The 62,798-nt window shown below is 32.1% G+C and overlaps 4 protein-coding genes and 2 long non-coding RNA genes across 6 annotated transcripts; 3 read left to right on the top strand and 3 right to left on the bottom strand.

The window, feature by feature from the left end:
* The first annotated feature begins 2,624 nt into the window (after nt 1-2,624).
* On the top strand, nt 2,625-6,278 carry LOC130951075 (protein MAIN-LIKE 2-like). The gene is made up of 6 exons (XM_057879686.1): nt 2,625-2,838; nt 3,596-3,703; nt 3,810-4,445; nt 4,535-4,699; nt 4,778-5,170; nt 5,632-6,278. The coding sequence occupies exons 2-6, from the start codon at nt 3,614-3,616 to the stop codon at nt 5,839-5,841; spliced, it is 1,494 nt and encodes a 497-aa protein (XP_057735669.1). The 5' UTR covers nt 2,625-2,838; nt 3,596-3,613; the 3' UTR covers nt 5,842-6,278.
* Nucleotides 6,279-18,878: 12,600 nt separating this feature from the next.
* LOC130948979 (uncharacterized) lies at nt 18,879-19,379 on the top strand. The gene has a single exon (XM_057877826.1). It carries the CDS (start codon nt 18,879-18,881, stop codon nt 19,377-19,379), a length of 501 nt encoding a protein of 166 aa, XP_057733809.1.
* An 11,060-nt stretch (nt 19,380-30,439) lies between these two features.
* On the bottom strand, nt 30,440-33,644 carry LOC130947589 (uncharacterized). Its single transcript, XR_009072721.1, has 4 exons — nt 32,753-33,644; nt 32,556-32,669; nt 32,335-32,462; nt 30,440-30,786 (listed from the first exon to the last, which is right to left on the bottom strand). It is a non-coding gene; the product is annotated as an uncharacterized LOC130947589 (long non-coding RNA).
* A 3,012-nt stretch (nt 33,645-36,656) lies between these two features.
* On the bottom strand, nt 36,657-40,421 carry LOC130951948 (uncharacterized). Its single transcript, XR_009074159.1, has 4 exons — nt 39,530-40,421; nt 39,333-39,446; nt 39,112-39,239; nt 36,657-37,563 (listed from the first exon to the last, which is right to left on the bottom strand). It is a non-coding gene; the product is annotated as an uncharacterized LOC130951948 (long non-coding RNA).
* A 2,220-nt stretch (nt 40,422-42,641) lies between these two features.
* LOC130950418 (uncharacterized) lies at nt 42,642-43,410 on the top strand. The gene has a single exon (XM_057878904.1). The coding sequence runs from the start codon at nt 42,730-42,732 to the stop codon at nt 43,222-43,224; it is 495 nt and encodes a 164-aa protein (XP_057734887.1). The 5' UTR covers nt 42,642-42,729; the 3' UTR covers nt 43,225-43,410.
* A 1,712-nt stretch (nt 43,411-45,122) lies between these two features.
* On the bottom strand, nt 45,123-48,938 carry LOC130950420 (beta-fructofuranosidase, cell wall isozyme-like). Its single transcript, XM_057878905.1, has 5 exons — nt 48,073-48,938; nt 47,277-47,435; nt 46,097-46,332; nt 45,839-45,929; nt 45,123-45,508 (listed from the first exon to the last, which is right to left on the bottom strand). Exons 1-5 carry the CDS (start codon nt 48,931-48,933, stop codon nt 45,323-45,325), a joined length of 1,533 nt encoding a protein of 510 aa, XP_057734888.1. The 5' UTR covers nt 48,934-48,938; the 3' UTR covers nt 45,123-45,322.
* Between the last annotated feature and the right edge of the window lie 13,860 nt (nt 48,939-62,798).

Below are 62,798 nucleotides of genomic sequence, written 5' to 3'. Positions count from 1 at the left end.
TCACTCATACTTCACTTTTCCACATCAACTTTTAAGGGTGTATATAGTCCGATCCGGTCCAGTCTGAAAATTCAGCTCGAGTCCATAATTTTTTGGTAAATTTTGATTTAATTTTTAGAGTGATTTAGGTCAAATCCAAAGAAAAAAATATTACTCGAAAAACCCATTCAATCGAATCCGGAAAAGTTCGAATCATTTGATCCAATTAAGTGAAAAACTGCTTAAACAAAACATAATTTGTTAGCTTCCCAAGTAGCTTGTTGGTTGAAAGCATGTACTTTTAACCCAAGTGAACTTGGTTCGAAGCTGGCACTTAGGAATCAGAAACATAATTTGCACAGCAAGGCTTGCTTTAATAGCAGGTGTACTATCTAAGATCATTTTTTTTTTGTGCTCAACCCTCACTTAAACACCCACTATTACCAGGTCCAAAAAAAAAAAACCCACCATTACCAGATTCTTTTAATCATCATCTTCTTCTTATATTTCTTCTCTAGTTCAGATTTCGATTTAAATTCGATAAAAAGTGGCTAAAATATAAAAGTTGTCTAATCTAAAATTAGATTTGAATTTAAAAAATAAACCTAGTTATAATTTAAGATTTGATCTAGTTGAGTCAAACCCAATTTTACCAATAAATATTCTTTTCATTTTAAATAAATATATACAATATCAATCTATCTTTTTCTCATGACTTTCTATTATTAGTCCAAAAATTTATATTTTATATGCATACTAAAAGTAACTTGCTAAATCAGTCACTATATATTTATATATTAATATAATTTTAATTTATTTTTAATGTATATTTTTGTATTTTAATATATATTAATTTCAAATGTTTATTTTGATAGTTCGAAGATTTTTAATGGTGTATTAAGTATCTAACGTTTTAATGTGATAATTTTTTATTTTGATTTTTTTTTAAAGTCACTAATAGTGTTGTGATTTCAACAAAGAAAAATAAAGAAAGAAAATTGTGAATGTAAAAGATAAAATTTTATTCTTTAAAAAATTAGCTAAAATTTATGAAAAAGTCTAGAGACCAGTAGAATTGTTAAAATTTGGTCAACACTGAGCCAGTAAAATAAAAATGAGTGATTTTTTATTATTAGATGAAATCTCACACTATTAAATACATTATTGATGGCTAATTGATGATTACAACTCACAAAATCTACTGCCCCCTAGCACTCCTCATAATTTATTGTTAAATAATTTATTCTCTAGTTAAGCTTAAAACAGAATAGTGTGATTAAAGAAATATTGATGTTATATTTAGTAGAAGAAAAAGATTATCTTTTTGTTACAATTAAATGTGTTTAACAAGATTATAGCTTGTTTTGGAAAAATTGAGGACAACAGAATTTAATTATAAAAACTCATCTTTGGGTGTGTTTGGCAAACACGTTGGGGAGGAGAGAAGCCCGTCTGAGCTTCTTAAAAGTTTCACTTTGATGTTTGGCAATTTTTATCTTTGTGAACGCAGAATTGATTCTGCCTCTGAACCCACGTTTAGGAGAAGCTCAAATTTGTAGCTTCTGCGTTTCACGTTTCACGTTTCATGTGTAGGAGAAGCTAAAATATTTCTTTTTTACCAACCATACCCTTCATTTTCTTCTATAAGAATGATACTACTAAATATTATCTTCACAGTCATTCTTTGTAGTTCTTCCTACTTCTTCATAATTTTTTAGTTCCATTTTTTTCATCAAAATTGTTCAGATTTATTTCAATCACTAACAAATTGAAATTTTTTTATTTTTATTTGATTTTATTCATATGAATTTTATTTACGTTTTATGGTATTTTTTTTGTTCATATGATATATGTTGTTGGTTTTATGGAATTTTTATTATTTTTTATCTGTATAATTTTTTTTCTATTCTTTGATGTACTCTATTTTTGTTTTGTATTAATTTTTTTATTTTTTATTCTGAATTTGCAAAATTTGTAATTGTAATTGTAATTATTATATACTACGTTTATTATCAAAATTTTGAATAATATAAATTATGATCCTATAAAAAAAGGACAAAATAAATAAAAAATTAATTATAAGTAACAATAGAGTCATAAATAATAAAAATTTATAGTCTAAAATAATACTAAATTAAAGAGTACTGACGATACTAAAAAAAATTATAGAATATTTTCTTTTTGTGTGACATTATAAAATTTATAGTACTCTCTTTTATATTTTCATTTTTTATTGTATTTATTTTATTTATATGATAAATATTTTTTATATTATTTTTTATAATATTCTGATTTTGCAGGTATATAAAATTGATGTCTATTTTAGTAATTTTTCATCTAAAAGTTATTTTGAGTAGTATAATCCAAACAACATTTATTTTACTATAATCAATTTTGATATAAAGATTACCAAACATAAATCACATTAACCCAAACTAACTTATCATCAAAATCAATTTTACAAAATCAATTTTATGCAAACTCTAGTTTACAAACTATAATCCAAACACACACTTTATCATCTTACATAAAAAAAAATTTAAATTTAAAATTTCATGTATTTTATTGAAATCCTTTACTCGAGAAATATTAAATATTATTTTTTATTTATTATTGTATTTTTATTTCTCCATTTTCGAAAGTCGAAACTAACCATGATAGTTCAGCTGGGAAGAATAAACAACCATCTTCATTCTTCAATCGGAGAGTATTATCGGTATTGGCACCACCTACCACTTTCTTCTTTCAAGTAACGAATATCACAGCTTTCAACTTTCGCTTCTACTTTTCCCCTTCCTTTCTCACCGTCTCTCTCACACTTACTTTCACTACAAACACCTACACTTTCCCTCGCCTCAGGTTCTCTCTCTCTCTCTCTCGTATTGGATAAAGTATTGGCTTTTTTGTTGTAGGGTGTTTGGATTATTGATAGAAACTAGATTGCCTGCTAACAATTTAGGTCCATAATTTACTGTTGTGGCTTTCTGGGTATGTCTGATTGATTCAATGTTTTTAAAAGGGAATGCATGCCATGGAATTTGAAACTGGGCAATGAGAACTATTTACTGTATAGTTTAGAGAACTGTGTGAGGGATTATGCTTGCTTAACATGTTAATTACCAGCAACATGTGGGGATTTTCATGCTTCTTTTTGTTAAGGGGAAAAACAAAAGGTTATGAAAGAGGTCCTTATTACTTGTGAGGGAATCGTGAATATAGAGTTGGCTGAGTTTTAGCATTGTAACTACTTGCAAGCTCTTGGAGTAAGGAGTGAACATGTTCTATGGCATGAGATAGTAATGTTTTGGAGGTTAAGAATTGATCATGCCATGTCTCAGGAGAATTATTCTGGATGCGTTTTACCGAGTGATAGTCAATATTCAAATTCAGTAGATAAAACAGATTAATGCTCTGAGGCTTAGGAAAAATTTACAGTCACAAATTGGTTGTCAAACTAAAAGGAAAGTTGTTTTGGAATATAAGGTAGCAGTGGACTATCATTGTGATTCATGAATGTTGCATGGATATAGATCCTTGTGCATATATCTTTTGTATTCTTCAAGTCAAGGTTAATGCTAGCAAGTTAATTCCATAGCTATTATTGTATCATGGACAGGTTCTATTGCTTTTCTAAATGGAGGTCAATGAAGATCCTGGGCCGATTGATAGTCATGTACTTTATGATCAAGATAATCATGTTTCTTCAGCAATATGGGATGGACAGGTGGATGATGGATTTAATTGTAATGTTATGTTTTGTTTTGTTTTTAAATTTTCGTTTTATTGGCTAGTATAGTAGTATGATCATATTATTCATGCCAAATTCACAGGAGCGTGGTGTTCTTAGATGTCATGAACACACTTCAATGCTTGATCAGTGGAAGCTTACGCCTATACAGATTAAGTTGGTTGAGAAGGCTGGCTTTGGCTACCTGAGGTTACTTCCTCCAATGAGTCTTGACAATGCACTAATAGCTGCTTTGGTTGAGCGGTGGAGGCGAGAAACGAATACTTTCCACTTAACTGTTGGAGAAATGACCATAACCCTTGAAGATGTAGTGCTGTTACTTGGATTGGCTATCGATGGAGAACCTGTTATAGGCCCGATAAGCGCACCAAGTTCAGTTTGTGAAAAGTTATTAGGGAGAGTACCAGACGACCTGAATGGTGGAATGGTGAAGCTTACCTGGCTGAAGGAGTTCTTCTCAGAGTGTCCTGAAGATGCACCACCGGAAGAAATTGAGCGCTGTACTCGTGCTTACCTTCTATACCTTGTTGGCAGTACAATATTTTCTACAACGACGGGGAACAAAGTCCCCGTTATGTATCTTCCTCTGTTTGAAAACTTTGAAAAGGCAGGGAAGTTTGCATGGGGTGCAGGAGCATTGGCATTTTTGTACAGAGCACTTGGCAATGCCTCCCTTAAGTCTCAAAGCACCATTAGTGGCTGTTTAACTCTTGTACAGGTTACAAACATTACTTCCATTACTATTGAGATTTTCCTCCCACATTTTTGGTTCAGTTTGAGTACTGACTATATTTCTGATCATGTTAGTGTTGGAGTTATTCTCGCCTCAACGTTGGACAGCCAAAATTTAATCAAGAGCCTTATATTGACTCCTTTCCATATGTGCTTAAATGGAGAGGAAAAAGTTGTACCCGGACAAAATGTAATGTATTATCCTACAGAAAGGCTTTAGATTCTCTTAATGCTTCCGATGTAAGTCCTTAATAACGTGGCTTATTTCGTAAATTGTGCAGAAGACGATAGTAAATCTGCTTTAGTTTTAATGCACAGGTCCATTGGCTGCCTTACAAGGATATGGACTATACGACCATACCAGAGGATATAAAATCTAGTCTGATTTTACGGGCTTCTAGGACAATGCTGTTGTGTTTTGATAAGGCAGAAAGACACCTTCCAGATCGATGCTTAAGGCAATTTGGCATGCATCAAACAATCCCCAAAGATATAGAGCGGTGGGAGAGGAAGAGTCGTATAGTGGATCATGGGATCGATTTAATAGGAAAAATGGACTTGGCTGTCAAACAATGGTCAGAGCGTTGGCATACTATTGCCAAAGGTGTTGATATTGTTGACGAGGACAGGTATATGCAGTGGTACCAGAAGATTACTCGTAAATTCATTGGAAGAGTTACATCATCTCTTGAGTCAGAGTATCAAAGAACAGTAAGTCTTGGCTGAATTATTTATCATTACTCATCTTTCACTTGAATGAAACTAAACCCTAGAGTTTATCTTCAGGAAAAAAGTGGTGTTAGATAAATGAAACTAAGTAAAAATTATTAGTCCCATAAGTTCTTATAAGATACTTTTACAAGTTTAATTTCTACACACTCACTTTGCAAAACTCTTTTATACTGACATCTAATCCAGAAATTGCTGTCTCATAGATGATAAAAATGGTTTCTTTTTGAGAAGTAAACTGTTTTTGTCTATATGACTACACTTAATTAGATGTCAATGTAAAAATATTACATTTAGAATGTATAGAAATTAAGCTCTACTTTTTTCCCTTAAAAAAGAAATTTGGTTTTCTAGTTTTTCTCATAGGCTAACAAGTCATTTGTTTTAAGGTTTTACTCCTTAAAAGATGATATGCTATGTATCGATAACTAAATGTTTTACAGGTTACTGCAATGAGGGAAATTGCAAGCATTGCTGATTTAGTCTCAACAGAAGGATTGGATTCTTATAATACAGAATTGCTTAATGGGGTTAAGAGCATTGTGCATAAATGTTTAACTGAGCAAATCGACGAAACATCAAAGGAGAAAATGACAAAGAAAGGTAATCGAAAACGAAGGCAAAAAGACCACCTATGTGTGGAGTATGAATAGAACCATTATAGAGGAGTTGCTGAAGCTAATTGTGACTTTGGTCACTAATATTTAGAACTTAGGGGTAGAAAAGGAGCTAAGATATACATTATACAATCAAATGGCCAACACCCTTTTACCAGAACATATAGAAGATTATGAAATTTATTATTAGGGAACACAGATTTGAGACATTGGGATGCAGATAGTTAACTACTGTAAAGCTCCATGTTTCAATGTTATAGGCGTTTGTTTAATGTTTTCTTGTTCATTTCCTTGTTCTTTTTAGTTTTATTTCCTGATTTGGAATGTGTGCAATTACTAAACCGAATTGTTTGGAAATTTCTTCAGTTACAAAGAATGTTTTGTACTTTTCTTTTTGTGGATTTTGTTTGTTTTAGTATACACTATGAGGGAAATTCACCAGTTATCCCTGTGTTACTACTACATTCCAAGTCTAATACAAGAAGCTTGGCAAATTGTTTGTTCAGTTACTTCTCTGATGTTTCCATTGATTGTGAAAGGATGTGTAAACAAGCATGCCAATTTTTTAGTGTTTATGTGCATTTTAGAAGTTGAAATTATAAAATTTGCTAAATGGCAAACTTATAGATAATGTATCATTATTCCACACAGAACAGTTTTTGGTATCATATTTAATCAAATGCTTTATAAGATGTATGACTTGCCCTTTTATTTTTCTTGATTGAACTATAGACATTCTAGCCTGACTTAAACTAAAGTCTTACAAAAGAGATGGCTTGATTATTATTGTTACATTAGTGACGCATTGTGAGAATATTTTGTTAAAACCTGAGGACATGTGTAATAAAGTTTTACCAAGACATTTAATTATATGTTATGACATTAACAAAAATAATGATTTATATAATCATCTAAATATATAATTTTAATTTGATGATAGTGTAATTTTTTTTATTATATCAGAATTAAACTTATTTAATTAGAGATTTAAAAATACGAAAAATTACACATAAAATTCATTTTGGTAAAATTTACATTCATTTATCATCTAGCTAAAGATACTCTAAAATTAAATAGAAAGGGACCAAATTTAATTTTAGCTCACAAAATTTGAAAAAAAAAATATAGCATTTTGAGAAGAATTTAATTTTCACGTATTTATGGATATAAAAGTTTTAAATTTATTTTTTATAATATTTATGCATCAAAATTAAATTTTTTGTGAAACCTCAAGATAGTGAAAATATTATGTGTAATTAAACTTCAATAATCAATAATAAATTATAAATTACAAAAAGTGAAAGAAGGTTGGAGAAGGCAATACTATGATTATTCAAAGGGTCACACTTTGTAAAAATTCACTTTATACCGACTTTATACAGATATATATTTTGTGGTTAAAACTAGTAACATGTGTTTTTTTTTCCTTTTTATTAGGCAGAGTTTTAATATAAATGCAAAGGCTACAATTGTAGTCCGGTATAACTATTTGCAGATTATTAAATGTTAATTACTAACTCCGTTTGAAAATGGTTGACACAGTTTATTATACTTCTTTTTTCTTATCAGTCGGATATACCAAGAAAAGCTTCCAAGCAATACAACGACCATAACTTTCTCGGATTATCGACTCGAGTTTATTTTCTTTTTTCTTTTTCTAATGTAATGTACTAGTAGATTAAATAATTTATAATTATATGACGGTAAAATAATACATGTATAACTATTTAAACAATAATAACACATTTTTTATTTTTTCTTCTTTACGTCTTTATGCACAACTTTTTAAATGATAATTATAAAGAAATAGTATTCGTATGGTATATAAAAAATTGTTGAATATTCATTTATAAGTATATATTAAAAAATTAATTATAACATGTGTTATTAATTTGTTATAAACATTTTAGCATTTTATTATTTGCTTTCTTTTCATTTTTACAAGGGAATGATTAAACATGTTAAACAAAATTAAGACATTATTACACTTATGTTTAATTTTTATTAATTAATAGAAACTATTCTAACATGATATATAATTTAGTCAGAGTATCTGAAGTGTATTATTTTTTCATTAAAACTACATCGTCTTCACTGATGAAAGATAGTTTTAATTTTACTTCAAATAGTTTTTTAAATTTATATATCTAGCAATTAAATACTTAATACAACATTTCAAACAACTTAAAAAAATTAAATTAGATAGTTCAATTTTTTTTAAATATCTTTTATTGTACAAAATTTATAAAATAAAATATTTTGTATGTGAATAGACTAAATCTAAGATTTTACTACATGATGTATACTCCTTTAATTTATCTGTTCTTGTATATTTATAGGTTAATATTTTTATGAATTTTGTTTTTGATTTGTCTAAAATTAAAAAATATAGAGATAATATTTTTGTTTTTGAAGATTCTGTGTTTGCATGGTGTTTTTCGAACTATTATTTTTTATTGTAACATGAAATATTTGAATAATTTTTGAAAAGTATTGTGGGATAAGTTGGGCACAAATTATTATATTCTATCTTGGTAAAACTAAAGTGGTAAATCAAACGTTAAGAATTTTATTACGTGTTGTTATTGGTAAAAATTTGAAAAAAAAAGCATATGAAGAATTATTATACAATTAAATATGATTTTTGTTCTATATTTATTGCTTGTGAGAATACTGATTTAAAGTGCCATAGTGAAAAAAAAAAAAGAATTTCAGCTATGTTATCTATATATTTTTGTTGGCCTCATAAACATAGGAGTTGATCCGTACCCTCAATATCAGACTGATGTTATACCTCGAAAATACCACGTTTAATAATCAAAGCGCGGAATAATAGATCGGACTTTCAAACGATCATCCTCAAGATAAGAACGCGTCATTAAAGTCGGATACGGGGCCGAGGATCTCGAGGCCATTGACGTATCCTCTCCCCTTAAATACAGCTACACAGATAGCTCAAAGGCATCGGGCACTCACTCTACATCACAAAACTCGTTCTCGATTCCTTCAAACTGGAAGTTAGCTCTTTCATTCTAGTTGTTCTTAGTTTATCTCTTGGGCAAAAACTGACTTAAACTTCGGATTCCTCTTGCAGGTACCTCCCCCTACTCGAACGAGGCTTGCTCTCGGAGCACGAAGCTAGATGAGGAGGACTAAGCAAGGATTCTTGCGGCGGGATCTGACTAATACCTCGGCCCTATTACCAGGCAGGAACATTTGGCGTCCACCGTGGGGCCCGGAAAGTTTACTCCCGCACTCCACAAACTCCCTAGTTTTTATTTATTTTATTTGTTCTCGTACCACACACCTTTTTCTTTGCAGGAAAGCGAAAAATGACTGATCATTCCGAGACTCAGCAGCACTCTCAGACCAACGCCGACCTCATGGCCACCAACTCCGCCCTACAGGCAGAAAACCAACGGATCGCCGAGCTCCTGGCAGCCCTGCAAAACAATGGAGATCGGAAAGTTGATAGCAAGAAGACAAATGCTGACCAACATGAAGAACACCAGTCCGAATCCAACGTGAAGACGGGGGAGACAAACCCAAAAGGTGTAAGGCAGCGGACCAACCCGTTCTCCGAAGAAATAATGAGTTTCAAAATGCCGCAGAACTTCACACTTCCCATGACATTGACACCATACAAAGGGATCGGGGATCCCAAAGTCCACGTCACAAAATTCGAATCCATGATGTTCCTTAACAGCGACTCCGACCCCATCTTATGTCGGTCCTTTCCGACCTTTTTGGATGGAGCCGCACTACTATGATTTTCTAACTTACCTGCAGGGTCCATAAACAGTTTCGATGAGTTTGCCAAGATGTTTATCAACCACTTTGCAGCATCCAAGATATATGTGAGGGATTCGGATTACCTCAGCACAATCAAACAGGGGCAGCACGAGAGCTTAAAGGATTACATGACGCGCTTCACGACAACAGCCATGGAGATACCCGACCTCAATCCGGAAGTACAATTACACGCCATCAAGAGTGGCCTCCGACCTGGAAAATTTCAGGAAGCCATCGCCGTGGCGAAACCGAAGACGCTGGAAGAATTTCGAGAAAAGGCCACCGGGCAAATCGAGATAGAGGAGTTGCGCGAGACACGAAGTAACGAAAGACCACCGGCTAGAAGAGAAGAGGATAAACCTTACAGGTCCCAAAGCAGGGATCCTAAAAAATCCTTCAAGCTCACACCAAGGTACGACTCATATACAAAGTTCAACACGAAGAGGGAAGACATAAACAAGGAAATCCTCCACAACAAACTAATAAAGCCACCGACCAGAGCGGGAACATATCAGGACCAAAGGTATGTTGACAAAACAAAGCACTGCGCTTTTCACCAAAAGTTCAGCCACACCACCGACGAATGTGTAGTGGCCAAAGACACGCTGGAAAGGCTGGTGAGACAGGGACTGCTCGACAAATACATCGGCAGACAAACACACAAAGACCCACCAGCCCTAAGCGAGGCAGAACAGAACCTGAAAACGAACAACGAGAAGCCCCAATGGCAGAATGGTCAAACACAAAGGAAAGTCATCAATTATATTTCAGGAGGTTTTGCATGTGGCGGAGAGACAAGCTCGACCAGAAAAAGAAGTTATCGAACTATGTTGGCGGTACAAGACGAAACACTCACTGAAATAACTACACCAAGAATTCCTGACATAACGTTCACAAGCAAAGACTTCGACGCCAAGACACCTAACCTCGATGACCCCATCGTCATCTCTGTAACAACTGGAGACCTCTTGGTTCGGAAGGTCTTGTTAGACCAAGGAAGCAGTGCCGACGTCATGTTCCTATCTACCTTCAAAAAGATGCAACTAAACGAAAAGGTGCTGCAACCATCCTCTGGCGAGCTGGTCAGATTTTCTGGGGAAAGGATTTCCGTAACAGGTTACGTATGGGTGAGGACGACCTTAGGGGAGCCTCCTCATTCGAAAAATTTAGACATTCAATACTTAATTGTTGATTGTTTTAGCCCCTATAATATCATATTAGGACGACCGTCTTTAAATGCTTTCGGGGCTATAGTCTTTACTATTCACTTGTGTGTTAAGTATTGTTCAAAAGCAAGAACCATAGCAACAGTCCACTCGGATAGGAAAGAAGCAAGACAATACTACAACGCAGGACTAAAGGCCCAACAGGCGCAGCCAAGGAGGATAAACTCCGTCTACAATGCCAGCGACATGCCGGACCTCTCCGAGTTGGATCCACGGGTCGACAATGAGCAAAGGCCCACACCAACAGAAGACCTAAGTAAGGTAACATTAACAGACGACGGAGATAAGTGCACTAACATCGGTTCTTCTTTGCTTGCAGAATATGCACAACAGATAACAGACCTGCTCCAAGCAAACACCGATTTGTTCGCATGGACCTCAACCGATATGCCAGGAATACACCCCGAAGTAATATGCCACAGGCTGGCTTTGAACCTAAGTGCTCGGCTAGTCAAACAAAAGAAAAGGCAGCTCAGACAGGAGAAAACCGAGGCAACAACAACAGAAACACAAAAACTACTCAGTGCAGGCTTTATAAGGGAAATACTATTCACGTCGTGGCTTGCGAACATTGTCATGGTTAAGAAAAACTCGGGAAAATGGCGAATGTGCGTAGACTTCACAGATTTGAACCGAGCATGCCCAAAAGACGCATACCCCTTACCCTGCATCGATAAGCTAGTAGACAACACTTCCAGCTATCGAATATTAACCTTCATGGATGCATATTCAGGCTACAACCAGATACTCATGGACCCAGCCGACGAAGAAAAAACACCCTTCATAACAGACCAAGGCAACTTTTGTTACAAGGTCATGCCATTCGGCCTCAAGAACGCAGGCACCACCTATCAACGCTTAATGGACAAGGTATTTCAAAAGCAGATCGGGAGAAATATGGAGGTATATGTAGACGACATGGTGGTCAAATCGAACACAGAGGAAGAACATCTAGCCGACCTCAAAGAGATATTCAATCAACTGAGAAAGTACAACATGCGGCTCAATCCGGAGAAGTGCGCCTTCGGAGTCCAAGGAGGCATATTTTTAGGATTCATGTTGACACACAGAGGTATAGAGGGAAATCCCGACAAATGCAAGGCAATCCTGGACAAGAATTCGCCATCAACGATCAAGGAGGTACAACAACTCACAGGAAGGTTAGTCACACTTTCACGATTCCTACCAACAATGGCAGCAAGATCGGATCACTTCTTCAACACACTGCGAAAATTAAAAAAATTCGAATGGACAGAAGAGTGCGAGAAAGCATTCGCAGAGTTCAAGCAGATACTCTCAACACCTCCGATATTGGCAAAGCCAAGGCCTGGTAGTCCTCTACATCTATATCTTTCAGTTTCCACTAAATCAATTTCATCTGTGCGTGTAACAGAAACAGGTCAGCAATAACATCCAGTATACTTTGTCAGCAAGATTCTGCAGAACGCTGAAAAATTATATCCGACCATTGAGAAACTGGCATATACCCTAGTAATCACAGCGAGACGACTAAGGCACTACTTTCAAAGCCACAAAATCATAGTTCAAACAAACCAACCACTTAGACAAGTACTGACAAAGCCGGACCTAGCTGGGAGGCTAACCAAATGGCCTATAGAACTATCAGAGTACGACATTGAATATCAAGTCCGAAGCTCACTGAAATCCCAAGTGCTGGCCAACTTCGTAGCAGAGCTAACCAGCAAAGACATACCCCAGAATAGGAGCTATACGTAGACGGCGCAAGTAATGAGGACGGCGGAGGAGCTGGCATAGTCTTCAAAGACAAAACCAGAATCTCCACCGAATAATCCATAAAGTACATGTTCCCGGTTAGCAACAACCAATCTGAATATGAAGCACTTCTGGCAGGCATGCGCATAGCAAAGGACTGCGGAATCTGACACATAAAGGTCTATTGTGACTCTCTCCTAGTCGTCCAGCAGGTAAACGAGGTATTCCAGGTACGCAACCCCTCTTTAGAACAATATCATGCACAAGTAAAACATTTAGCACGACATTTAAACCATTTTAAAATAATACATGTAAATAGAAATGACAATAACTGAGCAGATGTACTATCTAAACTAGCTACATCTAGGAAAACAGGTAAACCACCAAATTTGTCGCATATAACATTAGAACAACCTAGCATATACAACAATATTATCACGAGCATGTCGCAGGAATAGGACTGGAGAACGCCTTACCTAGAATACATTAAACACGGGAAGGTGCCAAAAGAGGAAGAGAACCCAAAACTCTTCCAAATACGAGCTAGTTTTTACACAATCATCGGAGACGACCTCTACAGAAGAGGCTTTTCCCGACCTCTACTCAAGTGCCTGGGAAGCAAGAAAACTGACCTGGCAATGGAGAGTCCCACGAAGGAATCTGTGGTACACACATCGGTGGACGAAGCCTCGCAACAAAAGTGCTAAGGACAGGGTACTATTGGCCAACGCTGAGAAAAGATTGCCTTGAAAAGGTCCGAAAATGCGACAGCTACCAAAGGTACTCGCCTATCATTCATAACCCAGCCGAGACTCTACACACCACAGATATCGGATGGCTATTCCATAGGTGGGGGTTAGATGTACTCGACCCTTTTCCGCTTTCCAAAGGGCAGGTCAAATTTCTGTTGGTAGCAATCGATTATTTTACGAAATGAATAGAGGCCCAACCACTAACCAAAATAACATCAGATAAGGTAAAACATTTCATTTGGAAGTTTATTATATGTCGGTACGGGCTGCCCACAGACATCGTCACCGACAATGGTAGGTAGTTCGTTGATAAGAAAATAGCATCCTTTTTGCAAAATTTAAACATAAAATACCATCTGTCATTGGTTGAGCACCCACAATCTAACGGGCTTGCCGAAGCTGCTAATAAAGTTATTTTGCAAGCTCTAAGAAAGAAAGTGACAATTGCCAAAGGACAGTGGGCGAAACTCATACCCGAGATACTATAGGGTTACAACACAACCCCACAAAGCTCAACTAAGGAAACACCCTTCAGGCTCATGTTCAGATCAGATGCCATGATCCCGGTCAAAATATCTCAAGGATCAATCCGAACAATTAACCTCGATGAAGATACAAATGAAGAGACAAGAAGATCCGAGCTAGATACCCTAGGCCTAGAAGAAACAAGAGAAGAGTCAAGGGCGAGATCAAAAGCTATCCAGCTGATGATCCAACGTAAGTATAACAAAAAGGTCAGACCTCGGACATTTCGAGAGGGAAACCTCGTCCTTAGGCGACTTGAAGACGTAAGAAAACCAAAAGGAGAGGGTAAGCTCACAGCCAACTGGGAAGGCCCTTTCCAAGTGACACGTGTCCACGGCCGCGGAGCATATTCACTACAAACATTAGACGGAGCAGACATATCTAACGCTTGGAATATTACTTCGTTACGATTATACCATATGTGAACATTTGTACACCTTTGAAATAGGAAGGTACTCTTTTTCCTACCACCGAGGTGTTATCCCACGACAGGGTTTTACTCGGGGAGGTTTTAACGAGGCCGACCTTTTCGAAGTCAGTTGTAAGCATTTATCATAACACAGTTTGAAAATAACAATAACTGGCAAAACAAGCATGCATTCATACTTAAATAGCAAAATACATAACCTTAGTTCATAAAATAAAAAAAGCACTACAAGCTCTATACAAAAAAGTCTATGACAAACAAACATAACAAAATCACTGATCAGTGACATCAACATTATCACCCTGGGCTTCTCCCCCAGGCTCATCATCAACTAACTTTCCTTCGACTACTATCTTTGTAACATCAAGTTGGCCGACATTAAAGTCCGGAACAAATACAGAAACCTGGCTGACTGCTCGGTCAAAACCGGCAGCAAACATTTCTATACCACCCTCCTCGAGCTCCTGGATCCGAGCTGTGAGACCCCCTTTCTCAACATCAGACTCCTTCGATTGCTACTGAAAGGTGCAAACTTGATCCTGCAAAGTCCCCACCTCGCCCTCCAAATCTTTTAACCGATTTGTGAGATCCATGATCACGCCATCCCTTTCGTTCAACGATTTCTCAAGACCTTTGATCTTCTCAGCATCTCTCTTCTCCTGCCCTCCAGAGAGCTCCAGACCCCGACCAACACAAAGGAGCCTCATAACCATAACCTGCAAGGCAAAATCAAATTTACATTTCAGAAAAAACCACAAAAAAAAAACATGACAACGAAGCATATACCTACACATATTGTCCAACCGCCTCTTTCCCAGCACTATTCAAAAGCTGGAAATCAGAAGGGTTTTGCCTAACCTTCTCCGAAAGGGCAGAAAAAGGAAAATGATCGCTCCAAACAGAGTCCAAACTCCTACCAGAAGCAAAACCATGCAAACACATTTGGTTTTTCAAATTCCCCCTAACTCTACCATCACTAGTGAAATCAAAACCAGACAGTACTTCAAGAGAGTCCTCGGGTTTGGGACTTTTTCTCTTCTCACCATGAGGAATCGCACTAGATTGTGCGTCCTCAGCAACAATCTCCTTCGGAATATTGCTGGCCGAGGCTCCCTGCTTCACATCACGCTTCTTCTCCAAAACTGTACGCATCCTGGTAGAAGACAAGCTCGGAACTCTTCCTCCTAAAAAAAGAGAGAGAGTTAAAAGCAAAATAGAAAAATAACCAAAGCTCGGCAAAACAAGACAAACCCACCAATATACTCGGCCAACCCAACATGGTCATTTTCACGCTGAAGAAGCTCATCAATGGACAACAACTTAGCAGATGAGAAACATTCAATTAGAAACGCAAGAACAAGATCTTCCTCTTCGGTTCTCCCCAAGGCATCAAGAACCTGCATCGGCTCAGGACACCAATACAGGGGAAACCTCTCACACAACTCATCATTCCGGTAAAAGGTGTATTCAGTTTCAGCAGACTGAATTTTTACAAACATTTCCTTGAAGCTTTTAAAAGAATATTTAAATAGAGCAAATAAAGAGCGCCCTGGATAACTGCTCAAGTTAATCTAGAGACCCTTACGCACCCCTTTCGACTGAAACAGGGAAAAGAATAAACTGAGAGAAGGTGCATAGTCTAAAAACGACATCAAAATTTCAAACCCACGAAGAAAAGCCCATGCATTTGGATGAAGTTGAGAAGTGGCGTAGTTCAACTGAGTAAGAACCAAACACTCAAACTCAGTAAAAGGGAGCTTTACTGACAACTCAGAAAAGAGGACAGCGTAGGCATAAAAATATGCTCAGTCTCTCCTCCTCTCGCACACCCTCTCCTCCCCATTGCATGCTACCAATTCAATATACGACATTGGGAACCTCCACGAACCCAGTCACGATTGTTAAGCGATGCAAGCATTTTGGGGTTTTGAAAAAGAGATGCCCGGCACTTAACATCAGCATGAACCCACTCATAAAGGTCATCCTTGACCTCCACAACCTTATCCTCAGGCTTCATCATAACAGAAATGCCAGAAACAAAGTGAGAAAATGGGAGACAAGTAGAAAGAACCAACCTCTTGAAGCCATCCCTCCCTGAAGAAATGGTAAAATGTCAAGCAAAAACTCCCCAAAAGATGAGATACACTATCACACGATCAAAATCCCAAACAAACCCCAACCGTCCGATCGTTAAAACCCTTCGGATATCTAAGACATAACTGCTTCGAAACCAGGGCCCACTAACACCCATTTTCAAAAACCATAATTTCAAAAGTCTAGTCAGTAATAAATGTAAAAACCTTTCGTTTCCCCACTTGCCTCTCTCCTACAAAACACCATTTTCTTTGCAACTTTCAAATGCCTAATTCAAAAATCAAAATGGCACCAAGTTAAGCTTGGGGGCTGGGACATAGGTCAAAATAGGTATAACGACGGTCAAAGACTAAACTTAACTTGCCACACCGACCTAAGCAAGTCAAGCTTGGAGGCTGTGATTCGTACCCTTAATATCGGACCGACGTTATACCTCGGAAATACCACGTTTAATAATCAAAGTGCGGAATAATAGATCGGACTTTCAAACGATCATCCTCAAGATAAGAATGCGTCATTAAAGTCAGATACGGGGCCGAGGATCTCGAGGCCACTAACATATCATCTCCCCTTAAATACAACTACACAAATAGCTCAAAGGCATCGGGCACTCACTCTACATCACAAAACTCGTTCTCGATTTCTTCAAACAAGAAGTTGGCTCTTTCATTCTAGTTGTTCCTAGTTTATCTCTTGGGCAAAAACTGACTTAAGCTTCGGAGTTCTCTTGCAGGTACCTCCCCCTACTTGGACGAGGCTTGCTCTCGGAGCACAGCGCTAGGTGAGGAGGACTAAGCAAGGATTCTTGCGGCGGGCTCTGACTAATACCTCGACCCTATTACCAGGCAGGAACAGGAGTATTAATAGAATTTATTCTGATTTTATTACATGTAAGAAAGTTAAATCTCAAGTTTTTTATTATATTGTACATTTTTTTATTTATTACTACTCATACTTGAATTGATATTTCTATAGATTTTCTACTTAGTTTAATTTGTCTAGAGTTAAAAAATGTACATATATTATTAATTTTTCAGTGGATAAATTTAATATGATGGTATTTCTAATTAAAAGTAAAAATATTAAAGATTCTACACACATTACTAAGTTGTTTTCCAAAGAATTTGTTTATGTGCTAATTTATGTTAGTTGTTTGGATGAGTATATCTTGCACATTACGCCTGTTTTGGATACTTCTGAGCGAGACATTGAGTGTCATTATTATTCTGTTATCTATAGCTCTGTTGATTGTTATCCTTGTAAATCTTTAAATATTTTTAAGTCTTTGACTATTATGAAATTATTATTTTTGTCCTTAAGACATGGTGTTACTTTAGAAGAAAAAAGTCAAGTTGAAATGATTGAACTTACAGATACACATGAGAGACATAGCTACAATTTAGTGGGTAGAGAAAAGTCATTAAATCATTATTTTTGAACTCGAAGATTGGGATTGAATTTCTTGAAAGGAAGTAGAGATTATCATTCAAAGGAAAACAATACTAGTTGCTAGAGAAGATGGTCTATTCCAAGTGATGGGAATTATCAAGGACGATTTCAGTAAGAATAATTTTTTTGGTAGGTATGGTAGTCTAATTGTACTTATTATCTCTAATTTTTCTCCTTTTGATATATATGCAAATTTGAGAACCAATCTTTTTGAAGAAGGAGAGGATAACACGTGTTTCGGATGGTATTTTCGTCATTTTAAAAATAAGTGACAAAATAGTAATTTTATCATGTTCAAGAATCTGAATATTAAAAAAATTATACTATACCAGTCTTGATATCAAGGAGACCAAAAATTTGTCTCAAAAATAGTAGTGCTGAAATGATAACAACTTATAAAATCTATTGGGCTAAGTCACGAAGTCCAATTGTCTTTTTCAAGTCTAATGGAAGACACAATTTTAATATTAATTTTCGAAAAGATTAGGTTTATATTTTAATTTGCTTTTTTGTTAAGATTTTTTAGAAGATTTGATTTAATTCTGATTTGTTTAGTAATATTTTTAAAAATTTTAAATTTAAATTAAATCTCATCTAATCTAATAAAACTAAATCTGATTTAAATTAGTTATCGTATCTTTAAAATTTTAAAATTAAAATTAAATTATCTTATTCTATCTTTAAATGATCGGTTCTGCTACGTTACCAACAACATATCTGCCAACTTCTGTCAACTCTTACTTATAATTGTGTTTCATAGAAGTGTGTTCGTGGATGTGTCTAATAAAAATGTCTTCTTTATAACTGTATTTAATAGAAGTATCTTTATAGATATATTTTCTAGATGTGTCTCTTTATATATGTATTTAAAATATATTAATTATTAGACACATCTACGAACACACTTCCATGAAACACAAATATAAATAAGAGTTGGCAGAAGTTAGCGGATAATATGTTGGTACCCTATATTTCTCCTTAAACAATTTGTTAAGTGTAAACTATTAAAGTTGATGCCGCCTATGCGAATTTCAAACTCAAAACCACAAAGTACAAAATAATAAGTTCAGTTACATGGAGATCCACGAAGCAAAGTTTCTCTGCAGCTATGGCGACGAGATCAAGCCCTGCGGGTGCATCAATAAGCTCGCCTACGTCGGTGGCACCAATAAGCTTCTTTATGTTGACCGTGGAATTGACTTCAGAGCCATGGTTGCCGAAATCTCCAGCCTCTTTGACGGCGCCTGCAACGGCGATTACTGCTTCAAATACCAAGTCCCCGGCAGCGATGATCTCAATGCTCTCGTCTCCGTCACCAACGACAGAGACCTCCACAACATGATGCTCGTGTTCGATCAACTCTACCGCGATTCCCCTAGATTCGCCCGCATGAGACTCTTCCTCTTCCCAAACCCTAACAAACCTCTCGATTCGGTTAAGCCAAACTCTAATAGGCTATCTTCGTATCTTTGGAAGCATGAAGTGTTTATCAGCTTTAGAGGGAAGGGCCCTCTTACCGGATTCATGTTTGAAGTTTATTATAAGATTGAAATTAATTTATGGCGGAAGCTTTAGACTCTAATGTATTAAGTTTATTCTAATGGGTTGATGAAATTTTCTGTCAAATACATATAACATATCTGCATAATACATATACGATTCAAGAATAATCAATTTTTTTGGGAAAGTACGAGGAGCCAGTAGAATATTTATATAATGTGTACAATAAAAGTTTAGAGAGTATTAGAGATATAATTATTAATGTTACCTTTTTTTATCAACTAAAGTTTTTGGGATGAATGGTATCATGATATGGTATTAAAGTTTATTTTGCAACTCAATAGTTTATTATACACATTGTACAAATAGTCTATTAGTTTCTTAGCAGGACTCATTTTTTTTTATCTAATTATGATGTCTACTATACTTTTTAATTAATAAATTATTTATAGTAAGACTTTAATTAAGTAGGTTTTAAATTTTGACGCTATTAAAATGGTATATTTGTGGTTGTATATGTTTTACATATTTTTTTTGTAAGTATTTTAATGTGGCTATAAATTATATTCATGAATGAATTTAATTTTGAGTTTGTTTTAGTATTGATGACAATTATAAATTTATTTTGAGTATATATTCTAGTTTTATGAAAATCTATAAATTTTTTATTTATAGTATTAAAAGTCAGAAGTTTTAAAAGTAATTTTTTTAAGTTGTTGACTTATGAAAAGTAGTAGTATTAATATTTGGTGTAATTTTTAAAATCAAATGAAACTATTTTAAAACTTATAAAGAAGTTAAAAAAATAACTTCTCTCTACTATTTTTTATCATATTTCAATAAAATAACTACTTTTAAAATTAAAAATCTAAATACAAAATAACTTATTTATAAGCTACTTTTAATATGATTATTTATTGTTTAAATTATTCTTTTAAAAATAGTTTAATTAAATTGTTTACCTAAATGGGACTTAAGTTTATTTATTTTAATTACTTTCTACTCAAGTTTATTATTTTTTCTTCTTAATGTAATATACTAATAGATTAAATAATTTATAATTATATGACGGTAAAATAGTACATGTATAACCATTTAAACATTAATAACACATTTTTTAATTTTTTCTTCTTTACGTCTTTATTCACAACCATTTAAATGATAATTATAAAGAAATAGTATTCGTATGATATATAAAAAATTGTTAAATATTCATTTATAAGTATATATTAAAAAATTAATTATAACGTGTATTGTTAATTTGTTATAAACATTTTAACATTTTATTAGTTTGTTTTCTTTTCATTTTTACATGGGAATGATTAAACATGTTAAACAAACTTAAGACATTATTACACTTATGTTTAATTTTTATTAATTAACAGAAACTATTTTAACATGATATATAACTTAGTCAAAGTATATGACTATATTTTTTTCCATTAAAATTACATTGTCTTCAATGATAAAAGATGGTTTTAATTTTATTTCAAATAGTTTTTTAAGTTTATATATCTAGCAATTAAATACTTAATACAAAATTTTAAACAAATTAATAAAATTAGATAGTCCAATTTTTTTTTCTAAAATATTTTTTTTTTGTACAAAATTTATAAGATAAAATATTTTGTATGTGAATAGGCTAAATTTAAATTTTTACCACATAATTTATATATTCTTTTAATTTATTTGTTTTTGTGTATTTATAGGTTAATATTTTTATGGATTTTATTTTTGATTTGCCTAAAACTAAGAAATAGAGATAACATTTTTGGAATTTTTTTATAAATAAATAATTTAAATATTTTATTTACAAATATAGGTACTTTGTAGTATATTTATTATTTTCTATTTTTTATATATATTTCATTTTTAGTATAAACGAGATATGTATTATTAAAAAAATTATTAAAATAATATTTATAGTATGATTTAGATCGATTTACAAAATAAAAAACGATACAATTTATTACTATTTAGATCAATTAGATAAATTTACACGTAAAATTTGGATATAATATAAATTTAATTAAAAAATTAGTGATAAATTGGTACTATTTTACGAGAAAAGTTATTAATAGCTACTTCTCTTATTCTATTTTTAAGTGTTTTTTATCTTTCAACGTTGTAAAATTATATATAAATAATCATGCAACAAATGAAATTTAAAATATATATAATTTAAATTTAAAAATTAATACTCAAGAGAGTATATAAAAAATTTAAAAAAACTATCATTTAAAAATTATATCTCAATTAAAAATTTAATAAATAAATTACATCTCAATTAAAAATTTAAAGTATTATTTGAATTAATTTAGTGTAAATTTTAATAAAAAATCGTCAATAGGTGGAAGTTAGTGAGTGGAAGAAACAAATTACCTCAAAAGAAAAATATTTTCAAATAATAGTGTTAATAGTGGATAGTTAGAAAAAAGAAAAAAATCCAAAACAGCTTCTGATAATTACCTCAAAAAACAACGAGGTTCTTGACAAAAAAAAACCAACTCGACTTTTGAACTTTTCTTTTATGAGACGGATTAACTCCTGTGCTAAAAAAAAGTCAATGTTGTTTTTTTTGTACAGGGACTAATCAATCATAAAAAAATATCAAGAACCGGATTAGATGTTTTTTTTTTTTCTTGGAAGCCTCGTTATCCTTTCGAGATAATTGTCAGGAACGGGTAGAGTATTCACTCTAGACAAAACAATAGAGTTAATGGTGAGTAGTTAGAAAAAGTAACCATGTTAATAGTGATACCACTTATGCGCTTTCATTTATTTTAATGATTTGGAGAAGTAAACGTGTTTATAATGTTAACATGAAGAGTTTAAATTTAAATTAGTTTTTAAGAAGATAATGGGCTGATTTTAAATTAGTTAGTCAAAATTACATATCTCTCTTATTTTAAAATCGTCTATCTTTTCTATTATTTAAAATCGTTCATCTTTCTTATTACAGTGTAAACGAGATTATTATAAATGTACATCGTAAAAGAGATAAATTCATGTAATGTAAATTAATAAATACGCTACAAATTATATATTTTGGTAATTAAAATAATTAAATTATTTATTTTAAAAAATTCAGCATTTTTATTATGGTAGACAAATTTAGTAAAATAACTCATTTCATTACATACCATAAAATATTTGTATAGTGTTCACCAAACTATTATATATGATGGTGACAAAATATTTGAATAATTTTTAAAAAGTGTTGTGGGGTAAGTTGGGTACAAAATTATTATGCTCTATCCTGGTCAAACTCAAGTAATAAATCAAACAGGATCTTGACTTTATTACGTGCTATTGTTAGTAAGAATTTAAAAATTTGAAAAAATTGTTTATCTTTTATTGAGTTTGTTTATAATAAGACTATTCATTTTTTTACATATTTTTTTCCTTTTAAACTTGTGTATGATTTTAATTTTTTTGGACTGTTTTGGATTTATTATTTTTATTTTTGAGAAGGTAAAACTAAAAATGTAAAAAAAAAACAAGTGAGTTGATTAAAAAGAAAAATAGATTGACCGCTTAAAAAGCGAATGAAAGTCGAAGACAACTTATCTTTAAATTTAGTGACTGAATATGAATTACTCAAAAAAAAAATTAATATAATATTTTTTGTATTCTTTATTTTTTAATAACAAGATATTTTCTTTTCAATAATTTTTTGTTTGTATTTATTAAAATTATTCGGTACATTTATTTTATTAAATCACTTGATTTTTAGTTAATAAAATCTAATAATTCACAAAAAATGATATATTTAATATGACAAAATCAAACTCATTATAATTAAATATATTTCCTTTATTTATGGTTTTTTTTTTTACTTCTTCTACTTATGGTCTGAAGCGGATTAAACGATTTTGATAGTTTAATCAAATAATATATATATATATAGTTAATAATCAAATATTTATTATTATATATAATTTATCTTAATGTGCATTTTATTTATCTAAGAGATTAAGAAAGTAATATCCAAACTATTTTTTAAAATTATCAAATTAATCTTTAATATTTTAGAATATTAAATATATCAACATCTAATAAAAATGGAATAAATCTGTTTATAGTATTTTTTATAAGATTAGATAATATGTGTCTTCTGGATACAAAATAAAATTATTATTAGTAAAATATTTTAAATATTTGTATTTAATAAATACAAAATAAATATATTAAAAATTTAAATTTGTATATTTTTAATAAAAAATTAATTTATAATATTAACATACACTCTTAAAGCTAAATCCTATTTTATAAAATGACAAGTTTCATTTACTTTTCTAAAAATAATTTAATAAAACAATCAAATTAAGAGAAATTGAAAATAGAAGAAATTAATTTCTCTTTTTATATTATAAAAAATTAAATTATTCAATAAAATGTCATGAAATAAAATTTCAATACTTATTTATTAAGTACTAATTTGTTTGAATCAAAATTATCTAAAAAATTAAGAATATTATTTCTACATGTTAATTGCTTGTTAAAAATAAAATTAATTCAGTTAATATTAAATTAGTATTATCTTTATCAATTATTCTTTTTAAGTTGTTCGAACAAATTTAATTAAAAGCAATGTCTTAACTGTTATTTGTAAAAAACTATTCTTAATTTATATGTAAAATTATTTTATTGTACATATAGTATAAACGATGTTTTGTAATAATTTTCTTTTAATATTATACTAGAAAGAACTTTAACACAATATTGGGTAATCCTTCAATTTTCAAAAGTTCTGTTTTTACTATTTCGTAATAAAAATAGTAGTCTTTAATTACACTGTAATAATTACAAAGTCTATGATATACTAGTATTTCAATGATTTTTAATTATTAATTTTAATTATATAAAAAGAATTTTAAGTATATTAGATATATCGATATTCTAATAATTTTAACTATTAATTTTAATTATAAAAAATATATATAATATATATTAATTAAAATCAACCGTTAAGATTATTAGATACATTTGAAAACTTTTCAATTATATATACTTTTTATAATTAAGATTAATAATTAAAAATTATTAAAATATCGATATATCAATACATTTAAAAATTTTCGTGTGTTATATAGTATATTGAACAAAAAAGCATATATTTAAATCTGTATGATTTATTACTTTGTACAGACACATCCTTACTTAAATACTCTTTACTAAATATAGAATGTTACATACTTTATTAATTCATTAAATCTGAACTCTTTATTTATTATATTTTATTTAAATGGTCTAAATTTAAAAAGATAATCTATTAATCAGGTTAACCAGTTTTTTTATAATTTTTTTTATTTTTTTATAAGTTTTAGATATTGCGTTGAAGTCTAAACAAAAAAATAGTATATAAATATTAAAATCAATATGTCTATACAAAAAAATATATATATTTGGACTTTACAATTAAAATAAATAATACATAAAAAATAAAATAAAAATTCATTCACCAAATCCAGGAAAAAAAGGATATATTAGAATTTTAAAAAAATATTAAATATATATTATGTATATAATATTAAAGTTTAAATGAATTTTATTTTGTGTGAAAAAAATTATAATATTAAACATGAAATAATAATAAAAGATTTTGTGTTATATAAATTTAATTAAAAAATATATATACATACATAAAAAGCAAACAAACTTTAATAATTTTATTTTGTGTGAAACAAAATTATAATATTAAATATAAACATAATAATAAAAAATTTTGTATTATATAGATTTAATTAAGGAAAACATGTATGCTCATGTAAAAAGCAAACAAATATATAATAATTTTATTAACACAATGATAAAAGATTTGTATTATATAAATTTAATTAAAAAAACATATATACTCACGTCAAAAGCAAACAAATATATAATAATTTTATTTTATATGAAACAAAATTATAATATTAAATATAAATACAATGATAAAAGATTTTGTATTATATAAATTTAATTAAAAAATATATATACTTACGTAAAAAGTAAATAAATATATTATAATAATAATTTTATTTGTTATTTATCCAAAGTTAAATGTAGCTTCTCAAATATAAATAAAATTATTAGCTTAGGCTACGTTTAGATGATAGACTAATACTGAGAGAGATAGAGACTGCAATATAAAAATTAAAAGACGATAGAAACTACATAATTCTTTGTATTATATTTAGTGTAAAGTGTATAAAATTGAGTTATGTCTCAATATCTTTTTTATTTAAGATAAATATAAAGACCGAAACAAAAAAAATAGTTAAATATATTTTTTTTCTAAAGGGATATTTTAATATTTTTAAATTATAATATAAAATTTTAAACATAACTAAACAACTTTAATTTTAAAGGGGTGTTTTATTATTTCCAAGATTAATCCTAAAAGGCTATTTTAATATCTTAAAAATTAAATATAAAAATATTTTAATGTTTTTAAAATTATTTTAAAATTTTAATCCCTAATACAATTAAATAATATGAATTGGTTCTTATAAAAGTACTTTAGTATTTTTGGTAATATTCAAAAGTTGTTGTGTTCTTATGAAATTTGATTAGGGTATTTTAGTTTTTATTTAAAGTTCTAATTTATAATTTCTAATATAATTAAAAATATTTATCCTCAAAGAGTATTTTAATCTTTATTCTAAAAGGGTATTTTAATTTTTTTTAGATTAATTCTATTTTAATATTAAATTAATATTTCTAATTTTTAATGCAATCGAAGAATTCTAAATAATCCTATAAGTGTAATTTAGTATTTTAAAATTGATGCGTAAAATATATTTTAGTATTTTAAAGAATAAATGGTCAAATTAATTTTTGAAAGATTATTCGTTCTCTAATTTGGTTTTTAAAAGATTTTTTTAATCAAGTTCGTCTTTTAAAGATTTTAAATTAGTCGTATTGGTCATTTTGTCACTTCCTTTGTTAACGGCGTCAGAGTTTGTTGATGTAGTACGTTAAATAGCATAACACATACTTAGTAGTTCTAATTGACTATTAACATTATTAGTTAAAAAAATTAGATCAAATGAATCCTAATTTAGGAAATTCCAATACCTCAAGTTTTCTCCTCAATTAGACTTTAGTTTGATCAAATTTCATAAATTTATAGTGTTAATATTCAATTAAGGTTCTTAGGCTGCATTTTATTTTGAAAACAGGATAAAACAAGACACTGAAAACTAGATAGAAAGGATAAAACAAGACACTGAAAACTAGACAGAAAGGACAGAGGCACACAAATTAGTGTTCTTGTATTTTGTTTGATGATAAACTAGAACAAATTATAAAAGTCTAATTTGTTATCAATTTTTTCATTCAAAAAATTTAGGAAGAAAAATATAATAATAAGAGTTATAATTATAAAAAATTAATAAGGATAATAAAAGAAAAAATAAAAAATAAGTTGTGTCTCTTGTTAGTATCTATGTGTCTTTCCTAGTTGGATGTACACAAAATACATTAATTCAGTATTTCCTGACACAGTGTCTCTGTTTATATCTCATCTGTCAAACACGATTTTGTGTCTCTGTATTTCTGTTTCAGTATCTCGTGCTTGTAAACTAACGCACCCTTAGGTGTGTATTGTAGTGTTACTTAACGTGTCATATTAGCAAATTTTGACCCATCAACAAAGAAAGTGATAAAAGGACTACCATGACTAATTTAAAATCTTTAATGAACGAGTTTGATTAAAAAAAAAAAATCGAGGACCAATTTAAAAATTGAATGATCTTTCAAGGACTAATTTGATCATTTGATCGTACTTTAAATATGAACTAGAAGGGAATTTTTTTTGTTTTTAAACTAATGCTATAAGAATCTTTTAGTCTCTTAAAATAGAATTTACCAAAAAAAATTAAATTTTGTTTAAAATTTAACTTTATTTGAGTTATAAAAAAGGTATTTTGGTCTTTTTTAAATAAACTAAAAGTGTAATTAAATTTTTTTAAAATCAAATTTGAATTTTTAATTTCTAATATAATCAAACAAGATGAATTAATTTTATAATGGCATTTTAGATTTTTTTTTAAATTAATGGTAAGAGGTTGTTGTTTCGAGTTATTATCTGAAATTAAGGTGGATTTTGAATTTGAACATGAGGTCCAAATACTTAAGGTTAAGGGTTCTAATTTGTTCGTTATTATTTCCGAATTCCGACCCATGTGGATGACGCCATGTAGACTGGACTTGTTGTTGTTGAATCAACTTAGACGTAGCTTATTTGTAGTTTATCCATTCTTTATTCCGAGTGTGGGCTGGATCCATATTTAATGGGTGTAGGTATGAATAATTGCTTTGTTTTTTTTAAATTATTATGAAAGAATTTTAATTTTTAGAATTCACATTTATTATGTCTAATACAATTAAACAAACTTTAATGCTAAAAATTAATGTTTTTTAAATGAATTTGGTGAGTATTTTAGTCTTTCTGTAATTAAATTCAAATTTTAATTTGTAATATAGTTAAAAAACTTAAACATAAAAGAGTATTTTATTCCGTTTAATATTAATCCTAGAATACTAACTTTTAAGAATATTAAAAAATGTCTTTAACCTTTTTAAAAAATTAATGTATAATTTTATCTAAATTTAAATAATATACTATCTCCACATATTACACATGTATTTTGGTATTTTTCATTACAATTATGTTTTTAATAGAGATATATTTATTCACGTTTGATTATTTTATTATGATCTTAAAATTATTGGTGATATTTTTATTATTTTTGTTGACACTTAAATTCTTAAAATTATTTTTAGTAATTTATTTTTATTTTTCTACTTTTTCGTGACTTGCTTTTATTAGATAAATTAATTTATTTATAATCTTTTACAAGATATTATATACTGTATTTTGATTATCTAAAATTTTCTTTAAATTGATTAACAGATAAATTTATATATTTTTAGTTTAAAAAATAAATTTATATTTTAAATTAAAATTTTTTCATATCTTTTGATAACCTATGTTTTATTCATGTAAATATTTTTTACTTACGAAAAAAGAAGAGGAAGAATTTCAACTCAATTTCATCTCAATACAAATCCGATAATGTCCATTTTCATCGCATAAAGGTATAAAGCCATAATAAAAATTATTTTTAAAAATTTGCACAGTTTATTCTAAATTAGCCAATTAGCCATAACCATTCCTTCAAAGCTGCTCCCTGATTAAAAATAAAAGTAAAAAACTACTGTACCTACAATACATATGTCATTATAGTAAGGTTCTGAAATCGAATCGATCATCGAACCACTCTAACTACTAATTCATGGTTCAATCGGTTCGGCCGTAATTCAATCAAAAATTCATTTTTAATAAAATAATACATAAAATATAAATACACACAGTAAAATATAATTATAGTCTAATATAAATTTTAAAATATTATTCGTAGTAAAAATATTACATAAACCACAATGTTATGATCTCTTTCAAATACAAACTCAAAAGTCAAATTAAAAAAAATTATAAAATGCCATATAATAAACTATTCAAGATTATTCACAATCCTACATCACACAGTAAAGAAAAATCACAGTTCACGTATTAGCTAACAACAATGAGAATTAAAAAGTACCTAGAAGAGAGCAAATTGAGCAGTGAGCACACAAAGGAACATGACACAACTGAAGGGGATGACGCGACGGAAGGGGAGGAGCGTGGTGAAACAGAGTTGGCGCTGGTGGGACAGTGTTGCTCGATGGAGGCAGGAGGCGAGACCAGTTGCAGCCGTGACGATGGCTGCACGATGGAAGTAGCTTCCAGAATTTGCAACGGCGACCGTAGCAAGGTGATGGCTAGACGGAAGTGAAGGAGTGAGGAAGGAGATCAATTAAAAGAAGGATGATGAAGAATGAGATTGTGAGATAGACGAGGTATGAGGGTGCTGCTGAGCGTTTTGTGTTGGGTTTTTTCTCTCTTTTGTGAGGTCCAAGCTCAACATTTTGGAGATGTATTCTTACACCCTAGTGTCACAACCCTAATTCAGTTTTTTTAGAGAAAGAGAGTAGCCACCAAAAGAGAGAAAGAAGAGGGAAAACAGAATTTCCATTTTTGTCCAAAGCAGCAAATTTCAAATAGCAATTTCTCAGTTGTTCACCGTTGGATCGACTTGAAATTTAAACTGTGTATTCCTATTATCCTTTTCTTCATTCTGGTCGATGAAGATGTTGATTGGATGTTTGCAGTAGGAGAAATTGGTTTCGCAAGAGAGAAATTAGGTTTTCCGTTTTTACACAGAGCAGCAATCTTGGAACGGCAGTTTCTCATTCTTTCACCGTTGGATCGACGCGAAATTTAAACTGTAGATTTTTCACATCTTGTTCTTCATTCTGAATGGTGGAGATTTTAATTGGATGTCTTCAGAGAGAGAAATTAGCTTCGACATCAGCTCTATTTTTTGGGTATATTTCATCTTCTTGCTTCTTATTTGTGAGCTTTTGGTGCTTTGATGTTTTGGCTAGTTATATGCACGTTTGAGGGGATTTTTCACGTTAAAATCTCGGTGTGTTCTTGTTATTGCTTTACTTGCTATATTTGCTTGTTATAGTTGCTGCCATATTGTGTTGTGAGTACTTCCATATTGTTCTTGTGTTGGACATTTGTGTCATTTTCGCTGTTAGACTCTTTCATTTTGAACTTTGGTAGTTTGGTTAGAGTTTCTCTTTCCTAAACCAAACGACGGGATTTTGGACTTTTGAGAAAAAACCGGCAGAATCCCACCAGTTCAGTTTGACCGATCGACTGCAGCTTCTGAATTTTTTGGTTATAGTATTTAATCGATTCGTTGTTTTCACTTGTTTATGGTTTGATCAGTCGGTTTAAACTGATTTTTAGAATTTTGCATTACAATAATAGCTAAAAGATAATATCTATATATTTATACAAACTTACCTCTTTATCTTATAATTCATCATATATGTATACAGTGTTTAATATTATTGACGACGACGACGACGACGACGACGACGACGACGACGACGACGACAATAATAATAATAATAATAATTATTATTATTATTATTATTATTATTATTTTATTAATTTAGCTATAAAGTATACTTAGAACTTAACATATGTTTAATTATTTATGTACTTAATTTGTAACACCCTCACTATCAGAACTCACGCTTCCGGCTGCGCCACTCTGATAGGAAGAAGTATTACGACTACTTTACATACGAAATACTAAAATAGGAGCCTGTGGCCTGACACTGTATCGCTGATTTCTTCAAAAGAACCAAAAAAAATACACACTTTATCTTAAGAAAAATACAAACAGGCATAGATTCATATACAAGACTCTTTACATAATAACTCATAATATAATATACATATAAAACATACAATTCCTATCCCTCTTACACACTTGTAATAACAAAGACGAGGGGAGAAAACATCTAATTAATACAACATCTTATAAACCAGACGCAGTATAACTCTTCTTAATGCTTCTTCATCCGGTTCCTGAAAAGTTAAAGCTGTAGGGGGTGAGAACCTAACCACACGGTCTCACCACGCAGTTTCAAAGTTGTCATAAGAAGATATTTAATAAGAAAACTGTTTTCAAACTCAGTGATTATCATTGCCTTATGAATCTTTTAAAAACCAGTAGGTAATCGTTCAAAACCTTTTCAAAGAAACGTTTAATCTATCAAAAATCCAAAACCTTTACTTTCTTATATGAAAAATCTCAATCAGAAACCAACCACGCAATCAAACAACACAATCATTAATTTAGCACCAAAGTTCATTCTCAAATGTAGCACGCCAAGACAAACACAGGCAAGACAGACAAGGAAAGCACAAGTAGGTAGCAGTTACAGCAAATAGTCCAAGTAGCAGTTAAGAACAGTTTAGCAATTAGGCAAACCAAAACAAGTTCAAACCCAAGCAAAGCATACAAATGCATATGATGCATGCCTGTCCTATGGCTGATGAGGCTCATCTGTCGGTTATCCAGCCAACCCGACAAGTCTGAATTGTCCTTAGACGTCCCCCGACGTGCATCCCCAAGAGTCTATGTATAGTTTTTTCTCAAATAATCAATATTGCTCAATGGGGGTAACATTCCCGGGAATTTATATAGTGCCCGGTCACACTTACGTCGTAGGGTCAACAGAGTATCGAGTTTTCAACCTGGTACACATGGTGGCAAGCCACGACACTTAATCCAGGGAACCTCGTATCTCAGATATTTCAAATTCATAAGCCACATAAATAATTCATTCATCATTCATCAATATCTAAATCATTCTCAATATCATCATCATTCGTCAATCCATATCCCATTTCCAAATTCATTCAAAAATCATATTTCAAATCAATCATTATCATCCTTCTTTCCGTTAATCGACACTCTCTATTCAAAACATAATTCTTTCTTTTCTAAATAAATCAGTCCAAAACAAATAACGTTTAAGAACTAAATCTTTTTAAACAATTACTTCAAACAAAACTTCCAATTTTATAAAATTTTGGCAGCATCTCCTCTAAAATTCGGATTCTGCCACCCTGTTCGGATCCCAACCAAACCAAACCAAACACCTACCAAACACCTGTTAATCAGTCAAATCACTTCCAGCAACCATTATCAAAACAACAGTACAAAACCTAAGGAAATTACAAAATCCAGAATTCAATCAACAAATCCTATGAATCATAATTTAAACCGACTTCAACCAACAGATCAATCAATAGTTAAGAATTCTCGGTTTTCTCAAACAGTTTCAAACCAAACCATTCCCTCAAACACTTTTTGAATTATTTTCCAAAATAGCAAATCATTCTCAATAAATAACCCGTTTTCAAATATCAAGTCTTTTCCAAGTTTATTTTAAAATCAAATTCCAATATCAAATCGGGTTTAATATCAAATCAAACTAATGAACTCATTCAACCGAAATAACTCAATTCAATTCATAAGACTCACGAAATCACAAGAAAGTATTTTACGCGTTAATATCGATTTATAACAACCCTGTAATGTAAAATAGATTTAAGAAAAACCCCTACCTCAACTAGTTGAATTCACACAGGTTAAACATAGTAACTCCCTTCCCTTTCTGTTTTATGGCAGCAGCAGTGATTCCAATGTGACCGAACCGGTGGCAGCAGCACCCATTTTAATTTTTCAAACAGACCTTAGCAGAATTAAAACAGAGACATATGCGGTCATAATTCAAAGATCATAGCAGAGGAATAAAATGGCAGCAAAGCAGGAATAGAGGAGTTACATATTCAGTGGAAAAGGGCAGTTCTAATTCGAAGACAAGAACAGAGGAGGCTGTGGTGGATCCTTCTGGTGGCAGCTTGGACGGCGACAGAGAAACTCGTGGTGACCGTATAACCTAGCACAGACAACCTCAGCGACAATTCTCACGGTAGAGGTAAACTTAACGAATAAAGAAGCTGAAGCAGGGTTAGGGCTTACCAACAGACACAGGCTTGGAAGGCAGTTTCCGTCGTCAACAGCGGCGGCGAGGAGCTCCGGCAACGCAGCAGCCGCGCGGGCAGGACGACGGCGAGCCCAGCAACGCGGCGGCGACGGCAGCTCTGCGACAGTTTCCCTCGCGCGTTCTCTCTTCGCGCTTCCAGTGGCGGTGGCAAAGACGGGCTCGGCGGCGGGGACCCGACGAAGCTGGCGGCGACGGGCTTCCCCTCGGTGACAGCAGCAAGTTCGATAGTGATGCGGACTCTAACGGCAACGACGAACCCAGCTTCGAAGGCGGCAGCTTCCTCGCGAGCTCCCTCTCTCTCTCTCTCCTCGCGTTCGCCTTTTTCTCTCTCCTCCCTTGGTGAAGACAACAGCGACTGGCGGTGGGCTGGAGACGGCTGGGTGGTGACGCAACGGGGTATGAACGGCGGCGAGCCCAAGGCCGGTGATGGCGATGTAGCTCCTCCCTCTACTCTTCTCCCTCACCGATCTCTCTTCCCCTCTGCTCTCCCGTTCCCTCTTTCCCCCTTTCTTTCTTTTTTTTTTCATTTCTTTCTTGGTTAGTGGCTGAAGTTTGGCTGAAGGGTTTGGGGGGTGTGGCGGTGGTGGCTAAGGGTTAGGGTAGAATTAGGATTAGCGTGATATTTTGGGGATTTAGGGTTTTGGTAAAAATTAGGTATAAGGATAATTTGATAATTTTAATAAAATTAGAGCATAAGATATTAATATTGAAAAACTAATTTAATCTCTAAAGTTACTTTAAAATATTATTTGTAGTATAAAAATACTAATTGATTTTCAATAAATTACTCTAATTGAAAATTCATGATAATATAATTATTTTTTCTTTATCTTTAACTTAAAGTATTAAATGATATAAATTAAATTATCTAAAATCAAATCTTATAAAATTCTTATTATTTCATAACCACTAATTTTATAATTTAAATATAGAAAATAATTCAATAATTATAAAATTAGACAAAATTCTAATTTAAATAGCCAAACTCCATTATTTTCAAATCTCTAAAACTTTAAATCATAAATAGGAAAATAATCCTTAGGAATAGAGTTTAGATAAAAATCTTAATTTATTTTAAATCCAATTAATTGCCTTTAACTATTTTTCAATAAAAATAATTTTTGAAATAAAAACTATAAATAAACATATATAATTTGAGATTAGTTCAAAATAGAACTTTTCAAAAGTCTTGGGTCTTACATCCTACCCACCTTATAAAAATTTTCGTCCTCGAAAATTGATACAAAATGAAAGAGATTTTCATATTACTTTACTCTTGAACTTATTCAAAGAAATGGCAACAAGTCCTCAATATATATATATATATATATATATATATATATACACACACAAATAGTTTCAAATACCAGGATTTTTATCTGGCATAAAAGTATAAAAGATATAAGTATGATGTGAAACAGAAGTTACAAGACAGGCTTGATGTACAAGAAGATATGTTTCAAACATGTGATGGTAGAGCAATGCGGCAAAAGGTTATAACACAAGCTGGGGTTAAAATGATGTGTTTAACGTCCACATACTGATTTTATATCAACTTTAGAGATTCAATTATTCAAACTTTAACATAATTTATTTCCACCATTCTTAACCGTACTTCATTGAGCAACTTATCCGAAGGTTCTCAACTCTGTTAAACACTTTGCAATCCTTACTATCCTTACTACTAGTTATAAGTCCCACATCAACAAAACTCGTTCACGTAAAACAAGGTTTCACAACTCCCTGTGATGTCGTACACTTGTGAGTTTCACCTTTTGCATTCACCAAACGTGTCCTAAAGGACTAATGTGTCGTTTACTAAGTCTAATGGTCGCACAAAATGCCAAAACTAATCTCGAGTATACTCAGAAGGATAGTAGACCATAGAAAAGGAAGAAAAACGACAAGGACCGTGTTCGCGAGAATTTGAAAGAATTGCTGAAATCACAAGTAGACAAGGATGAACAAGTAATAAAGAGTGCTAGAAAGAGAATCAACTAATATCTTTAAGGTAACTCTTGAATCGAAGGAATTTGATAAGACTAATAAGATGAAAAACAATGCAGTATTTTGAAACGAATTCAAGCTGAGACAAGTAAACATGAGGTTTGCAGAAGAAGTATATCAAAACTAAAGACAAAGTTTATAGAACTCAAGAGTATGGTTAAAAATATTTTCAAATGCATTGTTCGCAAAGAATGGAAACTTAAGGAGAAATCATTTCATGTTCTAAAGAGAAAATGGGTAACAAACATCCTTCAAAAGAGTAATAAAAATGTAAATGTGGCATTATTTCAATATAAATTCAAGTGGAAATAGATTACACAAACTTTGTAAATGGAAAGATTAATTTGGCTAAGAGCAAAATTGTATTTTCTCTTCTTTTTTAAGCATGTATGAAAACTATAATCTTGTTGGAAGAAAATCTGAGATAAAGTTTTTACTCATAAAAGAAAAGATGATGCATTACAGTCAAACAGGTTTAAATCACATAGAAATTTTCAGAGTATAACGTAAAGGAGTGTAAGTTAAATTGAAAGCGATTTTATTAAAACTTCAATAGATGTATTGCTCCAAAACAAATTCAAATCACACCAAAAGAGGCACTGCCCAAGTAAAGCAATTCTAGTCAGGGACAACTTTGCATAAAAATAAATTGAAACTTATTTAAAAAGGTTTAAAACAAAACTTCAATAATATACTTAAAGTCACAACTTTTTAAGGATGTTCAATAATTTTATTATGTGCTAAAAAGGAAACTAACTCATTTTAAGAAAGAGACTTAAATTAAAGGATTTCAATTAGGATTCATAAAGCATGTCACTCATAGAAACAAAAAGCTTAAGAAGAAATTTAACAACTTAAAAAGTTGATTCAAAACTTAAATTTCTTCAAAAAAAATTCAAAACCTTTTCAAAAATGGTTCAAAACAAAATTCTGAAAGTATATTTGAAATAACTACCTCGCAAGTATCGTTTAAGAAAATCACGATGTGCTTAAAATGAAATCAACCCATGGAAGAAAGGACCTTTAAATTAAGGCAATTCAAACAAGAACTCACTGGATATGGATTATCAAATGAGTTTCCAATTGGTCTAAAGGAAATACAAAACGCGCCAGGAAGACAACTCAATCAATAGAAAATTTTTAAGAAAGAACCTTTGACTAAAGAAAGACAAATAAAAGGACAAATGGTGCATTAGATGGAAACGAATTAAAGTTGACTCGGATGAGAATGAGATTCACAAGAAATGAAAAACTAGGACTAATGGTGACGTTAAAAAAAATTAAAAGAGTAGTTAAAAACAGAATTAAATATGACATCCACAGAAATAAAAAGTTTAAGAAAGAAATTGGTCCGGTCATGAGAATAAAGACATGAGTCCAACATTTTTTTTTTGTAAGAACAACAATTGCATAAATAATATAGTATGCTAAACCAAATTCGAATAAAAAAAATAAATTAGGTGAAACTTACCAAACAAAACCAACTGGAAAGGGACAAAAACCTTTCTTTGAAAAAAATATCTAAATATATAGTCAAATCAGGATATTCGTAAAAATAGTAATAAAATCATTAGGAAATCAAATTGTATTTAAAGTATATATACATTTCCATAAATCAGTGAAGGAACAGGCGAGGTATTGGAAACAACTAGTTTTAAAATGTATAAGAAACTTTCAACGTTTATATAAAGAAGTACATATCAAATTAAAAGCGATTGTATATTTCAAATCAAAAACGGTTTTGTTAAGATTTAAAGAATGGTTGTAATTATCATCAAATAAGAGGAAAACTAAATTACAATTTATTTACAAAGGACTCGAAATATGAACTTAAAAAGGTGTCCTGCATCAAAACAGATTCAAATGTATATAAAAAAAATACACGATTCAAAAAGAAGTGCCTAAATAAAAAAAAGTAAATACACCAAGGGTTTTAAACAGGCATATGCAATTAGGATCAAACAAAAGCGTATGTGAACAAGAGAGTAGGATTGAAAGATAATCTGTTCACTTTCCAAGAAAAGTATCGTAGACAAGAACCTTAGAGCATACCAAGTAGGAATAAGATACGTAATATTCGCAGAGTTCAAGACACCTAACCGAGTAACCTCAAGATTTAACTCTTAACGTTCCCAAAACCCGCGATTCGCATTATTTATGACTCGCATATTGTCCATGATAACCCATTAATGCTTACATATACATAATTCACTAGTGTTAAGCTGGCCAAACTTAATACCAAGAATTATGCAATGCAAGATTAATGGTATTTATCAAAAGACTGTCATGTACTTAAAACTCTATTCTCGTTATCCAAACAAGACCTACTACATGACTGACTCTCAGAGTATGCAATTGAAGCATAATCGGTCCATTCCTCAGGCTCTACAGAAAAGACCGCTCTGATACCATAATGTAACACCCTCACTATCAGAACTCACGCTTCCGGCTGCGCCACTCTGATAGGAAGAAGTATTACGACTACTTTACATACGAAATACTAAAATAGGAGCCTGTGGCCTGACACTGTATCGCTGATTTCTTCAAAAGAACCAAAAAAAATACACACTTTATCTTAAGAAAAATACAAACAGGCATAGATTCATATACAAGACTCTTTACATAATAACTCATAATATAATATACATATAAAACATACAATTCCTATCCCTCTTACACACTTGTAATAACAAAGACGAGGGGAGAAAACATCTAATTAATACAACATCTTATAAACCAGACGCAGTATAACTCTTCTTAATGCTTCTTCATCCGGTTCCTGAAAAGTTAAAGCTGTAGGGGGTGAGAACCTAACCACACGGTCTCACCACGCAGTTTCAAAGTTGTCATAAGAAGATATTTAATAAGAAAACTGTTTTCAAACTCAGTGATTATCATTGCCTTATGAATCTTTTAAAAACCAGTAGGTAATCGTTCAAAACCTTTTCAAAGAAACGTTTAATCTATCAAAAATCCAAAACCTTTGCTTTCTTATATGAAAAATCTCAATCAGAAACCAACCACGCAATCAAACAACACAATCATTAATTTAGCACCAAAGTTCATTCTCAAATGTAGCACGCCAAGACAAACACAGGCAAGACAGACAAGGAAAGCACAAGTAGGTAGCAGTTACAGCAAATAGTCCAAGTAGCAGTTAAGAACAGTTTAGCAATTAGGCAAACCAAAACAAGTTCAAACCCAAGCAAAGCATACAAATGCATATGATGCATGCCTGTCCTATGGCTGATGAGGCTCATCTGTCGGTTATCCAGCCAACCCGACAAGTCTGAATTGTCCTTAGACGTCCCCCGACGTGCATCCCCAAGAGTCTATGTATAGTTTTTTCTCAAATAATCAATATTGCTCAATGGGGGTAACATTCCCGGGAATTTATATAGTGCCCGGTCACACTTACGTCGTAGGGTCAACAGAGTATCGAGTTTTCAACCTGGTACACATGGTGGCAAGCCACGACACTTAATCCAGGGAACCTCGTATCTCAGATATTTCAAATTCATAAGCCACATAAATAATTCATTCATCATTCATCAATATCTAAATCATTCTCAATATCATCATCATTCGTCAATCCATATCCCATTTCCAAATTCATTCAAAAATCATATTTCAAATCAATCATTATCATCCTTCTTTCCGTTAATCGACACTCTCTATTCAAAACATAATTCTTTCTTTTCTAAATAAATCAGTCCAAAACAAATAACGTTTAAGAACTAAATCTTTTTAAACAATTACTTCAAACAAAACTTCCAATTTTATAAAATTTTGGCAGCATCTCCTCTAAAATTCGGATTCTGCCACCCTGTTCGGATCCCAACCAAACCAAACCAAACACCTACCAAACACCTGTTAATCAGTCAAATCACTTCCAGCAACCATTATCAAAACAACAGTACAAAACCTAAGGAAATTACAAAATCCAGAATTCAATCAACAAATCCTATGAATCATAATTTAAACCGACTTCAACCAACAGATCAATCAATAGTTAAGAATTCTCGGTTTTCTCAAACAGTTTCAAACCAAACCATTCCCTCAAACACTTTTTGAATTATTTTCCAAAATAGCAAATCATTCTCAATAAATAACCCGTTTTCAAATATCAAGTCTTTTCCAAGTTTATTTTAAAATCAAATTCCAATATCAAATCGGGTTTAATATCAAATCAAACTAATGAACTCATTCAACCGAAATAACTCAATTCAATTCATAAGACTCACGAAATCACAAGAAAGTATTTTACGCGTTAATATCGATTTATAACAACCCTGTAATGTAAAATAGATTTAAGAAAAACCCCTACCTCAACTAGTTGAATTCACACAGGTTAAACATAGTAACTCCCTTCCCTTTCTGTTTTATGGCAGCAGCAGTGATTCCAATGTGACCGAACCGGTGGCAGCAGCACCCATTTTAATTTTTCAAACAGACCTTAGCAGAATTAAAACAGAGACATATGCGGTCATAATTCAAAGATCATAGCAGAGGAATAAAATGGCAGCAAAGCAGGAATAGAGGAGTTACATATTCAGTGGAAAAGGGCAGTTCTAATTCGAAGACAAGAACAGAGGAGGCTGTGGTGGATCCTTCTGGTGGCAGCTTGGACGGCGACAGAGAAACTCGTGGTGACCGTATAACCTAGCACAGACAACCTCAGCGACAATTCTCACGGTAGAGGTAAACTTAACGAATAAAGAAGCTGAAGCAGGGTTAGGGCTTACCAACAGACACAGGCTTGGAAGGCAGTTTCCGTCGTCAACAGCGGCGGCGAGGAGCTCCGGCAACGCAGCAGCCGCGCGGGCAGGACGACGGCGAGCCCAGCAACGCGGCGGCGACGGCAGCTCTGCGACAGTTTCCCTCGCGCGTTCTCTCTTCGCGCTTCCAGTGGCGGTGGCAAAGACGGGCTCGGCGGCGGGGACCCGACGAAGCTGGCGGCGACGGGCTTCCCCTCGGTGACAGCAGCAAGTTCGATAGTGATGCGGACTCTAACGGCAACGACGAACCCAGCTTCGAAGGCGGCAGCTTCCTCGCGAGCTCCCTCTCTCTCTCTCTCCTCGCGTTCGCCTTTTTCTCTCTCCTCCCTTGGTGAAGACAACAGCGACTGGCGGTGGGCTGGAGACGGCTGGGTGGTGACGCAACGGGGTATGAACGGCGGCGAGCCCAAGGCCGGTGATGGCGATGTAGCTCCTCCCTCTACTCTTCTCCCTCACCGATCTCTCTTCCCCTCTGCTCTCCCGTTCCCTCTTTCCCCCTTTCTTTCTTTTTTTTTTCATTTCTTTCTTGGTTAGTGGCTGAAGTTTGGCTGAAGGGTTTGGGGGGTGTGGCGGTGGTGGCTAAGGGTTAGGGTAGAATTAGGATTAGCGTGATATTTTGGGGATTTAGGGTTTTGGTAAAAATTAGGTATAAGGATAATTTGATAATTTTAATAAAATTAGAGCATAAGATATTAATATTGAAAAACTAATTTAATCTCTAAAGTTACTTTAAAATATTATTTGTAGTATAAAAATACTAATTGATTTTCAATAAATTACTCTAATTGAAAATTCATGATAATATAATTATTTTTTCTTTATCTTTAACTTAAAGTATTAAATGATATAAATTAAATTATCTAAAATCAAATCTTATAAAATTCTTATTATTTCATAACCACTAATTTTATAATTTAAATATAGAAAATAATTCAATAATTATAAAATTAGACAAAATTCTAATTTAAATAGCCAAACTCCATTATTTTCAAATCTCTAAAACTTTAAATCATAAATAGGAAAATAATCCTTAGGAATAGAGTTTAGATAAAAATCTTAATTTATTTTAAATCCAATTAATTGCCTTTAACTATTTTTCAATAAAAATAATTTTTGAAATAAAAACTATAAATAAACATATATAATTTGAGATTAGTTCAAAATAGAACTTTTCAAAAGTCTTGGGTCTTACATAATTTAACTATATTTTTCTATTGATACTTTAAATATTTCTAACAGTATGTTTAATAATTTAGTTTTCTTACATATATTAAAATGGCTTAAAAAATTAAAAAAATTGAAATGATGATTTATTTCAATGTTTATTTTCGAAACACAGATAAACCAATTAAATAAATACTATTTTAACACTAACATTTTGCTAGTGAATTACGCTTTTTCTTTTTTGTTAATAAAATAATAATTTAAATACATAATTAATTAATAATAATATTTTTATATAGATTTTAGAAGTATTTCGTATATAAATAGTGTTTTTATTGATTTTGTATATAAAATTTTAAAATTGTTTCTAATTAAATAGGATTGAGAAAATAAATAAATTTAATAATATTTATAAATAAATAATCTTTAAATAATATTAGTCAATTTTTATATTGATTTTGTTCACATAATAACAACTTATTTTTTAATTCAAATTTATTTATTTTATATATTTTACATATTAAATCATTTAAAATATTTTATTTTTTTATAATTTATAAAAAATATAAAATTAATTTTTAAAACTCAATAAAAAAGCGACAGAATAGACACAGTAATATGTTAAGTAAAAAGATAAAACCAATTAAATGTGTTAAATATCTAATTAATTTGTTTTAAAAAAAAGCTAATAACAAAAATAGAATAATTAGTATTGATTTTTTTCCCACACAATACATTTATTTATCAAAACCGTTTTTCACAAGATTTATATTTTAAATATTTTATGTATTTATCATTCATATACTCAAATGTATGATAAGGTAGGTTAGGTTAAATAATATATATTATATGACCATAATCTATATATATGTATATATGTGTATGTATGTCATATTTTGTTACTAACCAAATTCCAATCAAATAGAAAATAAAACCAAATATTTATATTTACTTTTATCATATCTTTATGACATTATAATTGTTCTTGCAAAAGAAAAAGAAGTTTAATAAAAAAATTCATATAAAACATATTGATATAATTTTTTAATAACAATTTTTTTATTAAAATATGTTACTTTACTATATTTTAAATATATTATTTGGAATACTTATATTATTTTGAATGATATAAATTATTTAAAAAATATTTAAAATTTATTATTTTATATTAATAATATTATTAAAATATATTATTAGTTTTTTTAAAATAATATTTTTTTTCTTTGATTCATCAAATAATATCACAACAAAAAATTTTACATAACTAAGTCTACTAAATAAATATTATATTTATTTTTTTTTTGGTAATAATATTATATTCATTTATTTTTATATTACATGTAAAAAAAAATAAAACAATAAAAATATTCAAAAACATCACATGGCAATAACAGAATAGTGAAGGAGTTTCATCAAGTCTCCTAAATATTTTTTTGGTGTAAAAGTCGTTTTGTGTTGAACAAAGAGATTAATTTTTTTTATGTGTGCCAATTTATCAGTTCATGACAAAAAAATAACAATAATAAATAAAATTTAATTTATCAGTAGGTTGATTTTTAAAGAATATTCTACTCTTTATTTTATGCTTATTTGGACGTTATTATTTATTTTTTTTTAATTTTTTAATATGTTTGATAAATTTTTAATAGTAAAAATAAAAATATTAAAAAAATAAAAAAATTTTTAAAAAATTATAATTTAAATTTAAAATTTTTTTTTAAAAAATATTTTTCATATAATAAATAAATAAAAAAATATTTTTATATTATTATATCTAAACATAAATATAAAAATACTTTTATTTTTCTATAAAATTAAAAATAAAAATAAATTCAAAAAAATCTTTCCTTGAAAATATACCCAAACAAGTCTTTTGTATCGAGTGCACTAGCTTTCACCCTCTATATACTATAATTCACCTTGTTGAAAATCCCTGAATTAAAAAGAGTCTCGTTTCCGTTGCCCCGAAATCAGATCTCATATCCTCCTTCCACTTTACAGCAATGGCAGTGGCTCTCCACCGTCTTACCTCCCAATCCCACCGTCTTCCATCTCTCTCCTCCTTCCTCGCCAAATCTCTAATCGCCCGATCCTCCGCCACCACCTCCACCTCCTCCTCAACTTCCTCCTCAAAGAAGGTCTCCGACCGCATCGTGCGCCTCTCAGCAATCGACTTCGAGGGCAAGAAGCACGAAATTCTGGGCCTTTCAGGGCACACCCTCCTTAAAGCCCTAACCAACTCGGGCCTTATCGACCCAGCCTCCCACCGTCTGGAAGAGATCGACGCCTGCTCCGCTGAATGCGAGGTTAACATCGCCCAAGAATGGCTCGACAAGCTCCCTCTACGTTCCTACGAAGAAGAGTACGTTCTCAAGCGCAATTCGAGGGCTAGGGTTCTCAACAAGCACTCCAGGCTCGCCTGCCAGCTCACTCTCAACCATGACCTTCAAGGTATGGTGGTCGCCGTCCCCGAACCCAAACCCTGGGACACTAACTAATATATAAAATTTCCCCTTTTTTTGTATCTTCCTTGAATTGGGGGATTTTTGTTAAGTGAAAAAATAATGGCTTTGAGAAAAGATTGGAAACTTGTTGAATTGTTATTTTGTAATTTGTACTGTTTTAGACTTGTGATGAACCGGAATTTGCTCATTTATATGCATAAGTACTGCTACAATTGCGTATTGTGATGCAATGTTGATAACTCTGCATTGTTTGATTTTTGTGGGTTATCTTGTGAGGTCATTTTGTTTAATTACAAAAAAACAATCATAGAAAGAATAAAGTTCCAAATTAGAACTCAAAATATAACTGTCCTTACAAACTTGGAGATTGGGAATGATTTTGGATGATTTTGTTAAGTGGATGAGGATCGCGGTAGAATATAGTTCAGGGATCCAATTTGCTGGTTTTTGCTAATAATATTAATAACGTAGAGAGATTTAGAGTTTTTTTTGGCAGGAATTATCAAATCTGAATTCATCGGAATGATGTTCGTTATGTCTTTTTGAAGGAATATTGGAATAATCAGTTTTCTTTTGGTGTATTACACAGCTTTGGTTTGGTTTGGACATGCGCACGATGTGTGCTTTGTGTTGTGTTTAATTTGAATAGTTGTTTGATCAAGTGCTTTCCGCAAGGAGAAAAATTATTGCTGTTACTGAGAGTACAACTTTAATTCTTTATAGATTTTAGAACTGCACCAAGAATAAGGGATTGCACCCATTATTACAGGCATCTGGCTCTAGATGTCAAGCTCAGTCTCACCAAATCCTAAGGCTCACATTGGCCATAGTAAAGCCAATAGTAGTTAAACAAGTAAATTTAGTTGACCAACCTTTTGGTTAGTAAATTGATGTACGTTCTTTTGTAGTTGCTATGAGTTTTGGTTTCCTTGCTTCTAGTAGAAATGGGTAGAAGACACAAACCTAGTCAATGAATCAGTGTGTGCCAGTTTCCATGAGGAAAGGGACTTTTGTGGTTTATTAGATGCATGGTTTGCAGATGAATGTGTTTTTTGAATAATTTAAGTATATTTTGGACTAGGAAAAGGTAGGTTGCTGCAACATATTGTTAAAGTAGAATGAGGTATCAGGTATGCTAGTTTTTGTGAATAATTAAAGAAGGTTGGTTATGTTCAGCAGTTAAGCACAGTTTCAACATCAAGATGCATAGAACTTTTCGCCCCTCCTAGTATTTTTCAAGCTACATGAATGTTGGATGTGTTTTTTTTTTTAATGCCAGCTTTACTATGCTTTTGGTCCTTGTAAAATATTGGCAATTTTGGTACCTGCCCAAGATCTCATGAAACAGTTGTTTGGTGTTAGTAAATGCATGTGTCCATTAAAGTGTTGAAATCCAGCAATTTATAACACATGAAGAATGCATCACATTTAGAGAAGATATGAATGGGAGGAGTAATGTTTATGTGCAATGGATTTATTGACACTTCATATTGTTTCTTGTCCAAGGTTCAATGTCAAAATAAATTAGTAGTATGTATTATAGGCTGCAGCTCCTTTATCTGTCCACAGGATGCAAACTAACAACCGCTGTATATCTTTATATCCATGTTTTGCAAGATGTGTTATAGCTTCCTACTGTGTTTCATATGAGGTTTTTTTTTGTGTTTTTTCTGTTATCTGTGATAATCTTTTGAACAAAAAAATAATGGTCATGTCTACATGTATTTCCCTATACGTATTCTGTATTTCATAAAATTGTTTGTATTTACATGATAAACTTAGGCAAATTTCTGATGCGTCATTGATTTATAAAATAGATTACTTGTGCTTTTTCATTCTGCTTAATGATGTGTTGGAAGCCCAGGTGTGCTAATAAGTTGGTATGTATATGCTTTCTAGAAGAGGACATATGATAAGATTTGCTAATGACTGATATACAAATAATATATTATTATTGCTCAGTGAACAATTTTAGGAGTCATATTTTCATCAAATACTAGATAAGATGAATGACTTGCTTATTAATGTTACATTAGTGATACATTGGAGACAATAGTAATAGAACACAAAAGAATTGTCATAATGAATGCTCATCTTCTGAATCCAGAATTCAATTCCCCAGTAATTATGTTTAGTTTCCATTGATTTGTGCTTTCTTCATGCTCCAAGCACTCAAACTTTTGATCTTAACACTAGAAGTTCCATTATTGAAGGCATATAGTTGTGCCTCATCATTTATTGCCAGTGTGGGATAAACTCTGGCAGTGACGCAAGCCTTTCCGTCTCCTCCAAAACTCTCCACAACAGAGTGATCAATCTGTTGAAAAAGTGAAAAAAGAAACTCATATTAGAAGCATAAAAGTAAAAGACCTAAGGAATAATACATGTCAAGTAGCTGCAATTGGTTTTTGATAGATCATGATCATGACACTGATGGTTGTTAAGTGTTAACCATTTTAATAGGAAGAGCAAGAGTGACCTCCTTTTCTTCACAATAAATAAAATAAAGATGAAATTCTTTGTAGCCATGACTTGTATGGATAATGATATCTTCAGTTCCTTTTTATTTATCACAAATAAAAGAGAATGGAAGAAGTATGATTAATTTTCTTTTGAAGTTCTTATGACTGCATAAATTGGAACTTACCAAGCTTCTCAATGACAACTTCTCATGAAGAGGATCCACATCCACAAAAGTTCCATAAGTGGTGAGATCGTTGTCTTTGTTCAAGGAAGCCCTATCAAAGCAATGATTATACATATCAGAGTGATTCATATGGGAATAACATAATGGATACGGTTGAACTTAGGTGTTTGATGCACTAAAATATGTTAATGGTATAACTTTAAGTCTTTAATAGATTATTCTCTCCGTGGATCATATTTAGTTACATCATTTACAAACCTGCTTTGGTCACTGCAAAAGAGAACCAAATTTTCGTTTTGGTATTTGAATATTCTGAAGAACACTGAAGTGTACTCTTGCAATCCCTTTGAAGCCAAAACTATTAGGCCAAAGGGTCCCAATCCACTTCTAACAGAAGAACCCTTCTGGCTACACAGAATTTGGGGGTCTACCCAAGAGTTCAATTCTTCAGCATCGCCAATCTTATTTATCTCAAATGAAATTTCAACGTCAGCCTGCAAAATACACATAATTAAATTCATCTGAAGTTTGAAAAGAATCACACTCTTCTTTTCTTTTCTTTTTTGGATTGATTCATCACTTGACGCCCATATATACTAGAATGCGTATAATAGAACCTATATATATGAACTCGCTCATCTAACACTAGGGGTGACAAAGCGGGCTAGCCCGCTCCAACCCGCCCGCCCTGCCTAGGCCGCATCATAAATGGGGTGGGCCGGCCCGCCCTATCAGTTAAGGTGGGTTCAGAATGCTAGTTTGTCCTTTTTTATGGCAGATTAGCGAGCTAGTGGGTTAACCTATTTGATTCTTTTTTTTTTTGGAAAAATAAAATTCATTAAAATTAACTAAAAAATAATAATTAAAAATATAAATAAAAAATAGTAAAGTTATAATATAATTTTCTTATTATCTTTTTTTTTTAATTTTTAACTTCAATAAAATTGTTCAAAATAATATTTGTCAATAGAACCATCTTTATTTTTTTTAAAAATCACATAATTTAAGCATATATATGAAATTGTAAAATAAAATAAATAAAGTTAATAACTAAAAGAACAAACAATAAAAAAAAGTGTTTAAAAATTATATAATTATTAATTTTGTAGTAGTAATAACTTTTTGTTTAATAAAAAAAAAAGGAAAAATAAAATTTTTTAGCCCGGCGGACTAGTCCGTCCAGACAAAATCCGCAAATTTGGTGGATTTTTTTAATTTGACAGATTCCAAATCCTAACCTGACCCGCTTTTTTAGTGAGTTCGACGGGTCAGCCCGACAAGTTCGACCCGTTTTGCCACCCTTATCTAAAATTGTATTAGCTAATTATTAATTTGACAAATTTAATTACTTGAATATTTATTTCAATTAATTAATTTATTAGTTGATTATTCAAAAAATAATAGAACCTATATCAAACATTTAAAACACATAATTCACCTGTGCTGCTGTGATGTCATTAACTTGAAGCAGTTGACCACCTTTGAGGACTTTGGTGTTCCAGTTGACTGGGTTTTCTCTCAGCTTCTCAATTTCTACTACAGGCCATTGCACTAATTGCTTACCTGACTCATGAAGCCAGATAGCCCTTGGTATTGCCTGCAAATACATGTCAAAATGCTTATTATAACAACTTGTTTTACGCTCAATAATTTCCTTAAACTTCATCAAATTCAACCTAACTTTTGATCATTTCTAAATTTATATATACTATTAAAATTTTTTAGTTCATTATCTTAATTATCCTCGTAAGTTTTAAATGAGTAAAAATTTAAATATATTTAAAAAAATAAAAAATCCAAAATCTTGTTTATTTAAAAATTAGAAGATAATTTGAAAATTGATTTGAAATTTTTATTATTTTTATTTTTATATTTTACATTATTTAAATATTTCTATAAATATATAACTAATCTCCTTTCGAGAAGGTCAATATAACATAAACAAATAGAGATAAACTACTAAAAATTTGCTAATCTGGATTCTTGAACAAAGGACTTAATAAATTATTATTATTATTATTATTATTTTGTTTGTGGAGCTAGATCTATATACTAATGGTTTGACTCTTAGCTGTCAAGTGAAATATTTTATTTTTGACATCCCTATCCATGCAAATATTAAAGCATATATTATAAGGGCGTACCAAATTATATAATCTAACCAAATAATTCATAGAAACTTCAATAATCAACTATTCTTGGATTAAATTAGAGAGAGATTAAAACCAACTCACATGGATTCCAGACCATCCTTTCTTGATATCATCAGCAACACTTGATGATTCGTTGACCCAACCAAGCAACACCCTTCTCTTATTCCCATCATCAAAGAAAGTTTTTGATGCATAGTATTTTCCATAATCATACCTTAACACGGTTTCAATATTCTGATCAAAATCCTTATCCGGGATAAAGTTATCCTTGGTAGCATTATAACTCCCAATCAAATAGTAATCATGTTTCCTATCATCCACACTAGCCTTAAGCACGTGCCTAACATTATCATCATTCACAGAAGTTTCTATTCCCAAAATGCCCTTTTTCAAAACAGGGAAAAAATCAGGACATTCCCACATTCCAGTATACTTAGATGAATGTAAAGGGTGTTTGGCTTTAACCCAATTAACAAAATCTTTGCTCCTATATAAAAGTGCTTGCCCAATTTTGCCCCTCTTGTTTCCAACTAATACCCTCCAATGTCCATCTTTTCCTAGCCATGCTGTGGTGGGGTCCCTAAATGAACTTGCATTGATCTTGTTGGCAATAGTTGGTGCCATCAAAGGGTTTTTCTGGGATTTCACCCATTCTTTAAGATATGGATCAGATAAGTCTTTGGGGTAGGCCAAGTTTTGAACTTGTTGATTGTTTGGATCAATTCCGGTGTACAAAATGACAGGTTTGCCCCCAGGGAGTATTGTAGCTGATCCTGACCAACAACCATTTATATCGGACGGCTGAGATGGATAGATGGCAATATTAAGTGGGGTCCAATTAACGAGATCTTTTGATACAGAGTGAGCCCATACAATGTTTCCCCAAACTGCACCTTTAGGGTTGTATTGATAAAATAGATGGTACAATCCCTTATATCTCATTGGTCCTACATAATATAATATGCCACATTATATTATATTAGTGTAAAAGAATTATGGACATATTTTATCATGATAAATTATTAAAATAGTAATAAAAAATTTATGTTAACAACAAAAATAACTTTGAAAATGTGAATGATAAAACATATAAATCTCAAAAAAATTTAAAATGTAATAAACAAAAAATACTATTTGATTAATTTACTGTATCTATTATTTCAAAAAATATTTTATAAGTGAAAACATATATTTGATTAGATAATAACTTAAACCCTTTGCTTTTTTTTGGTATTTTTTATGGTGAAAACTCAGTTGCAGTCGACTTTATGTGAAGTTAATATTTGAGAACCATTAGATGAAAACTTAGTCAAATCAATCAAATCATCTAATAGCTCTCAGTTATCAATTTCACGTGAAATCGACTGCACCTAGTTTCCACCATTTTTTATACTAGTGAATTGGTTTGTGCAACACCTGTGCATAGTGCATTGTTTGCGCACAAGAGTTTGCCATTAAAAAAAGTTTAATTTTATAAATGAATTTTATTTAATTATATCGATTCTTTTAGATGAATATTTAAATAATTAAAATTAAAAATAGTTAATTTTTACTGACGTATTATATTATATTATATTTTATATATATATATAATTATTTTACGTTAATATTGCTTCAAATTAAAATTTTTTAAAAAATTAATAGAATATATGAGCAAATACTAATTATAGGATATAGTGCGTAGTCGGGTATTATGCCGAACAATAGTTATTATATATTAGTAAAATTTATATGAAGTAACTATATATACTATTGTCTAATCACTGCCAAAGAAACCATATTGTAGTAAAGTTATTTTTTACGTATTATATAAATCATTTTTGGACTAGTAGAATATATTAATTACATGACATAAGTTGAACATATATATCTCTTCAAAATCGAAATCAAAGTCATACTTATAGACGCAACATGAACATACCAGAGAAGGAGAATCATCAGAGCTAACAAAAACTGTAGCTATGATGGAGATGCATTCAGTATATCTTTTAAAAAAAAATAATTAAACTCTTCATCCACGGTAATTATATTAATTATAGGCTTGTAGATGTATAGTGTTTCTATTTGTGGCATGAGTTGCACTTTTATAATTATGATGGAAGACACGTCATCAGCTTATGATTTTTGAGACAAGAAACTTAGCATGACTAATGCACTAGCAAAAATTTGTGCTAAACATCAGATTTTTACAATTACATGTAAATATGATATCACATAATAATTAGAAAAATAAATGTATCTAGAAAGCTAATTAGTGACAGTGATTTTTAGTTATAATATAAGTATCCCTATGATAAAGGGTTGACCAAAATATAATAACATAACTTACTAATATATTATTTCTCCTCCTATTAATATTGCCTAAGTTTTATCAAACAAACAATAATTTATTACAATGTAAACCTCTAACTTAAACAGTTATTTTCAATTAGAGGTAGTAGTTATATAAGACTTTTAAGATATCCAAACACTTCTATTGTATATACATTTTACATTTAGATTTTATATTAAACACGCTCTATTTTTTTCACTATATTTTATTGACAATAATTTTATATTGTTAACAATTAGTATTTAAAAGATTTTCCTCCAAAAAGAAGAATCTAGGAAAAGACAACCGATTAATTTAATTCTTTAAACTATATTATATATCCTCATGAATATTTATAATAATAAGAAAATTAAATGCCGATCGGTTGGAAGAAACTTCTTAATCAAATAGATACCGAAAATTAAATTTGTCCCTACCGCATGAATATGCCAAATATCTGAATGTCATGTATATATGTTGTGATTTATTATATTTTTGGAACCGCTGTTGATGAACATACTTTTGGAAATTAAATATTTTCATTATTGACCTCTCTTCTACATTTCTCAATTATTGTTATCAATATTTGAATCCTTAATAAATTTGAAAATTTCAACCACTTTGACCAAAGTTCTTATATATATAAATGTTAAAATATATATTATTATTATTTCTATTTTCTTCTGAAACCATACAAAGAATATACTAGGCAGTGACATTGTGATAGAGATATATGATATTTAATAAACACTCATGTAGACTGGGCCAGGTTGTTTATACACATAAAACACCCAACTCAATTTATTGATAAAAAAAAAAGTATACTATTAATGTGACGATTTATCAAAGACAATACTAGGGTAGGAATGATTTACCAAAATTTAAAATATTAAAATATTAAAATAAGTATTAATATAAGGTAGGAGAATTTGAACGTTTGCCAATATATTTATTTATTTATTTATTTATTTCCTTACATTCGGAAACGGTGCTTAATAGAGATAAGGGAGCCATGATGATGACCCCTCAAAAATTTTAAAATTTATATCCTCCTTCTCTTTTTTTTATCTTTCACAATATTTTTAAAAAACTAAAAGTTTTTTTTTTTAATACTTGTTTCACTAATTTATTAATATAAATAATTTTTAAAATATCATAAAATAGTATTAAGATATTTCTTATCTTTAAAATTAATTTATCATATTAATATATATTGTTTTGGCTAATTTTATTTTATGATATATAAATAACTTAATAAATTTAATTAATAAATATCATCTGATCTTTATAAAAAAAATTAAATAATAATAAATCATTTTTATTGTGGAATTTCAGGCTAATAGCTAGCTATTCTACATACAGAAGAATGATATAACTAAACATTCATATATCATTATAATAATTATTCAGTAAATAAAGTGCAAATAAATTAAAGCAATATAATCAAAGGAGGGTTAAGAAAGAGGGAAGATAAACTAACCATTAGGATCTGCAAGTCCAAACACACCCAAGCATCCATTTTAGCACCACCGGTTAAATCATCAAAAAAAGAAGCAAATCAAAGGAACAAATTGTTAATATACATATATATATAAAATGTTTCCAAAAATAAAAAGAAAGAAATTGAGCAAATAATAAATATATACAAGCAAGGGAATTAAGACATATAATATAAATTTTTTTTTATCGTTCCAAGTTATGAAGAAGAGAAAGAGTTTGTAATAGATATTATTTATCTCCCTTCGACATTGTTATCAACAACAAACAACGCTTATTTACTTTACCTCAACAAACAAATCCAGCAAAAGTATCTAAATATATGAAGAAAAATATGATAATTGATAAATAATATAATCAAACACATAATACCATTTATCCAATTCTTGGGAGGTTGGAAGTGATAAGCTGTTCTGTAAGGTTGATGAGAGGAATCATCAGCATCATCATCAGAAGTTATTAGACTTTGAAGGTTTCTAAAAAGATGGTGAGTGGCTTCAACATGAAGAACACCATTAACATAGATGATAGAGAAAAGAGCAACAAGCCAAAATGGAGAAATTTTTATTATCATCATGTTTGTGGTTATGTATGTGTGTTTAATTTGAAGTAGCTAGGAGTATCTCTTTATATAGTGATTTATGTGCCAATGGTTAAATGATATGACGGAAAACCGGGTGATGATGATTTGTTGAATGGATATTGAATTCCAGAGTCAAAATTCATATAAGATAATAAATATATAGTGATGATGAGAGACGCAACTAGGAAAATGAGAAATTTTATATATATAAATTCAAAGTATTGTCAGATTTCAGAATTAGTCAACTATGGAAGAGAAATTTAAATCTTGTGTCTTATAAGATACCGAAAGTTAATAAGTAATAATTAATAAAAAAATATAGGGTATTAATATATTATTGTTAATTTATTATTAATAATAATTAATTATTATATTTTAAATATATGTATAAAGAGATATATTTAGAAAATATATCTATAAAAATATTTTTATTAGATATAATCATAAAAAAATAATTTTATTAGATACATTTACAAAAATATTTTTATTAAATAAAATTATAAATAAAAGTTAGTAAAAATTGACAGAAATATTGTTAGTAATCTAGTGAAATTGTAATTAATAACATATGTGGGAGTTGCTAGCTATTATTATATTATTTAAATCTTGTATCTATGTATCTTATATGCCCACTATTTTAATTTGTTTTCACTTTTTTTTTTCTTTGTCATTTCTCTTTATTTATTTATATTTTCATCACATCCTCTCATTTTTTTTAATTTTTTATTATTGTGCTTCTTTTTTATATTTTTTAAATAATTTTCAATAAGAAACTGTAGATATATATATATATATATATATATATATATATATATATAATAAATGAGGTATACATATAGGATGGTCCTTAATATTACACTGGGATTCTCATGATGGTTAACTATGATAATTATTATAAATTATAGGATAAATTATAGTCTGTTATATATAGATGTTTGATAACTAGGAGTAGTCTAGGACAAAAAATAAAAATAATAAACAGGGAATTAATAAAGTGAATCTATTTTCACTTTTTTTTTAAAATGACAAAAAATTTGTATCCTAAATACATTTTATTTGTACTTATTTTCAACCACTATAAATATTCTTTTGTGCCTCTGTATTTCTAATTTATATTTGATTTTGACTACTAAATATCCTAAAGTTAAGTGGTTATTAAGCACATTATTTTTTAATTTAGTATACCTATATAAACTTTTTTTGTGAGAGAGAGAGAAACAAGTATTTCAAACAAATTTTCAATTCAAAGTACACTATTTGGTTTTCATTTAAGTATCTTAAATGATAGTATTTCCTAACTATTCTATTTTTATTTCTAATCTTACTTTATTGATATTGAGAATGAACGAAATTGAATTCCATTTCTCCATTGAAACCTGTTACCCGAGAGTTTTGTTTGGCCATAGTATAACATAACTGAAAAAAACAAACCAATGCCATATAATGTTTAGAAAAAATAAAAAATAGCTTAGATTGTTGAATTTTATATTACCAGAGATTGAAAGAAATTAAATATTTTTTGGAGATTTATTAATAATAAATGAAAACGTGAGGTGGAAATTTATTAATGATAGAAAAATATATAATCTAATGAAAAAATTAACTAATATTCTATATGAAATTAAATTTAACCCTTACTCGTTTATATCTTATTTTAAATAAACTAGGTTTAATCTTAATAAGCTAAGTTATAATTTGATAATTTATACTCGTCTAATGCTTTAACAAGTGGGAGTATGTATTCCTCATTTAGCGTCCGATGAGTTCGTTCATGCTCTGCTATGGTTTTATTGCGCCGCTTTCATGGATACACCTCTTTTTGTCTTTTTTTCGTCAAACTCTTTTCCATCTTCTTCTACTCTCTTTTCTTAATTTCTTTTCCACTTAGCTCTCTAATTTTCGTTTTCTCTCCCAATTCATTCCTCTTTTAATTCATTTCGTTTTCTAATTCACTCATTCCATATATCTTATTTCTCTCTGAAATCATTAAATACCAATTCTGATTTTCTCTACACCATGAGCAACAAATCAGAGACTCAGAACCCTCATATAATTGATAGTGATCAGGAGGATGATTTGATTGTTTTAGCTTATGAAGATGTTTCTGAAGGAATTCAAGCATGTACACGGAACCTGGAAGAACTGCCAATTTTTTATTGATGATTCTGCCCAAAACAATATTAAGGAAGATCGAGTTGGTGAATGACTTAAGGCAGATTAAGTCGGTAGGCGTTTAACTGAAAAGAAAGCTTCATTCAATCCTAACCAACCTCAGGATGGTTCTATTCCAGCTCAACCGAAGAAAAAAGCTCTACCTGCTTGGCTTTTTGATAGTTTCTGAAAAATAAGTGTGCAAGATGATCAGAAAAAAGAGAATAATAAAAAAATTGCTGCTAATTCGGGTTCTAGAGCAGAAAATGAGGGTGAATCAGAAAACACAGGTATGGCTACTGATACTAATTCTTCTTCTAATGCTTTATTGGAGATATCCTATCCCATGAATAATGTCCAACACAATAACAACGTCATATCCAAGCTTAAAAAGGAGAACAAAAAGCTAAACCTGAAACAACTTGCTAGAAAGTCTGTGATAGGTTTCAAACAGAGGAGTGGAGGTAACGGTACTGAAGATATTTCAAAGAAAATTTGTCTCAATGATATTGTCTCTGATGCTATGACGGTGGAGGGTGCCAGCTGCCAGCCTTCAAGTGGCACCCAAAAAAATATGAAACTGCTCTCGTGGAATTGTCGGGGTTTGGGGAGACCCCTGACAATCCACAATCTTAAAGGGATTGCAAATCCTACTCCCCCGAGGTTGGTTTTATCTGTGAAACAAAAAATTAATCACGACAAGTTGAAGGAAAACTAAGATCTTGTGGCTTCAAGAAATAGTTTATTGTGGATCCGGATGGATTATCAGGGGGTTTGGCAATGGCATGGAGGGATGGTTGCACTGTTCAGATTTTACAGCATGGTAGATTCTTCATTGCGGCATCAGTTCTGACAGCTGGTTCTAATGATCCCTATGGTGTTCTAGGTGTTTATCTCAGTTCAAATGATCAACATAGAATAACTCAATTTGCTGAATTAACTTCAATCACTCAATAGTTCGATGGTAAGGTTGTGTTAATGGGGGATTTTAATGCCATTTCTAATCAATTGGAGAAAGAAGGTGGGGGTGCTAAATCTCCTTCTTCTATTGAAACCTTTAATAGTTTTATTGATAATAATTCCCTGATTGATATTGGTATGGTCGGAAAACCATTCACTTGGTCAAATAGACGGAGGGGTGATGAGTTGATATAGGAAAGACTGGACCGATTCCTGGTAGAAGTTGATTGGCAGCAACTCTATCCCAATGCAACAGTTCTTAAACTGTCAAAATCAGGCTCGGATCACTCCTTTCTTCTCTTATACTCTAATCCGAGAACTGAGAGATCTAAACGCCGATTCAAATTCCAAAAAAGATGGTGTTCCAATGATGAAATAAGGCAGATTGTTAGAGAGGTTTGGCACGAACAGATTGGTGGTTCAGCCATGTATATCCTAACTCAAAAAATAAAGTGTTGTCGGCATAAGATTGTCAGATGGCAGCAAGAACACAGATCTAATTCGAAGGTAGAGATTGATTTACTACAGTCGGAATTAGAGAAACTTTGTTTAGCAAGAATTTATGGAGGTGACATCATTTCAGAAATAGAGGACAAACTTGAAAAAGTATTGTAAAATGAGGAATCTTATTGGAAAGATAAGTCTAGAATCAAATGGCTCAAATCTGGTGATCAAAATACAACTTTCTTCCATCAGAAATTTAGAAATCGAACCCGAAGAAATAGAATTTGGCAACTAACTGGCAGTGATGGTGAAGTGGCTACTTCAAATGCTGGTATTGCTTCTGTGGTTGAATCTTATCTCAAGGACATCTTTTTTTTCACTTGTCATGAGAACCCTGAACCTCTGTTTACTGATTTTGAACCTAAAGTTATAGCTCACATGAACCGTAGGCTTCAAATACCAGTGACTATGGAGGAAGTAAAACGTGCAACATTTAGCATTCATCCTCAAAGTGCTCCAAGAGATGATGGTATGACAGCAAAATTTTTTCAAAGCTTCTGGAACATACTTAGTGGTGATGTGTTTCGAGCAGTTAAGAGCTTCTTTTTAGGGGACAGAATTTTGAAGGGTTTTAACCACACTCAGATCTGTCTTATTCCCAAGATTTCTGATACTAAAAATATAACTCAGGTAAGACCAATAAGCCTATCTTCAGTCTTTTACAAGATTATCTCCAAAGTATTTGTACATAGACTTCAGGGTATGATGAATAGACTAATTAGTCCTACACAGAGTGCTTTTATTAAAGGCAGATTAATCTCTAATAATATCCTAATTGCTCACGAGTGTATGCATTACTTGAAGAACAAAAAAAGGGGACTCGAAAATGAAATGGCGCTAAAATTATATATAAGGCATATAATAGGGTGGAATGGCACTTTCTTTGGTTTATATTGGAGAAGTCTGGTTTTGACTCTCAGTGGATCATGTGGATTCGAGAATTAGTGACAACTGTTTCTTATTCTGTTATTGTGGAAGGACAAACTTATGGTTTCTTCAAACCAAATAGAGGTATTCGACAAGGAGAACCTCTATCCCCCTATCTTTTTCTTTTCTCTGGAGAAGGTCTCTCCTTCTTGCTACACAAGGTAGAACAAAGTAGACTAATTCAGGATCTTCAGATACATAGGCGATGTCCCATGGTCAACCACCTCTTGTTTGCTGATGATTCCATCTTATTCTGTAAGGCTAATCCTGAAGCATGTTCAAATATCTTGCATTTATTGAATTCTTATGAAAGTATCAGTGGCCAGAGGGTAAATCTTAATAAATCTGTTGTATTCTTTAGCCACAACACTCCCTCCACTACTCGTACACTACTGGCTAACTCTATGAATATTAATCATATTGGGACTCAAGATAAATACCTTGGTTTGTCTTCTACAGTCTCTAAATCGAAAAAGGCTTCTTTTAGTATGATCAAAGAAAATGTTTGGAAAAGAATCCAAGGGTGGAAGCGTAATCTTCTTTCGTCAGGTGGTAGACACATATTGCTTAAGGCAATGGGAGAAGCTATTCCTATTTATACATTGTCTTGCTTCAAGTTACCTGATGGTTTAATTTCGAAAATTCACTCTCTACTTTTTCAGTTCTGGAGGGAAAAAAAGGTTATGAAAGGCAGATGGCTTGGATTAGCTGGGACACTATGACTCGCCCATGAAAAGAAGGAGGCCTTGGATTTAAAGATCTCAAAATCCAAAAACTGGCGCTTTTAGGCAAACAGTTTTGGTGACTTGTAACACAGCCTACTTCCTTATTATCCAAAATCTTAAGAGGTAAATACTTTAGCAATGGTAATGCTATAACGGCAGAAATTGGAGTCTTACCTTCTTGGGGATGGAGGAGCATACTGGCCGAAAGATTGTTGAAAAAGGTCTTAATTGGGCTTTGGGTACTGGTGAGAATATCCGAATCTTTGAGGATCCTTGGCTGCCTCCTCCGTATCCTTTAATGATTTCTGACATGCCAAATAGACAGGCTATTTCTGAATTGGTTCCAAGAGTTAAAGATCTAATTACTGAAGATAGGAATTGGAATCAGAATCTCATTCAAGAATTATTTCCCCAAGACGTTGCAAACAGAATTTTGTCAGTTAAAATTCAGCAGAGTAGGGACAAATTGCAATGGGATTTGAACAAATCCAAGTAATATGATACAACTTCAGGTTACAGAATTGGCTATTTATTTTACCATCCACCTCTGGAGCTTTGCCCTAATTATATGCAGCAGAAAAAGTCGTGGATTGATTTATGGAAGTTGAACTTGCCTCACAAAATTAAGCTATTTATCTGGAAAGCTCTCCATGGCCGACTTCTGGTGCTTGCTCAGATTCATCACCGTATTCCTTCTATATCACCAATATGCCCCTGCTGTCATGAAGCAATGGAAACAGTCACTCATTGTTTGATCGATTGCTCTAGAATTAAAGACGTATGGTCTCAAAGTTATCTTTGTGACTGTCTTTCCCCTCAGAGTTCTAACGACTTTTGGACATGGTCGACTGCATCAATAGAGATACTTAACCCGTTGAAAAATGTTGACCGTAATCTTCAATTGCTTGCCATCATTTGCTGGAAGTGCTGGAAAGCTCGCAACTAGTTGATTTTTGAAGGTTCTACTTCTATGCTGTCTGTCATTCTAGTAAGCTCTGTCAAGTTGCTCCGTGAAATCCAAAGAACTCCCAGTTTAGGTTGTCATCTTCATGAGGCAAGCTCTTAGTTACATTCAATTTGATTTATCATTCTTTCTTCTTTAAGATTTTTCTTCGTTTTTCGACCACGCACCGTTGGATGAATACCTTCAGTGTAGTGTTTTTGGAAAATTTCCACCTTTTATTATGCTGTCCTATTTTTAGACATCTTTATTTTTTATTTTTCAATAATTAATGAAATATAACCTACTATCTTTTGGAAAAAAAAAAGTTATAATTTGATATTATCATATGCTTGATTTATACTTGACCATGAACCCCAAACCATGCTTTGACTGTTTGACAAAGTTTAAATAGGATTAAAATCAAATCTAACCATAACAACTCACAAAATACTTTGAGTGATAAGACTTATGTATGCTCTAACTACACGTTATATAAATTCTTTTACTAGTAATAAGTAGTAATAAACAAGGTTTCTCGGCTGCTCCTCTCTTTGCGAGAGCAGAACATGGCCTGCCAAGTATTTTCAAAATTTTTTATTTAGTTGAATCTGGTACCAATTGGATTATTAAAAAATGTTTTTAGGAATTTTAACAACATTACGTGTATATTATTAAATATTAGTATTTATTACGTCAGTTATTAAGTATTTATATATATATATATTATTTTATTTATTTTATATATTTTTAATATATATTTGTATTCTATAATTAATTAATTTTGTGACTGATTTTTTAATACGATTAAAAAATTTGAATTTATATTTTTTAACAGAAATGTTTTATGCATAATTAAAAGCAACTATCAAATAGTAAAAAAAATAACTATTAAATTAGTCAAAATATATATATTAATTTAGGTATTTTTTAATTAAATAATCAATCACTAGAATAATCAAATTTTATAATAATTATATTTTTAAATATATATTTTTTAGGGCAATTTTCCAAAATAAAATGATTGGATGAAAGCGTTACCAAATTACAACATTTGGAATTTGGTTACCATTTTGCGTTGAATTCATTTATATACAAACCGTGGCTGCCAACCACGGATTCCAAATGCACATAAACCGTGGGAGGCAGCAGGGTTTTATGGGTTTGAAATGCACAATGTAAACCGTGGTAGGCAGCCACGGTTTACACTTTATAAATGAAAAGCAGAAACCGCTGGTGGTAGCCACGGTTTATGAAGAAGAAAAAGCATAAACCGTGGCTGGCAACCACGGTTTATGAAGGGCATTCAAATGATCAAAAAACCTTGTAACCTAGCACGGTTTATGTATAATGAAAATCTATATATATTCGAGTGAGAATGTAGTTGCTGAGGAGATCATTATCACAATGTCAAGTGAGGGAGAGAGTGTTCTTGTGTTAGTGCACTGCTCTGGAAAAATTAAAAAAAGCAAAAAATATGGTGTGAAGTTCACTGATAGAGAACCGTTGAGTGTATTTGTTAGTTCGTCAAACAGTTTGTCAGATTTGAAGAGCACCATCTTGCAGAAGCTTGGAGTTTTTGGGAGCAAGGTTGTGAAGAAGATCTTCTACAAGATTCCCATTGCTGTAGTTTCCAGCGGTGTGATGTATGATACATTCGTGTTAGGGGCTGACGAAGATATTAGGGTTCTATTTCATTGCGTGAGGAGTTTTCCTGAGGTCAGAATACACGAGTTGTATGCGAAGTTGGAGGTAACTCTGGATAGTTCTGGGGCATCGGCTCCTGTTCATAGCTCGACTGCCGCTGGCGGTGCGTCTTGCTCGGCGCCAGCAAACCGGTTTTCTGTTCCTCAGGTTGCCTCTCCTTCTTTTGCGGCTGATCTGGTACCAGCGGTTGCAGTTCCAACTGCACGTTCCCCTAATGAAGGGGTCCTGCAACAGGCATTTCTGGGGGAATCAGGTCGTGCCACAGATGATGATCATCAAGAATTCGGGGTACCTGATCGAGTAGAGAATGCAATGCGGGACGATGACACTGATGAGGAGCCTGTAGATATATTTGGGGACAGCGACGATGACACCGGTGCCAATCCACAAGCACAACAAGGTCCTTCAAGTTCCGGCACACAGCATTACCCTCCACACTTCTCGACGTTAAACTTGGAGGCTCTGGGTGAACATACGGCCGGAGTTGCTACAGTAGGTGGTTCGTCAACCGAATTTCAGATTGGGCAATCCTTCCAGAGTAAAGAAGAAGCTGTTCTTAGTGTGAAGGACTACAGCATCCGTCGAGGTGTTGAGTACCGAGTGATGGAGTCGGACCATTTGAAGTATCATGGAAGGTGCAAGGATTTCGGCAAAAGTTGTAGTTGGATGATTCGGATTTCGCTCCGTGCACGGAAGGGAACTTGGGAGGTTAGGAGGTACAACGGTCCGCACACTTGCTTAGCAACATCTGTTTCCAGTGATCACCGTCAGCTTGATTACCACGTTATCTGTGCGAGGATTTTTCCGTTGGTTAGTGCGGATGCTGCAGTACCGATCAAGGTCTTGCAACAAGCGACTGAAGCTGATTACGGATTCAAGCCCAGTTACCGGAAGGTTTGGAAAGCAAAACAGATGGCAGTTGCACAAATATATGGAGACTGGGAAGAGTCTTATGCCGAATTGCCACGTTGGATGCTAGGCGTGGAGTTGACGATGCCCGGGACAGTCACTGTGTTGCAGACGTCTCCTGTTATAGTTGGGGACCAGATTGATGAGTCAACAGTGTACTTTCACCGTCTGTTCTAGACATTTCCACCTTGCGTTGAGGCCTTCCAACATTGCAAGCCGCTTGTGAGTATTGATGGTACCCACCTGTACGGCAAATATGGAGGCACCTTACTGCTGGCGATTGCACAGGATGGGAACTCAAACATCCTACCCATAGCATTCGCCCTTGTGGAGGGAGAAAATGCCGAGTCATGGGCATTTTTCTTGTCCAACTTGAGAAGTCACGTGACTCCACAGGAGGGTATCCTTGTTATCTCGGATAGGCATAACGGTATCAAGTCTGCACTAGAGGATCCCGTGAATGGTTGGCTGCCCCCACGTGCTTATCGGGCGTACTGTATCCGCCATGTGGCAGCAAATTTCAGCCTTTCTTTCAAAGGTAAAGATGCGAGAAGAATGCTGGTTAATGCTGCGTACGCAAAAACTGAGGCGGAGTTCTATTACTGGTTCGACATCATGCGTACTGAGAATCCGGCAATGTGTGATTGGGCAAACCGGATGGAGTATGAGAAGTGGACACAACACCAGGATAGCGGTAGACGGTTCGGGCACATGACAACAAACATCAGTGAATGTGTGAACTCCGTCTTGAAGGGAACTCGCAACCTCCCGGTCACGTCGTTGGTTAAGTCCACATACGGAAGGCTTGCTGAGCTATTCGTTATCCGGGGACAAACAGCAGAGGCGCAACTTGGAGCTGGACAAGAGTTTTGTCAGGCATTGGTCAAGGGTATTGAAAGGAACATAAGGGAGTCAAGGTGCTTCACCGTCACGTTGTACGACAGGCACCAGTCGGAGTACACGGTTGCTGAGACTACACCGACTGGAAACTTCTCCTTGGGTAGCTACATGGTCTCGCTGAAGGATCACACATGTGATTGTGGGTACTTTCAGGCCCTCCATTATCCATGCTGTCACGCCATTGCTTGTTGCGCCCACTCCCGGCTTAATTGGGCAGCATACGTGCATGAGGTGTATCGTATGAGTGAGGTGTTCAAAGTTTACAGTAACGGGTTTGTTCCGCCCATACCAGAAGGGCTATGGCCACCATATGCCGGGCCTACTATCATTCCTGATCCTAACATGAGGCGAGCCAGGGAAGGTCGGCCTAAGGCAACTAGGATCCGTGGTCCCATGGATCGATCTGCTGAGAACCAGCCCAAGCGCTGTGGGCTCTGTCGACAGCCAGGACACACGCGGAGGAACTGTGGCCAGCGAAGAGATACTGCTGGCGGGGATCATTAGGTTGTATCCTTTAGGTTCATGCTGGGTTATCAATGTATGTTTAATTTCAGTCTTATAACTAGCATTGTTTTTAGTCATATGTTTATGTATCGTCCTGTAAGAATATTTGTTTCTTGACTTGGTATATTAAGAAAGCCTAATTTAGTGTTAATGTCGTTGTATTTGTTTGGACAAAAAAAAATAGAAACG

This window comes from Arachis stenosperma, chromosome 9 (genome assembly GCF_014773155.1).
Source record: "Arachis stenosperma cultivar V10309 chromosome 9, arast.V10309.gnm1.PFL2, whole genome shotgun sequence".
In the NCBI taxonomy this organism is placed as follows: domain Eukaryota; kingdom Viridiplantae; phylum Streptophyta; class Magnoliopsida; order Fabales; family Fabaceae; genus Arachis; species Arachis stenosperma.
Note: the sequence above shows the minus strand (reverse complement) of the source record. Positions and strands in the feature narration are given on the sequence as shown.

Excerpts from the sequence above, each read along its gene's own strand:
- LOC130951075 (XM_057879686.1), top strand. The coding sequence starts at position 3,614 with ATGGAGGTCAATGAAGATCCTGGGCCGATTGATAGTCATGTACTTTAT. Across the intron at positions 4,446-4,534 it reads GCTGTTTAACTCTTGTACAG|TGTTGGAGTTATTCTCGCCT; the intron begins GTTACAAACATT and ends TGATCATGTTAG. Across the intron at positions 5,171-5,631 it reads AGTCAGAGTATCAAAGAACA|GTTACTGCAATGAGGGAAAT; the intron begins GTAAGTCTTGGC and ends AATGTTTTACAG.
- LOC130948979 (XM_057877826.1), top strand. The coding sequence starts at position 18,879 with ATGGAGATCCACGAAGCAAAGTTTCTCTGCAGCTATGGCGACGAGATC.
- LOC130950418 (XM_057878904.1), top strand. The coding sequence starts at position 42,730 with ATGGCAGTGGCTCTCCACCGTCTTACCTCCCAATCCCACCGTCTTCCA.
- LOC130950420 (XM_057878905.1), bottom strand. The coding sequence starts at position 48,933 with ATGAGATATAAGGGATTGTACCATCTATTTTATCAATACAACCCTAAA. Across the intron at positions 45,930-46,096 it reads TTTTGCAGTGACCAAAGCAG|GGCTTCCTTGAACAAAGACA; the intron begins GTTTGTAAATGA and ends TTGCTTTGATAG. Across the intron at positions 45,509-45,838 it reads AGTTGTCATTGAGAAGCTTG|ATTGATCACTCTGTTGTGGA; the intron begins GTAAGTTCCAAT and ends CTTTTTCAACAG.